Source organism: Lottia gigantea, assembly GCF_000327385.1.
Source record: "Lottia gigantea unplaced genomic scaffold LOTGIsca_1, whole genome shotgun sequence".
NCBI classification, from domain to species: Eukaryota; Metazoa; Mollusca; class Gastropoda; family Lottiidae; genus Lottia; species Lottia gigantea.
Window position 1 is genome coordinate 1,929,419 of NW_008706746.1, and position 63,514 is coordinate 1,992,932.

The 63,514-nt window shown below is 33.2% G+C and overlaps 5 protein-coding genes across 5 annotated transcripts in view; 2 read left to right on the forward strand and 3 right to left on the reverse strand.

The window, feature by feature from the left end:
• Positions 1–2,620, reverse strand: part of LOTGIDRAFT_151986 (hypothetical protein) — a gene marked incomplete at both ends in the record, with an annotated part of 3,217 nt that extends 597 nt beyond the window's left edge. The window contains 3 exons of the mRNA XM_009045477.1: positions 1–53; positions 985–1,060; positions 2,375–2,620. The exon at positions 1–53 is cut by the window's left edge and continues 597 nt beyond it. Coding sequence (XP_009043725.1) covers positions 1–53; positions 985–1,060; positions 2,375–2,620 — 375 coding nt within the window. The remainder of the gene's footprint in view (positions 54–984; positions 1,061–2,374) is intronic.
• A 14,717-nt stretch (positions 2,621–17,337) lies between these two features.
• Positions 17,338–19,539, reverse strand: LOTGIDRAFT_151987 (hypothetical protein; the record flags this gene model as incomplete). The annotated part of the gene is made up of 3 exons (XM_009045478.1): positions 17,338–17,981; positions 18,564–18,639; positions 19,138–19,539. The coding sequence occupies 3 exons, from the start codon at positions 19,537–19,539 to the stop codon at positions 17,338–17,340; spliced, it is 1,122 nt and encodes a 373-aa protein (XP_009043726.1).
• A 17,259-nt stretch (positions 19,540–36,798) lies between these two features.
• Positions 36,799–40,651, reverse strand: LOTGIDRAFT_227856 (hypothetical protein). Its single transcript, XM_009045479.1, has 2 exons — positions 40,239–40,651; positions 36,799–39,197 (listed from the first exon to the last, which is right to left on the reverse strand). The coding sequence occupies exon 2, from the start codon at positions 39,174–39,176 to the stop codon at positions 37,515–37,517; it is 1,662 nt and encodes a 553-aa protein (XP_009043727.1). The 5' UTR covers positions 39,177–39,197; positions 40,239–40,651; the 3' UTR covers positions 36,799–37,514.
• Positions 40,652–41,721: 1,070 nt separating this feature from the next.
• On the forward strand, positions 41,722–42,909 carry LOTGIDRAFT_151989 (hypothetical protein; the record flags this gene model as incomplete). The annotated part of the gene is made up of 1 exon (XM_009045480.1): positions 41,722–42,909. One exon carries the CDS (start codon positions 41,722–41,724, stop codon positions 42,907–42,909), a length of 1,188 nt encoding a protein of 395 aa, XP_009043728.1.
• Positions 42,910–44,560: 1,651 nt separating this feature from the next.
• Positions 44,561–57,099, forward strand: LOTGIDRAFT_227857 (hypothetical protein). Its single transcript, XM_009045481.1, has 17 exons — positions 44,561–44,643; positions 45,642–45,787; positions 46,030–46,062; positions 46,437–46,541; positions 48,196–48,299; positions 48,506–48,564; positions 48,743–48,873; positions 50,261–50,406; positions 52,608–52,690; positions 52,855–52,886; positions 53,223–53,288; positions 53,772–53,864; positions 54,119–54,244; positions 54,474–54,546; positions 54,890–54,997; positions 55,255–55,329; positions 56,592–57,099. The coding sequence occupies exons 1-17, from the start codon at positions 44,628–44,630 to the stop codon at positions 56,684–56,686; spliced, it is 1,491 nt and encodes a 496-aa protein (XP_009043729.1). The 5' UTR covers positions 44,561–44,627; the 3' UTR covers positions 56,687–57,099.
• Positions 57,100–63,514: the final 6,415 nt, after the last annotated feature.

The window sequence follows — 63,514 nt, forward strand, 5'->3', positions numbered from 1 at the left end:
TGTAAGAACAGTTTTCGATTCTCCAAATCCTCTTGCCACATAATCTTTACAGTCTGAAAAACAGTTTTTTACTGTCATTAAATGTTAACAAACAAAACTAACATTGAATAGTAACAACAAGTTCTTTTTTCAGTGAGGCGCTGAAATAGAAAAAGCGTCAGGTCGTTGGGTTTGAAAGGCTGTGCACGTTAAAGATCCACCGGCATTTTGGAAATAAAATGTAGACTACTACACTGCATGACATTGCACGTCTTCATTAGACCTACTAGTTGCAGAAAAGTAGAAAGTAAGACACTTTATTATTTCATATTCCCAATAATTAGGCAATAAATAATTATAATAATTTAACGACAATTTGAGTTTGGGCGTATACTAACAATACGAACGTTTTATACTGTAGGCTGGAAAAAAGTTACCAAGGTTTGAAAAATACCTAGATAAAAACACAATATAAATGATTGGATTGAAATATTCTAAACTGATTGATAAGTCAACAAAACCACCACAAGAAATGGTATAGATTGCGCCAGAGTCGCACAAAGTCATGAGGGATAGGTCGCCTTTCCTCCTGTAGGAATGGATGAGTTCTCGTGGGATTGACTGGAGGGTGTTGTCTCTGGTGAACACGGCGATCCGTAAAAGTTGTTCTATGGGGGACATGTCGCGGGAACATACATGCCACGGAAACACGTTGATTTTGTTGACTCTAAGGAAGTTATGATTTAGATTATGATTCTGTGTGTATGGGGTCTGGTGCTGCATGTGGCTGTTGGAGAAATGGCAAGACTATCGAACGAAGAATGTCTTAAAATGTATAATACATGTAAATTTTTGAGATATTTTGATAAACTAAAGACTATCAACTTGATAATGATAGAAGATGTTTATCCACATAAATGTATTTTGATTGTTTCTGATTGACTGGAGGCACGTTGGAAGCAATTGATTTTGATCACTTCATATTGTATATCCTGTTATCCTTACCTATAGCTATTTGTGTACATTTATCGCCATAGAAACCTCGAGGACAGGTACATGTATCAGCAACACATCCAAAATACTAAAACCAGAAGCAAAAATTGTTTTAAAACTAGACTAAATTTATTGAAAAGTTCTTTTCCATCCCAATGGGAATGTGGAATATTTAGAAAATGGTTATAGGTCTCATACTATTTTGGTAGTTGGAATAATGATAAGAAAATATGTAAAATTTCGAAAGTAGACGAAGTCGAACTTCGTAGGACTGTTTAAGCCTTCAAATGGTAATCAAAATAAAACGGCCCTTTGGAATTTGAGATGTTACTAATCCTTCGCTACACCACCAGTTCCAGCAATCTATACACAACAAACCAGCAGGATCTTTAAAATCAATTACAGTGACCATGTTTGTAATTTTTCATTTAAAAAAAAAACTACTTTCAAGAAAGCAGGCTATGGTGTAAGCAGATGGAGATAACACAAAATATTAAAAACTTAGAGAGAAACTAGTAAATATAATGAATCACTTTAGTTTATGTCAATATCTATTTATCTTTTCGCAGAGAATTACAACAGAATCCCTGTAAAATCTGGAAGATTGATAAATTCATAAAAATGAGTAATTATTGAAAAAACGCTTAATGTTGATATTAAGCGTTTTTCAGTAGTTAATTGCATATTTATGGATACTTACAAAGTTTTTTGGATTTATTGGATTATTTAAGGATCCTGCTATGTTATGTATGACACCAGGTATATCTACTAGCTCTTGTTGGCCAAGTTTAAAAATTCTTAAATTTTATGTTAATTCTAAGACGTAGTATCACCTTAAGGTTTCAACTAATAATATAGAGCCATTATAACACCAATACTAAGTCAAACCGCTTAATCAACAAACTAGTACTCTCCATTTATAACTAACCCTTTTAAAATAAATTCAGTTTGCTCAAACGATGTTTGTGATAATGAAAACTTTATATTTAAAAGCAGAATACCCATTTAAGATAAATATTCTAATGTAAGGTTGTGATTTTCTATCAGCTTCAATTATTTACCGAACATTAATCAAACCTTTTAATGACAACTAATGGTGGCTGTGTATTAGGGCACCATTGAATTGAAAGAATCTTAAGACTGAAAGGTTTTGACCAACTTGGTTTAATCATGTGTGTTATGATATCTCCTTTGTTTTGAAGACCTGATTAAGTTACTACATCTAGTTCAGGTATTATTGACAGGCATAGCCTTATTGCTGTTTGACAATGTTGTAAACTAAACTGATACGTTCAGATAGAAAAAATATATTTGTTTCCAGAAATAAAAGTCACCCTGGTATTTTCCGCTGCGTTATTCCACTGATAAGAAAAGAAATAAGAAAAATATCATAGGTTTTTACCTTAACAAAACAGCGATATCCAGAAGAATCACCATTTACAATACAATTGTTACCATCAGAATATAACGTACACATCAAATTATTTTTAGAGTGCAGAAATCTTCTACAGTCTTTTACTCTACCACACCACAAAGCACACTCCCAAAATTTAACAGATCGCGTCTCCAGTTTTAATGATTTGTCACATCTATCGTTGATAATCGTGGTAAATCTGAAGTTAGCAAACGTATCGTTGGTATCAGACATTACAAGTACAAATAAGGGTAGAAAATACAATCCTGTCGAAAAAAGGATCATCTTCGTTAAATGTGTAATGCTGTATTGCACAGCGCTTTTAGGTTTCTGATATATAAAATGTCTTCGAGGTATATTTAGTTCCGTATCGATTACCTGTTTTTCAACACGAGTGTTAAAGGGGCTGTCGGAAAACTATACATCAAAATCTAGAGAAATACTACGAAATAAGTTATTCGTTAAAACGAAATAAGTTATTCGATTACCCCTTGTGTTTGTTGTTATATCTACTCTCCACTTCTAAATGTCGTTCAAATCTTATAATATTTCGTTTAATCGAATAACTTATTTCGTTAAAACGAATGAATTACTTCGTTTAAACGAATGAATTACTTCGTTTAAACGAATGAATTATTTCGTTTCAACGAAATACAGTTTTTATTTCGTTTAATCGAAATAATTAATTCGGTTAAACGAAATAAGTTATTCGATTAAACGAAATAATCATTTCGTTGAAATAAAATAATTAATTCGTTTAAACGAATTCATTATTTCGTTAAAACGAAATATTTTATAAAAGTATAAAAAATTGCGCTTTAGGGGCTCCGTAATTAGGAGACATATATCTATACATTTTGACGTAAATTTTGCTTAAAGACTTATATTAGTTTTCCAACACCCACCAAAAAATCATAGCGACTGTAAAAGGGTAGACTTTTTCGATGATTTTGGCGTTCTAAAAACTAACAGCAGGATTGTTTTAGGTAAAACTTTTAGATTACTTTTTTCCAGATTTTGGTTTACAATTTTCATTAATTTGAGCAACTTCATTTGCCTAGCTACTAGAAAATCAGACTGTCACTTTAAACATTTTAAAAAATCCACGGTTACATTTCTGGAAGAATAATCTATATAATAACAACAAATCCCACACTTGTGTTAAAAAGTAACATAAAAGAACCATTAAAAGACATTTTTTTCCTTTGTCTAAGCATCTTACGAACTTGCTTCGCGTGGTCAAGTGTCCATTAAATACATATTGGTTCTGCTCTGAACAAATATACGACAGCTACACTAATTCCTAACAGCTTCAAGTCGTACTTCTCGTGTCCTGAAGATAATTAATGTCATGAAGTGTCACAAAAACTTTACGCCCCTCTAAAAACCCAATAATATTCCTTTGATGTCAACTTAAAAGGTATTATCAAGACGTTTTCTAATCTCCTGATAGCGCCAATTTTCATATTCAGTCAGTGGCGGAGCCAAAGGGGGGAGTGGTGAGATGTATGCAAAGGGGGCAGTTGCCCCCCCCCCCCTCCCCCCTCGCAGCCCCGAAAGTAAGTTTTTCGGGCAAAAATCTCATAACTAGGTTCGGGCAATCTCAGATATACCTCCCCCTCGGACGTAATCCTGGCTCCACCACTGTATTCAGTCAGATATATTCCGTGAGTCTAAACCTTGGCGTTTTATTACGGTGTCATGCTCTGGTACGTTGGAAATAGAGATAATGTGAGAGTCAGGCCCATATCAAGCCAAGTACTTCTCTCCCGGGAAACTTTGTTAATTGTTACGCATTACAGTGGTGCTCTCTATAGAGTTATTGCTATATTCTTTGCTGCAAAGGACGCCCATTGGAAGCCTGGAAACACGATTTTCTGAAGTCTGGGGACCTCTTCTAGAAAATGTTTGAAAATTTGACTCCCTGAAACGCGATTTCCTGACATTTGTTGTTGTGATCAGCGGCGGCGGCAGTTGGAGTACAGGCGGGTACTGGAGCTATTTGTGGTTCAGGCAGATATGCAGGATGTGTATCCTTGGATAAGGATTATCATCATTAAATTCCATATCATCTCCATCCTTCTTCAAAGAATTAGAGACAACCCTAGGAATGATTTTGAAAATGAACAATTTCATTAGCCGTGATAATAGTAGATTTCACTGTAATAACTGTATAAAGTTGTGGATTAAAGGCAGTGGAAAATATTATATGTTAATTTAGTATAAATTTGATTTTGGTAATGTGAATTATAGCTACTCTCCCCTACTCTTGTATGCGACCTTTACCTACGCGAGTTATCTCATCTTGTCTTCTCATCATGGCTGCTACATGCCTGCAATCTCTGCGAAAAAATGAATTAGATGAAGACGTTGATGAGATAACATTCCTAAATGGTTCTGAGGAAGTAATCCTTACTCCTATCGCCACAAGGGAACTCAGAAGTAATGATGAGCTCAATTCTCTTCGTGAACAGATACAAGAGTTGCGGTTTCAACGATCCAAAATGTCTCTTGAAAAGCAAATGAATAAAGAGAGGCAAGAGATTGTTATGTTGCAATCTGAATCAACCCACACCTCAACTCATCGGCATCTCAACTAAGCCAGCAATTATTGTCCAGATCAACAGACAGTGACAGGACAGAAGGTAGGAGAACAAAAGCCTATCAAATTTATGACTTTATTTGGGATGATCCCAGTTATAGAGATGATAGTGATGACTTTGTTTCCTTTCAAAAAGATGGTTCACTAACCGTGAATAAGAAGAATAGGCCTAGATATAATAAACTTTCAATAGAACAATGGGGATACGCTAATTCCAAAATTATGGAATGTTTGATTAATGATGGCTCTCTTTCTACCACTATTCAAATTATGGAGTACATGGAATATACAGAGTCGGTTTTTCGTTTGTTCAGTAGATATTTACAGTAGTGCCTTGATGTTTGATAAAGAGTATCGCGAATTGCAAAATAAACTGAAATTAAAATGGGGAACTGTGCAACAAGACTTACATAATTTCCAACTTATTCCCAAAACATCTCTTTCTGGTGAGGCATCACAGAGAAAGTATCGCGATTTCCAAAGTCGGCATCGGGGACCAACTACTCCAACTCCAATTTGCATAAAATTTAATTCAGAAACTTGTGACAGCATTGTTGTTGTTTATGCTACTTAGAACATCCAGCTATTAAACATGGTTCAAAAAACTAAATAAATTTACCGAGGGGGTTAATCAAGTGCATAATATGACTAATAGTGATTTGAATTTGGCAGCGTGGCAGGAGTTACTGCCCTTTAATGACTCATCACGCTTGTTTATTATGAAAGGCATTATGATGGTTTTACTTTGATTGATACTTCTGATAATATCGAATCGGTGGAATGCGAATTATAGATCAGCTAAACAATTTAATAATAAAGTTGAGCAGCAAATTTTAACCGAAATCCAGCATGGTAATTATATTGTAAGTCCTACAAAACCAAAAGTAGTTAGTGCATTAGGTGCCATTCCGAAATCAAACAATAAAGTGCGTTTAATTCATGATGCTAGTAGACCCCCCGGTAAATCTTTAAATGACTATGTAGATCCAAATGCAACGTCGTGCTCATATGTGGATCTCAATGTGACCCGAGAACTTATAACCCAAGACTGTTAATTGCCAAGGTTGATCTACAAAACGCATATAGGTCTGTCAGTATTCATAAATCAAATTATTCAGTTACTGGATTAAAGTGGACCTTTATTTTCACATAAACTGATCTAAAGTTTGTGGACCTAGCACATCTCTTGTCTTTCTAGGAGTGCTAATAAATACTGAGTCAATGACTTTTGTTTAAACAATATTTATTGATAATTTACAAAATCATACATATGCTATAGATTAATGTTGGTTTCAGAAACAAGCCGAAGCTTATATAAATCTGTTACCAATACGAATATTTACAGATGATAAAAGTATAATTTACATAATATAGGAGTTGACAGCAGCGAAATGTACATTGGAAACAAAACAGGAAGTGACAAACATATTTACAAAAGGAAAGGGAATAGGGCCGAACAAATTCATTGGTGAATAAAATGTTATTGATAATGACAAATGAAAATAGTCGAGAGGGGATGAGGGTGTTTATCGTTAATCAAAATAAAATAATCTTCGTTTTAAAACGGAGGCCATACTTCGACAGCGTTAGCTAGGTGTCAAAACGTTTTGTAGATGATATAAAGTTATAAACAGTTTGAAAGATATACAGATTTGTTTCTAAAGATAATTTTGGATTGCCGTTAAGAAGTGTTAATATGCAACGTAAATGAATAGGGAGAAGATTAATTGTATTGTTTCGTTGTTTTGAAAAGTTGCGACAGTAATGAAGAAAGTGTTCAGAATTTTCAAAGGTGTGGCCGCATGAACAGGATGGATTGTCGGATATGTGCATTAAAAATTTGTGAGCGTTTAGTTGACTTTCATAATGACGTAGTTTGGTATGTATTATTTGTGATGGACGGTCGCCAGAGTAGAAATATAATGGTACAGAGGATTTTGAGGTGAATTTTACAAGCAGGGATTTAAGCTGAGAGAGGGAAGAAGAATTACGTATTGAGTCGGGCAGATTGTTCCAGATTTGTACAGTAGATGGGAGAAAAGATGATTTGTAAGCTACTGTGTTCCATGGAATAGTGCAAAAATTGTGCTTGACCTTTTCATTGTCCCCTGAGAAGCTGTCAAATATCAGAAGTTCTTCTTTTGCCTTACGTAAACGTGCTAGCAGACACCAATTAGATGTTTTGTGTGGTACGCTTAGCTGGGCTGCGCAGATAATATGTGGAGGTAGAACTTTTCTCCGCAGGATTTTGGATATGAAAGATTCTCTGTGTCTTGGTTCCCATAAAGTAAAATTAAGTGCAGACTTTTATCAAGACATTAACTGGTGGTTACAATTTTTAGAACACTTCAATGGCAGTATGAAGATTTTAGACAACAGACCCGTGAATTCAATTCAGACTGATGCATCATTGCACGACACCGGTGGCTATTTTGAAGGAGGCTTTTATTATTCCAACTGGAATCTAGACCTACCTTTTATGTCCCATGAACATATTAATGTAAAGGAGGTTGCTGTCATTTTCTTGGCTTTGGTAAGGTGGTGTCATGTGTTACAAAATAAACAAGTTATTATTCATACAGATAATATTGTAGCCAAGTCGGTGATTAATAAAGGATCCTCTAGAAACAAGACTACCATGTGGCTTTTACGACATTTATTTTGGCTCTCTGCCATATATAAGATATCTGTTCATGCGGTTTACATTAACAATACCATTGCTGATGCGTGTTCCAGGCTGCATGAACCAGCTATATTTGATAAACTCTATACTCCTGTGCCTCCTCTTACCTTATCACAGTTTTCACTGAATGAACTATTGTATCACATGTCTTTACCATTTATATTTTGCAGATGGTTTGTCGACAAGGGAAGGTCTAGCTAGCACTGTTTTACACCTGAAGAGGAAAACTTGGGCTTTGTCCACAAAGAGCACATACCTAGCTCAACTGAAAGTTTATGAAGACTTATGTAGCATTTACTGTTTTAAACCCATACCTGCAAACATGTCTCCAAATGTATATTGCTTTCCTTTTTCGAGTTAAATTGTTTAAATTTGCTACTGTGAAGCAATATCTGAATATTGTATCTCTGTTGCATGAGGCTGAGGACGTACCAGACCCAGTTTGTAACGATTGGAATGTTGGTCAGATGCTCTTAGGTGTGAAACGAGAATTAGGTATGGCTCAGTCTCATGCATTTTCCACCTGAGCTTTTGGTAGTTTCGCTCTGTACTTAACTTATCTTGTGTTTTTTTGGTCTTCTGCGTGCCAACAATGTACTGGTTAAGAATACTTTTGACCCTGCACGGGGTTTAAGGGTTGACGCCTTGTGTCTTTCCTGGGGAATTTTGATCAATGTTCGGTGTACCAAAACTATTCAATTCAGCGAAAGAGAGGTACAAGTATTATTGTCATAAATAACTGGCCATCCACTATGCCCCGTGACTGCCTTACAGTCATATTTTGCATTAAGTCCTGCGAGTGACCGCCTTGGCCCTTTACTATGTGTTCAAGATGGCATTCCACTCAAATATTATTACTTTAAGGCCAGAATTAAAGAAATTTTTATCCCTCTTGGTAAATCAGAACTAAAGGTTAGTGGACACTCCTTTCGCAAAGGTGGTGCTAATTGGCTCAATAAACAAGTTTTTGCTGATAACGACAGATGTGAATATCTCAAAGCAGCTTTCTCTTGTGCAACGCTTCGCTAACACTTTATTTTAAGTTTAGTACTTTCTGGAAGGATGATGACTAACAACTTTCACTTTTTATTAATATTATTATTCTTATTATCATTTCCTTTTGACTTTCATTATTATTACAACAACTTCAGAGTTGGAGTTATTTTATCATTATTTATAATTAAGTTAATTTATATTTTATTTGTATGTGTAAATGTACGTAAATGTTTTGGCTTAATTAAAGTCATTTTCCCATTCAGTAATTGATATCTGCCTTGCATCCTTAATGTCACCAAGCATGGTTTACTAAAGCCTCGTCTGGTGAATCAAAACTGTATCACCTTTGAATAATTTATGATGTTTTACTGAACGTTTTCATTCGCTTAGATTTTCATCGTAAACTTTTTAAGGAGTATCACAATCTTTCACCGTTTTGTTTTATCATTAGATATCACTATTCTTAGTCAGTTTTACTTTAAAACGTCTATCAAACATTAATTCAGCAGGAGTATGATTAGTTGTGGAATAGCACGATAATTACGTAAAAATGTTTAGAGTTTCTGTTTCCAATTCTTATGCTCTATTAATGCAGAACGAATACATTTTTACAGAGAAAATTGAACAAAATATTGCAATGGGGAACAATTGACGACTTCTGTAATTCAAGTTAATTCTGACATGACTATGATAAGAGTTCATTTGTTTTTGTAAGCTGTGTTCTCCTGGCAGTCAAACGTTTTAACCATGCAACTGTTTTCTATCTGTCAACCCTTGGTGTCCTACATGAGCTAACGTCATAGCTGTTGATTACAAAGTTTTTTTTAATACAATTCTTTCAAAGAGCAACACAATATGTCGACTTGCTAAAGGTAGTTTTTTGATGCGTGCTTATCAATGCCATACCATTAACCATCACGAATAGTTTGAAATACTAAGCGTATAGTATAAAGTATTTTTCTCGAAGCTATTTATTGCAGCAGGAACAGCAGTTGAAATACCACAGTCGATATAATTTGTACATTTCACGGATTTTTTAGTAACTAAAGCCAATCGTTGTATCCAAGCAGGTGATTTACATAACGGAATATAAAAAAATACACTCAAGAGGTTTGTTTTCCGTAATTAAATTAAATGTTGATTCATTTAAAAAACAATTTTTAATTTTGGATACAACGATGGGCTTTGCGATTACAAGAACAGATAATCTTGCCGACCCATGGTCAAACAAGACTTATGGCTTCACGTTCTGGTTCACTTCTGTATCGACTTTACACGTTGTGTTGACAATCGCTCCTAAGCCAATAGGACTTGCATGGGCCATTGGCAATAGTTTGATTTACTATTCAGAAGATCTTCACTTTCAGACATTTCAGTTGCCATTTTTTCTAGTACGTGGGTGACGTTACAGGTACGTCGCAGAGGGATAGAACTGTTGCAAGTTATGACCAATGTTATTTATTGAACTTGTGTTGTTTTTATGGATTTTTGTATTTTGTTCCAGATTTTACCATAAAACTATAGTGTTGATTTCCCTAACAGGTCCAAATTATAAATAAAAAGAAAATCGATTCGGGACAACAGATCAAAGCATTTCATTTCATGTGAAATCTTTAGTTTCGTTTTACAAGTCGTTTTTGTGCAGTTGGCCAAAATTGCAATAGCAAACTTTTCAGCGAAACTTTTCAATTTCAGCTACTTTATTTGGATTTCTTTTTCAGATATTGTATAACCATAAAAGTCAAGAGATAGAAGAGGAATTATTTTATTGGCACGGACTTCTTTTCATTGAAAGTTAAATTCTTATTTCAATTGTTTAGTGCATTGCTTCATCATGCTCAGCTTGATTACTTGCAATTATAATATTAAAATTAAGGGCACCTTTGATATCATCTAATGTTTGACGAGAGGCATTTTGTAGCAGAAGACGTACCAAAATACAAATGTTTAAGACGAAACCAATTCCAGTTTAAAAGGTTGTAATATATTATCTGGAATTATTCAGTTTTAATTAGTGATTACCTTTATGGTGTTTTGAAAACATCTTATGAAGATCATTGATCAAATCATAAACTGCATGTGTGATATGCCTCTCACGTCCAATCGCAACATTCCGCTTATTGCCAGCTAATGGAGGATATAATTTGTCTCAATTGTTTCGATACGCTAGAGTATGTTCTTTCTACGTTGATTTTTTAGCTAGATCGAATCATTTGACATCTAAACTACAACTATCTACAATATACAGGTTCAATGATAGCTAAATCCAAAAGCTTCTTGAGATGAAATGGAATTCGCCTGATTGGTTATATGGCAGTTTTTATGGAATTATCAATGTGTATATGATGTGTGTAATCTTTAAGTTTTATTAGGCTATGAAAAATATCTTTATTATTCAAATAATTTCTGGCTGATAGGAATGTCCCGAGGTGTATAGTTGACTGAATGTATCTGTATCAAACAGATTTTTGAAACTGAAATGAAATGAAATGCATTAAGGTGCATCAGCACCAAAACGGGCTATGTAGCACCTGAAGGCGATGAAATTAGGATGAGTTTAAAAATGAAAACAATACATAAAACTATAACGATTCAAGAGACAGACAAAACTTATATCACAGAAAAACAAGCGGTGTTACCAAACAATGATAAAAACAATATTACAGGTCATTAGAATATAAAATTACTCAAATTGAACAATATCAAGAACTAAAACAAAACCGTGAAAAAATATATATTCAAACTTTAAAATAAAAATTGTTTTGTTTTAAAAACACGACAAATGCGTCAGGCGAACCCAGCAGTGCTCACAATCTGGTTGAGGCTTTCGGTTGATCTGATAATAGTTGGTGGGATGAGTATGTCCAAGAAGCGACACAGAACAACTTCATTCCTCCTGTTGGCACAACAGGTAAGTCAGCCTCCTAAAAGATGCTTGATGGAATGAAGTTTTTTTGGTTGATGCAATCGTTGCTGAATAAATGTTTTTGTAACAGATTTTAAATCGATTTAAGGCAAGGAAAATGGGGAGACAGACAGTGACAATGATTTCGGAGCCAGCAAAGGAAATTGTGATTTAACCAAAACCTCCAGATTACGTGCGAGACAGGGGGCCTTCAGACGACCCAGACTGTTATGGCGGGACAGTTTGAATCAGCTACTGATTTTTCATCGGGGACAATCTGACAATAAGCAATCATTTGCGTAATTGGGCTAAAAGCTAGATAGATAATTCGACAGTTCATCGGCTTAAAGAACTCAAAAAGCTTCAAACAAACTAAATGATTCTCAAATTGGTTAAATGTTTAAATTAGATTATCAATCCATTCCATGTGCATTATTGGAATGAATCAATTCAACGAAGTGGAATGGTTTATTTCATATATTTTTCTAATACGGAGTTTAACAAGTAGCTAATGAAATATTATATTTACGTCATTGATCGAGTCAATATGCTGCGAACACTTTGTCCCAAATCAAAATTAGGTTACAATTTTTTTCTTGATATCTTGAGCCATGACCAATTAATTACAAACACACAAACATTTTTTTCATTTATAGACTGAACACTAGATCAGACCATATACTTTCAAACAATGTCAACAAGTTCAACATTGTCAATATTAAAACAAATCATTCAACTATCATGAAAATCGATCAAGGAATCCATTTTCCTTAGTGTAGTCCGAGATATTCTAACCCTATCTACACACCCCGAAGATGATTATCACTGGTAGGCGCCTGTCGTACGCATTTATTTTCAATAATTAAGGTTTAATGTAGTATTTTCCTACGTTCATTAGTTGAAGAATGTAAAATTGTCACATGTGAATTAGAATAAATGCCGAAGTTCATGAAATAAAATTTTTCACAGTGGCAATAAAATGTATATATATCCATATATTCTAGATCTTGTGTAAAAACCCTATCAATTGTCACCTAATTGAAGCTATTGTGATTGGCCAGCGATCTCGTAATGACTATTTGATATTCAAAATAACCTGGTAATCCTATGCTTAAAATCATCGCGAAAATAGATTGACATCACCCTTTCTCAAAAATGAATTTACAAACCCAATTGATAACATTCCGTTAACAATTGTTGGTATATTTAGCACCAGGTACAATCAGACCAATTCGGCACTTTTATGTGAAGTCCCGAATTTGGTGAAAAATTGTTGAAAAGAATTCAGTGTGATGTTTGGACGTTTAAAAATCAGACAATAACGATGTCCACATATTTCAATAAAGTTTTAGGAGAAATCAATATAGTTATATATAATCAATATTGTGGAGAGATTATCCCTAGATTTTAAAATGAGTGGAAAGGACTTATATCGGATTGTATGCTGAAACCACAAAAGATAATAAATATCACAAATATCTTCCAGCAACTGGATTCGATGTTTACACATGATGATGGAAAGGTAGTACACAATGGCAGCAAGATTTATACTGTTTCTGTAGTTAGATGTTACAAACATTGTACAATATTAGTGTACAAGACATTGTATAATGTTACTGTAGATAGATGTTAGAAACATTGTATTATGTTACTGTAGATAGATGTTAGAAACATTGTATAATGTTACTGTAGATAGATGATAGAAATATTGTATAATGTTATTGTAGGTAGATGATAGAAACATTGTATAATGTTACTGTAGATAGATAATAGAAACATTGTATAATGTTACTGTAGTTAGATGATAGAAACATTGTATAATGTTACTGTAGATAGATAATAGAAACATTGTATAATGTTACTGTAGATAGATAATAGAAACATTGTATAATATTACTGTAAATAGATGTTAGAAACATTGTATAATGTTACTGTAGTTAGATTATAGAAACATTGTATAATGTTACTGTAGATAGAAAATAGAAACATTGTATAATGTTACCGTAGTTAGATGATAGAAACATTGTATAATGTTACTGTAGATAGATAATAGAAACATTGTATAATGTTACTGTAGATAGATAATAGAAACATTGTATAATATTACTGTAAATAGATGTTAGAAACATTGTATAATGTTACTGTAGGTAGATGTTAGAAACATTGTATAATGTTACTGTAGGTAGATGATAGAAACATTGTATAATGTTACTGTAGGTAGATGTTAGAAACATTGTATAATGTTACTGTAGTTAGATTATAGAAACATTGTATAATGTTACTGTAGATAGAAAATAGAAACATTGTATAATGTTACCGTAGTTAGATGGTAGAAACATTGTATAATATTACTGTAGGTAGATGATAGAAAAATTGTATAATGTTACTGTAGATAGATGATAGAAACATTGTATAATGTTACGGTAGGTAGATATTAGAAACATTGTATAATATTACTCTAGGTAGATGTTAGTGACACTGTATAATGTTACTGTAGTTAGATGATAGAAACATTGTATAATATTACTGTAGGTAGATGTTAGAAACATTGTATAATGTTACTGTAGGTAGATGATAGAAACACTGTATAATGTTACTGTAGGTAGATGATAGAAACATTGTATAATATTACTGTAGATAGATGTTAGAAACATTGTATAATGTTACTGTAGATAGATGTTAGAAACATTGTATAATATTACTGTAGGTAGATGTTAGAAACATTGTATAATGTTACTGTAGGTAGATGATAGAAACACTGTATAATGTTACTGTAGGTAGATGATAGAAACATTGTATAATATTACTGTAGGTAGATGTTAGAAACATTGTATAATGTTACTGTAGGTAGATGATAGAAACATTGTATAATGTTACTGTAGATAGATGATAGAAACATTGTATAATATTACTGTAAATAGATGTTAGAAACATTGTATAATATTGCTGTAGAGCAAACATTGTATAATATTACTGTACATAGATGATAGAAACATTGTATAATATTACTGTAGGTAGATGTAAGAAACATTGTATAATGTTACTGTAGGTAGATGATAGAAACATTGTATAATGTTACTGTAGGTAGATGTTAGAAGCATTGTATCATGTTACTGTAGATAGATGATAGAAACATTGTATTATGTTACTGTAGGTAGATGATAGAAAGACTGTATAATGTTACTGTAGGTAGATGTTAGAAGCATTGTATCATGTTACTGTAGATAGATGATAGAAACATTGTATTATGTTACTGTAGATAGATGTTAGAAACATTGTATTATATTACTGTAGTTAGATGATAGAAACATTATATAATGTTACTGTAGATAGATGATAGAAACATTGTATTATGTTACTGTAGACAGATGATAGAAACATTGTATAATGTTACTGTAGGTAGATGTTAGAAACATTGTATAATATTACTGTAGATAGATGATAGAAACATTGTATAATGTTACTGTAGATAGATGATAGAAACATTGTATTATGTTACTGTAGGTAGATGATAGAAACATTGTATAATGTTACTGTAGGTAGATGTTAGAAACATTGTATAATATTACTGTAGGTAGATGATAGAAACATTGTATAATATTACTGTAGGTAGATGATAGAAACATTGTATAATATTACTGTAGGTAGATGATAGAAACATTGTATAATATTACTGTAGGTATATGTTAGAGACATTGTATTATGTTACTGTAGATAGATGTTAGAAACATTGTATAATGTTACTGTAGGTACATGTTAGAAACATTGTATAATATTACTGTAGGTAGATGATAGAAACATTGTATAATATTACTGTAGATAGATGATAGAAACATTGTATAATATTACTGTAGGTATAAGTTAGGGACATTGTATCATGTTACTGTTGATAGATGATAGAAACACTGTATAATGTTACTGTAGGTAGATGATAGAAACATTGTATAATGTTACTGCAGATAGATGTTAGAAACATTGTATAATGTTACTGTAGATAGATGTTAGAAACATTGTATAATGTTACTGTAGGTAGATGTTAGAAACATTGTATAATGTTATTGTAGGTAGATGATAGAAACATTGTATAATATTACTGTAGGTAGATGATAGAAACATTGTATAATATTACTGTAGGTAGATGATAGAAACATTGTATAATATTACTGTAGGTAGATGATAGAAACATTGTATAATATTACTGTAGGTAGATGATAGAAACATAGTATAATATTACTGTAGGTAGATGATAGAACATTGTATAATATTACTGTAGGTAGATGATAGAAACATTGTATAATGTTACTGTTGATAGATGATAGAAACATTTTATAATATTACTGTAGGTAGATGATAGAAACATTGTATAATGTTACTGTAGATAGATGATAGAAACATTGTATAATATTACTGTAGGTAGATGATGGAAACATTGTATAATGTTACTGTTGATAGATGATAGAAACAGTGTATAATGTTACTGTAGGTAGATGTTAGAAACATTGTATAATGTTACTGTAGATAGATGATAGAAACATTGTATAATGTTATCGTAGATAGATGATAGAAACATTGTATAATGTTACAGTAAGTAGATGATAGAAACATTGTATAATGTTACTGTAGGTAGATGATAGAAACATTGTATAATGTTATTGTAGGTAGATGATAGAAACATTGTATAATGTTACTGTAGGTAGATGGTAGAAACATTGTATAATGTTATTGTAGGTAGATCTTAGAAACATTGTATAATATTACTGTAGGTAGATGTTAGAAACATTGTATTATGTTACTGTAGATAGATGATAGAAACATTGTATAATGTTACTGTAGGTAGATGTTAGAAACATTGTATAATGTTACTGTAGGTAGATGATAGAAACATTGTATAATGTTACTGTAGATAGATGTTAGAAACATTGTATAATATTACTGTAGATAGATGTTAGAAACATTGTATAATATTACTCTAGGTAGATGTTATAAACATTGTATAATGTTACTGTAGGTAGATGATAGAAACATTGTATAATATTACTGTAGATAGATGTTAGAAACATTGTAAAATATTACTCTAGGTAGATGTTAGAAACATTGTATAATATTACTCTAGGTAGATGTTAAAAACATTGTATAATGTTACTGTAGGTAGATGATAGAAACATTGTATAATCTTACATAGAAATATGTTGAAGCTTCAATTATTCCATTCTTGTATAGCTGCTCCCCTTTTAAGCTCTTCAAAGCAGCAATCAAGGAATAATAGTCAGACAAAATGCGACCACGCAAGTGGATTTTAGATTAGGAAATATGTGTGTCCATGGTACCAAATCTGGAAAGTAGGGAGGATAGGTTAATTTTTAAAATTCACATTAAGCTGCTGCAGGGACTGCGATATCTCAAAAATTTCTGATCAGATTAGTGTTTAATTTGGGCCCTTGGTTTAGAAAAGACAATTTTAGAGTGCATGGTCAATTCAGAAATATTGGATAACTAAATCATTCTTCGACTTCGGACTTTTTGATTTACTCTCGTAATGAATTTATATAAATGCTTTCCAGATTGACTGGAAAAAAAATTGTCATAATAAATTGTCTGCAAATTGATTCTTTAACTCTAAACATCATAAATCAATATGACAATACTCGGAAAAAAATATTAATAACAAGTAATTCAGAATGAAATAAATGTTAATAAATACCTAACTTTCATGGGTTTTATCTCTTATGTCGGCGGCAAAAGAATTTAGCTGAAGTAATTTGTCTTTAATAATAAGAAATTTTAAAGGTCAGTGAGTTAATTTTTTGGTTTTGTAACGTATTTCGCCAATAGATATGTGACATGGCACCTCCAGTACCAAAACTGTCAGAACATCGGCTATCATCAGCAAACCACCATCCTCCTCCTAAGGTCTTTGGACAATCGAATCCCGTCAAATCGCTGTCGAACGTTGAAAAAGGCCTACCTGTTACATTAAGCGTACTATTGCTCCCCATAATCGAATCGCCACAAAAACGATTCGTTATTCCAAATGCGTCAGCGTAGAATGTATACTGACTTGAATAATTTCCAATCGAAAATAGCGTGTATGACATTTGGCATTTTTCACTAGTGGTAGTAATATATACATCTAATTTCGTTCGTGTATTTGGTTTGTTCACCAATGGAAGTATCTTATCAAATCCTAACCATCCATTCCATGGTACATTTCCAAATCCCACCTCATACTCATGCAAACTGCGGTTAAAGTTTCCCTTATTACAGGAACCTGCACGTGTAAGTATACTAAGAGATGCTGATGATGAAAGGTAACAAAGTGCTTCAAAAGGTTCGGGGGATGTTTCTGGTTGAATATTTGTAAGAACAGTTTTCGATTCTCCAAATCCTCTTGCCACATAATCTTTACAGTCTGAAAAACAATTTTAAACTGTTTTAAAAGAAGATGCAGTGACAATCAAACTTTAATGACAAATATAAGGGGCTGGGGGCGGGTAAAAAGTAATGGCGTAATTTGATGCTACCAGTGTCTCCGATACACTTAAATGTTTTAGAAAACCCCTTTACAATCCTTTTAGATAGGTATAGGCATGGTTCAGAACTGAGAGATACAAATGTTCTGGGGTATTTAACCCTTAGCATAATCTATGCCATATCGAATTTACTGATAAGGATTGACTCCGATTTAGGTGAGTGATGACTTGACATGATTTGATTGGTTAAAATGACAATAGAAGGAGAGACCACGGTAGAAATGTTAATAAATTACAATGGAAATGAAGAATAAAATGTTGTAATCTAATTTTAATTAGATTCTGTAGGATTCTAGTCACAAGAATGATTGTTCTCCCAGTAAACCATATCGAATGTAAATCCATGGTAATTCGACACTTTGCCAGTCATTTCCACTAGGTGGTACATGGTCAATCATCATTACTATTCTAAATTAAACATAACCATTTACAGCAGGGTCGACTGAGAAATGCATCCTTACCTGTAGCTATTTGTGTACATTTATCACCATAGTAACCTCGAGGACAGGTACATTTATCAGCAAAACATCCAAAATACTGAAACGGGATGCAAATATGTAGGCTAATAAAACTGAAAAGAAACTTTTCACCAATATCAACAATGTGTGTATGGCAACTGAAAGTAGATCCTTCTTTTTTGGTTTCACTATTACATAAGTAACGTTTGAAGAATAGGTCAAATATTAAAGATTTGTCAAAACCTCTGACCTATACAATCGTTTTAACAATAAAGGTATTAAGACCTCGGTTAAGGTACAAACCGATAGGTTCAGCGAACGTCTTGTTTCTTGACTCGCGTGGTTGGTCAGATTCGACAATAGATAAAAGGCCCATGTACTATGCTACGTTTCAAGTTCCTCAGTAGTTATGGATAGTAAAAGAGAAGAATGTTCTGGACATATTTCATCATTGCATAGCCAAAGACATAACCTGTTTTCATTGTTTCATCAAAGTGTTAATAAATATCATTTCAGTTTTCTTTCAGATTGAAATTGGGAAAGAAAAATGAAATATATGATATATAATATTTGTTACCTTCACCATACACCGATATCCAGAAGAATCACCATTTACAATACAATTGTTACCATCAGAATATAACGTACACATCAAATTATTTTTAGAGTGCAGAAATCTTCTACAGTCTTTTACTCTACCACACCACAAAGCACACTCCCAAAATTTAACAGATCGCGTCTCCAGTTTTAATGATTTGTCACATCTATCGTTGATAATCGTGGTAAGTCTGAAGTTAGCAAACGCATCATTGGTACCAGACATTACAAAAGCAAAATATGACAGAAGATACACCAGTACACCTCTCGAAAGATGAGACATCCTGGCTTCATTTCCAATGTATCTCACAGCGCTTGTAGCCATTAGACTAGTACGATTGTTCTGTTGATATTCGCAGGAAATTAAGCTGATTATTGACATATTGATTGTGTTTTTAAAAAAACTTGTTAAAGGAATTAAAACAATAATTTCTCGATATTTTAATAAAGAAAACTAGCCTATATTTTACAAGGATAACAACTTACGTTCACAAAGGATCCGTATTTAGAACCCACGATCACAATTTATTTGCAGCCAAGCAATTGACGCCATGTAAAGAACCAACGATTTAATCTGCATTGCATTAAAGTACGCTCAAAGTTGTTTAACCTATCTGTATTTGCAATGGAAAATTTTATGTTTTTGCTTAACTCAAAACATGGGTCCTCAAGAATTACATAAAAAAAAATCAGTTTCATTCGTAGCCTACCAGTCATTTATCTCTACGAAATTGCCAAAAGCATAGAGTATTCCAAACATCTAAAACTAAATAAAAGAACTGAGGAAAACATTACAACTGGTATCATGTGTAAATACAGGCCAAACATGAGTCTATCCGAAAATGAACTCTCGCACTTACATATTCTGTGACTCCTGTGATGTCACACATAGAAAATGCTATAGAATCTTTAGTTTCGACCGAATTTGACCAGATTTGTTATGTATGCTGATCTACAAGATTTAAAATTGCGACAATTGCGAATATTGACACTCGTATCATTAACCACGGCGATCCTTTACTTACCACTCCATTTCAGTAAAACGTTTTATGAAGACCAAGGGTTGTGACAATTCCTAATTTAACCAACCATCACCACCACAATCTAGTCGAAACTGGAGGAGCTCTAGCATTTTCTGACACTGACACTGAATGCACCTTTTGTTCGCGTCACAAAATATCAGAGTTCCAGAGGCCAGAAACTTAATTTGCTGTTCAATAACGTTCAATAGGCCCGTTTTAAGACCCTTAACTTTTAAATTAAAAAATAAAAGTTAATAATGCAACGAAAGTTTGGTCTAATTTTATTAAACTAGTTGATGTTTAAGAAATGAGGTTCCCGCATAGGAATGGCTTCATTTTATACCATTTTAAGCAATTATAACCACATGAATCTATTTAATTTGAGACTTCTAGGACAGTAGGACTGGGATAGTTCAGTCGGTAGTGAGTTGGATTGTCATATGCTAGGACGATAAGACTGGGATAGTTCAGTCGGTAGTGAATTGGATTGTCATCTGCTAGGACAATAGCAGTAGGATAGTTCAGTCAGCAGTGAGTTGGATTGTCATCTACTAGGACAGTTGCACTGGGACAGTTGAGTCGGTAGTGAATTCAATGATATATACATTTACTGCCAGTTATTTATGCTGAGAAATTCTACCAAATTTTTTGAAATCAATATAAATAACCAAAATACAACAAATATCTCATGAATATACATGATCACATCATGTTTCATTAAAATCAATTGAAAACTGTAGTCTCTATTGTGTTCACAAACAAATTTTGATGCGTTTTTCCTAATTGAAGGCAATAACTCGAAGACCGTTCATCGAAATATCATCAAATTCGAACTTGTCCAAGATCTCATCAATATAAATGATCACACCAAATTTCATCTGAAAACTGTAGTCTCTATTGTGTTCACAAACAATTTTGACACGTTTTTCTTAAGTCAAGGTCAATAACTCAAATAATCTTGAAAGATAGCTTGCCAGGCATACGCCCACTGGCAGCTGTCAGAAATAATAAAACAGTCTTTAGTGACTAAAGTATTAATTTTCTCAAATAAATTTTATTAGTTTGAATTCAATGATATATATATTTACTGCCAGTTATCTATGCTGAGAAATTTCACAAAATTCCATAAACAAATTTTGATGCGTTTTTCCTAAGTCAAGGGCAATAACACAAAAACCATTCATCAAACGATCATCAAATTCAAACTTGACCAAGATCTCATCAATATAAATGATCACACCAAATTTCATTAGAATCATCTGAAAACTGTAGTCTCTATTGTGTTCACAAAAACTGTTGACACGTTTTCCTAAGTCATGGGCAATAACTCAAAAACCATTCATCAGACGATCATCAAATTCAAACTTGACCAAGATCTCATCAATATAAAATGATCACTCAGTTGAAAAATGTAGTCTCTATTGTGTTCACAAACAAATTTTGACGCGTTTTCTAAAGTCAAGGGCAAAAACCCACAAAACGTTCATCGAAAGATCCTCAAATTCGAACTTGACCAAGATCTCGTCAATATAAATGTTCACTCTAAATTTCATTAAAATCAGTTGAAAACTGTAGTCTCTGATGTGTTCACAAACAAATTTTGACGCGTTTTTCTTATGTCAAGGGCAATAATTCAAAAACCATTAATCCAAAGATCGTCAAATTCAAACTTGACCAAGATCTTATCAATACAAATGATCACACCAAATTTCAATAAATTAATTGAAAACTGTAGTCTCTATTATGTTCACAAGAAATGTTGACGGACCGACGGACATGGCCGGCGGCAATATACGTCCACATTTCCATGTGGGCATATGATAAAAATCCTATGAAGTATTCACGAGCCCTGTAGGTTGGCATATTTCCAAGGGAACGTGACTGTTTGGTCCGGCAAATACAACATGAAGTGAGTGAAATATACTGAATTAATGGTATGTGGTATGATCATTCATTTTGATCTCTCCATAATATCATTTTTCATTTATTTTATCATTCTTCCATTCATCCATTTATTCACGCGCTCATTTAATTTACTACATTTAAAAAATCTGAATTATTTCACAATATTATAATGGTTGTGAACAAATTAGCCCCACATATCAATACAATGGGGACTGTGACAACGGCTGAATTTTCATTTAAACAGTGGCACAACGACTGGGACATCATAACCATGACGTAAAGACACTAGAACAGCTTCGAGTAAAGGTATCCAGTGGCTTTTGGACCTTTGGAACTTCTAGCCCTTGAAGCTTTCAACCCTGGGCTTTAAAGCTCTTGCATATCTGGTACATACATCAAGTATATAATAACACTCCAGAGATGTCACCTCAAGGGGGTTATGAGTATATCACTGTGTATTTGACTTGTCTTATAGTTATACGATATCTATTGTCTTTTCAGGTGGCCGTTGTCATTGTTTGTAATAGTGGGCAAATAGACATCGTTCTTATTGAGTGTTGAATTATGCATGGAAAACACATTTCTTCTGAGAATACTATATAGTATAAATTGAGCTTGAAGTTAATCTTATTTGGCTGCAATCTTACTTTCAAATGAGTTCAGCCGCTTAAAATCTCACATTCAGTTCTCAATCAACTTCCGGTCGCGAATTATACAATTTCCACCATGTTGTGTGCACATCACTGAAGTACTTCCTGTGTTGTTTTAATGGAAAGGATGTCTATTGGTACACATTTACAAAGATAACATTTTCAGAGACAGACAGCAACGTTGTATTTCCATGTAAGAGTAGTCTTGAAAGGTTATCTCAGTGAAATCCACTTCAATCCAGACTATTCCTGTTAATCCTCCATGACGCTCAAATAGGACTACTCGCAAGCCAGTCAGGCATTTAGATTATTATATGAACCGTTTCATATTAAATATGGACATTTCACGTTTGAGGATTTTAATAGATACCGAAAATCATACAAATCGAATAATAAATGGCGTCACTCTAAGGTTTCGGTGCATCTGTCACTTCCTGGTTTGAATTTTTTATTCTTAGTGCAGATGATTCAAATTATATATTTTTTCACATTTGTGAAATCGATTTATTGATTTGGGAAACTTTCAAGAATAAACTGGAAATGATACAGTATTTCTGTTTTAACCAAAGATTTTTAAATGGGTTGTAATCAAAAAGGAATATTCTAATTGAAAATTTTGCCGAAACGGAAGTGACATAGTGACACAAATTTGGTTTGGAGACTCTAGAGATTATTTGTGGCCCGATTTACCTCGAGTTTTCTTTTCTATGCTCTTTGTAACAGAATGCAATCGAAAAATTCTAAAATGTTTTGGAAAACTTTTACCGGTAAAAAATTGCGTGAAATTGAGCGAAAGAATTTCCGGTTTCTCAAAAACACATTGAGCGACCTTTCTTCCGGTGTAATTCACGGATGTAGGCAAAACCGTACATATTATCTATAATAATTAATTTGATTCACCTAAGAAGTTAAAATTCAAACCGGAAGTGTCTCATGCGCCGTTACCTGAGAGTGGTGCATTTTTGTTAAAATTTTAATAAGTTTGTCATTTACTATCCGATTTGTATGATTATGGGGTATGTCAAAACCTTGTTACTTTATCTAAAATCTGCTGGAAACAGAGTTATAAATTTAAAAATTTTGTTTATGCCAATTTGAATTTTTTGAAAATTTAAAAGTCTGAATCTTGTGACCTTGACCTTCAATAACCTTAATTTTTTTAGTGTAGATTGTTATTGACCTCGGCTATCTATAAATATCCTGATATTGGATGAAAAACATCAATCTCCGGTTTTAAAACCCATCTAAAAGTGACATATTTGGCACTGTGGACGGCTGTATCACATTCCTTAATAAATATAGGGGCTTGATTTTTGTCAGATTCTTAATGTAGGATTGGTTATCGTTCCAACAATATACAACATTAGTGCATAAATATATGCTTCTGGATTTATCCCACATCAGTGCGGCTTTCTTAATCAGAATGTACATCTTTTTCTCTTTTAAATGATATGTGACATGAATGGCATTTAAAACAATATCTAAAATCATTAAATTTGGTAATTTAACAAAAAAATCCAATATTTTGTCGATTGAGAGGATTAATTTGATTGACAGGTGTAAAAGATAGGGATTATAAGAAAACAGTTGATTTAACGGTGTCTTCCCACGAAGTCACTGCTAGAAAATTACAAATTCCCACGAAGTCACCGTTTTATTTTCTTTGATGATTTACAGTTATGCCGCTACGGGATTAAAGGTGTTAAGAGCTCATTAACGGTGACATAAATTTATGACAATCGTTCACTACTTAATATTAAAATGACTAATTATCAGTGTCACTCATTGTTTGGCATCTTTGGTATTACCAATGGTGCCATACGATATTGTGGGGGATGTTTTTATCAATGCTATGGGTGATATGTCAGACGACCCCAGATTAGTAGAACTTACAGACTACGTTACAAGTCAATGGTTGGAGGGTGTTTATGGATTACATGAATGGAACCATTATGGTTCGGGCACCCCAAGAAGTAACAACAACTTAGAAGGCTGGCATAGCCGTGTAAAGACACTTGTAGGAAAAGTCCACGCCAACATATTCGAAATCATTAATTTCTTGAAAGAAGAGCAAGATGCCATAAGGATGGTGCAGTATGCGGCCGGTCAGCAGCAACCTCCCAAAATAACGCAAATACAAGACACTTTAATCAAGACTTAGCAATAATATAGAACAGTATAGAAATAACGTACTGAATGTATACGAGTTTGCAGATTCTGTACCATATTTGTTACAACTGAAATAGTAAATGTTGTAAATAAATGAATGAGTTGAAGAATATTGTTAATTGGCTATAACCTGATTACATCGGCTTAAGTGTACTGTGATAACACCCAGTAATCCTATTGTTCCCAAAATCCATTTTTTTGACAAAATTCCCAGGAAGTCACCGTTTTTGGTTTCTACATGGTTAGTTAAGACCCAAGCGGTGACTTTGTGGGCATGAACCGATTTGACCCTTTCACCTCTCACACTAGTCATGGTCGAACGCACAGAGGATGTTATTAGCATGGCCAGAGATTATGACATATGATTATTTAATCTCTTAACCCANATAAAATTTATCTTATTTTTTTTTTTAAAAAAACCTCTTTTCAAAGGTATTTTTTTTGTATTAATAGAACTTAAAGTGATACTACGTCTAAGAATGAACATAAAATTTAAGTTCTCGAAATGGTCAAAATGAGTATATTCATCAGTTAGCTTACCTGGTGTCATAAAGTTACAATAGAATCCCTGCAAAATCTAGAAAATTGGAAAATCCATAAAACTAAGTAATTATTAATCTTGATATTAAGCGTTTTTAAATAGTTAATTGCATATTTATGGATAATTACAAAGTTTTTTGGATTTATCGGATTATATTAGAATACTGTTATGTTATTTATGATACGAGGTATCTTATTCGCCAAGTTTAGAATTACAAAATGATGTCTACTACTTTTTAAATATATAAATTGTATCGTACACTTTCTTTCACCAACATTTGGACACCCTTCCTTATAGGGCGACTGTCAGTGGCTCATCTAGGTTAGTGGGGACCCCTTCCCGGAAATTTAACATAATATACTCTCTTACATTCTGCAGTCAATATAATGAATGTTAATGGAATGGTTAAAGATTTTCAGTCTAGTAAAAATACAAGTCAGCATGTGAACTCGTGGACAAAATTTTATTTAGTTCGTCATGATCACTTGGTGACTAGGTCTGATTATCTACGTGTGTTGGTTTTGTTAATTGAATAATTGAGAGGTTTATCGTGATGTGGTGTAAATTACTTCTATCATTTTTTGCAAATTGAGAATATTGAGGTGACATTTCTGAAGTAATATATACTTGATTAATTCATCATATATCCATAAATTTCCTGTTAAAAGCACCGAAATTGAAAGCTAACAGGTTAAAAGTTTCAAAAGGTTGAAATTCATTGGGTAGTGTCTCGTAGCCACGCTCGGAGCTATTCACAGTTCTAGTTTATATTGGTATTCTGTATTCAATATATTTCAGATCTATGCGATGATCAGCGCCTGAGTCGAAAATATATGGGCGACCAAGAATAATTGAAATGTCATATTGAACCCTGTTTGGTTTCAGACGTTCAGTAAATTAATGTTTCTATAGAATATTTGATGCTCAAAAACGATCACAAGTGTGACAAGTAAGCGTAATCGCCTTTCATAAATTATACAAACAATATAGAACAATATATTTAGCTGCAACAGGTTGAAAGTAGAATTACCTTTTCAGGATTCGGCTTGATGCACATTTTGCATCGTTAGTTTGTCGGTTCTCCTCGCTCAAATTTTCAATATTACCCACAATCCTTTGCGAGAGACTTATTAGTGCTTATTTTATTGAACGAAACAATTCTTATGGATTACAATTACTAACTTTATTTGAGCGACTTTTCGACCAGTGTTCTCTGGTCTTTATCAAGCAATGAATAATATTACAAAGATTAACAGGCATATATATATGTTTAGGTAAAGAGAAAACAACATAACAAAACAAAGGATTAAGAACCCATTTAAAGTATCTAACTTCTAATGTTTGATAAGGTGATCATAGGCTCTGGGAATGAAAACTCCAGGATCTCTATTGATTGACGGATTATGTCTTCTTATTTGGATGGCTTCAATAATTTTCCTTTCTTTCTTGGTAGTCGTTGGTTTGGTTTTGTTAGATTATCTGTTATCTTATTACAAAGGAATAAAAAGAAAACCCAAGGTAAACAAATAAGCTCTACACTGTAGATAACCTACAGCCTGCAAAAAAATCATTTTTCATATTCATTTTGATTCCAGCAAATTTTAAGATTTTCTTCAGTTTGTGCTAGAGACGTACCAAAATTAATCGATTGCATTACAAACCGTGATAAATCGATAAATCGATAAAGTTTCTATCTGCAATTTGATCGCCTCTTACAAATCAAGAAAATTAAAAATATAAACTTGTTTACTTGGAGATAAGACATTCCCGATTGATTTAATTGAGTTTTTCTTTTGTTAGTTGAAATAGAATTTTAATAAAGTTTGATATTTGTATCGACGAAAAATCCTTTGGATGCCTTTTTCGATCGTTCACATTTGATCGCATACCAAACAATCGATCAGACATAGATGGCAATGTGTCACAATTATTCCAGAAATAAAATACAGTATCATTTTATAATCATGATCATATATTAATGTAAATCGAACAATAAAAATTTGCGCGTTTCAAATCTGCTAAAAGTACTGTACACACTGACAACATTTTTGGCAACATGTTGAGCAGATGTCATGTTTTTTTTATTTATTTATTTTTTTATGTTGGCGAAAATGTTGTTAGTGTGTAAAGTTTGGAAACAACAAGATTGTTTTTGTAGCCAAGATATAAATGATGTTGCCGAGTTTTATCCAATCAGAAATGGTCTATAAATCTAAAATATATCGCGATCTGCGAATCAAATAAAATTCGATATTTGCTCCATCGAACAACGAACTGTTGTGTGTATACAGGACCAAATGTATGTTGAACAGTTGTGTATCCGAAAAGTTGAGCAACACGTTGCCGAAAATGTTTTTAGTGTGTACAGTATTTAAGGTTTGTTGTTCTGCCAAGATTAAAAAAAAACAAGTATCACTCAAACGGAAATGGAATGATCTTTCGGTTGCTCGAGGAAATTCATATCTTGATCCAGCTTGCATAGTTACCAATTGATTTTGATAAAAGTTGAGATCGATATGATCATAATTGAGTTTGAAGTTAATTTTCTCCCAAAAACAATGTTAGAAAGCAAATCTAGCAGACCGTATCTCCAGTTTTACTGATTTCATTGATAGTTTTATCATACATAATCGTTGTAAGTCGGAAGTTTGCAAACGCATCGTTGGTACAAGATCAGAATAGAATAGAAACTACAACCAAACTACAAACGAACAAGTTAATTTGATTACAAAACAATCATCGTTGTCTTAAGACTTTTATGCTAATGAATTAAAAAATATGATTCAGGAACATCAAAGAGAGTCAATGTTTTTTTGAGTTGACAAATACATCTTGCGCAAGTTCAGAGGTTTATTTGAGACTTGAATATATGTAAATAAGTGATAGGAAATCGCTTGAAAATCCATTATCGCTTCACATCGGTTTGACCTTTCCGATCGACTAACCGATTAATAATCACAGTATTTAAACAGTGTTTAGGTCTGGGAATGCTCAAAATATGTAGTTTCCTGGAGGGAAGTGCTTAAGAGAGGTATGATTCACCCACTTGACCCAGTGAGAATGACACTTTGAACATACAATGGAGTACATCTATTTTTACTGTGATCACAACAATAATATAATTGCTGTAATCCATCACATAACTTATAACGGGGTGTTCCCACTTTCCCGGCAGATTACCCGTATCAAATTTTTCTAATCCGGATTAGTTGGGTTATACGGATTAGTCGGATTAGGGCAGATAAAATTCTACTAATGAGCTGATATTTTCATTTTATTAATTTCACAAGCCAACAAGATGGGAGACAGCATCTCCATATTCCATTATTGCTGTTATTCTGAAGACAGACTTTCAGGCGGTCCAGTTCACGCTTCAATTGGCGATACCGTCTATTCTTAGGGCGTTTCTTACCACCAGACTGGAGCTGACTGACAACCCTGGTAACCTTGTGCTTTGTAAGAGTAATTAAAAATAAAGGCATGTATAATTTTGATCATTCTATGACAAACTGCATAATTTGAGAAATTTTACTCATGATATGTGATGTTCAGACAATTTTAAAAGGGATAATATTTTCAACAACGGTACTCTACTACTGTACTGAAAAGTATTTGTCATTCGACAACAGGTCTTTTTATATGTGAATTTGCTGGTCAACACTCATGGAATCTAAAAATAGCATCCTGTGGTCTATTTACGCAATTTCTAAATAATTAAAGATACAATAGAAAACGAAAAAATCATGCAGCATTGATTTAGGTGATATACTTAAGCTATTTCGCCAAACGAAATAAATGCACCAGATATCCGTCAGTAAGTGGATGGTTTCCTCAAGCCCGTTACTAGCTCTGAAACGTAATCCTGTTTTCTTTCGCTTTGTTATTTACTTAAAGCTCTGTAATTTTGTAAGGTAGCTTCACGAGTGACGTATGAAATGTCTTCTCCTTTTGAGGGCTTTCTCATTCGTCAGTACGTCAGTGAGTTCGCCACTACGTCAATGAGTTCGCCTCTCCGCCAATGAGTTCGCCAAGACTACGTCAGTGAGTTCGCCACTCCATCAGTGAGATCGTCACTACGCCAATGAGTTGGCCAAGAAGGGCGGCTCAAATGTCTTCTCCTTTCCAGGCCTTCGTCATACGTCAGTACGTTAGTGAGTTCGCCACTCCGTCAATGAGTTCGCAACTACGTCAGTGAGTTCGCCACTACGTCAGTGAGTTCGCCACTACGTCAGTGAGTTCGCCATTCTGTCACTGTGATGATTGACGGAGTGACGCCAATGACGGATTGACGGGATGATGGGTCCATTCACACCAATGACGGAGCGAGCGACGCATGAAGTAGCACTGTATTCACGGACTTACTCCGCATAGAAGGGTTGAGCCAATACAGACTGACGCAAATGATGGACTGATGTTAATGAATCATAGTCCATCATACATCGCTAAGGCTAAAAACTAAAATAATCAAAGAATGAATCAAAAACAAATTTTAGTAATATTGTCAGGTTAAGCTAAACAAATGACGTACTGACGGTCGACGGATTTATTGACAAACGGGTGAACTCATTGACGTTGTCCGCCATTTTCGTCATTGATACCTTACAAAATACAAAGCACCAATTTTTACAAAAGAAAATAAAAAATAATGCAGCATTGAATTGGTCAGCATATTTCAGCCAGATCTGAAAATTAGAATGGTGCAAATCAGTGTCTCCGATAATCGTAAAAAGTTTACAAAACCTTTAACAATAACGTATGTAAATAATTACATTAGCTAAATTATAACCTTTCTAATTGCAAGGGTGAACTCACCAAAAATCTGAACATTTGTCACACTTCCTCAATCCCATTCCACTATTACCTTGGTGTCCGCAAAAATCAAATAACGCACTGCAAACTTCATAATTCGAAAAGTCCCTTAAACGCACATAGATTCTTGATGCACATCTCCGATAACCCATCCTGTTCGTGTGGTCACCACTATGAAGATTCAGAACATTTCCTCCTATATTGCCCGAATTTCATAGACCCTAGACAAATTACTATCAGACTTCTCCCTCCCTGTTTTCAGGACATTAGAACTCTTCTTTATGGAAATACACATGTTAGTAAAGATGAAAACGAATTTATAGTTAATACAGTCCACAAATTCTTTAATCTTACTAAACGCTTTGACTAATCAAAGTTATTTTACCTTATAAAACATGATATGCACCCCAAACTCCAAACCTTAAACGCTTCATACTGATGTTTCACATTTAACCAACGAACCTGTTCAACGCACTTCAGCTTCTATTCGATAACTGAACTTCTCTCTTTTTTTTTCTTTTTTTTTTAAATATATCTTTGTATATTTATTTATCTTGCCTCGTTACCGTTATACTTTTTATATATTATATTTGTAACTGTGAATACAGAAGAAGCAGATTAACATAAGCTACCAGCTTGTTTCTGTATCGTCATTTCATACCGTTCTATAATTTGTATTGCACTGCTAAATGAAATAAATATTGTTTAAATCAAATTATAACCAAATTAATGTCAAAACAATCAACGATAGAAGATATAACTGTGTTCACAAGAAATTTTGACGCTGTTTTTGCCAAACAAAGATCAATAACTCAAAACCGTTAATTGAACTTAAATCTAAGATCGAAGACAACACCAATATAGCATTCCAAATTTCGACAAAAGCAGAAGAAATTTTTTTCTGTAGTGATCACCAATCCATTTCGAAGAAAAATCGCGAAAATCAACTCCAATTTCTCAACAGTATTCATAACATGCCAAATTCCATCAACACCAGGTTACAACTGCAGTCTCGTTCGTATATTCACATGCCAAATTGGTTTATTTTAGATAGATCAAAATCAATTAATTAAAAAATCGTTCATCAAATAATCATGTTTAACGATATACTCAAAATTATATGTTAACATACCAAGAATTGTTAAAATTCGGGCCTACATACAAGATATTTCACTTTCACGACCTATGAACAAATAGAGATCGATATTCTGCAAGAATGTTGATATACGTTCATACAATAGTAGATTCGAATTGCGATGCCTTAAAAACACGAAATTCGAAGTCATTAGCTAGTATCTTATCTTCATTTACTGATGTAAATTATATAATTCCTAATTTGTACGAAAAAAAAAAAGAACTTGCTTATAACATGTTCTATTGACGATTTGATTCAAATACTCCGTCAAATGTTGGCTTTGATTTTTTAATAAAAAAGTATTCGGCAGTACAGTATATTCAACCTTCAAGCATACACTTCTTTTGAACTTTTTTCTGGCGATAGTGAATAATAAAACTAATTGTAAAATTTCGGCAAGAATCGTGTCTTTTAGCGTTTAAGAGCTAAAAATTTTTCAAGCCCGAGGTCAATAACTCCTAAAACACATTTTTTATTTTTGTGATGTTTCGATAGGATTCATCTATGGGTAATAATAAACAATTATCACGTCAAGATTTGTTGCTTCTAAAGTGTTTACAAGATAAACATTAAAAAAGTTTCCAAGAACAAGGGCAATAACTCGTACTAAATATTTTTCGATTCTTCTGATTTTCAATGGGGTTCATCATTGTGTGATTACAAACACTCACACCAAGTTTCGTCAAAATCCACCAAGAATTGTGCCTTCTAGAGTGTTTACGAGCTAAAAATTGAACACGTTCTCAAGAAAAAGGGCAATAACTCATACTAAATGATTTAAATATTCTTCTGATTTTCAATAGGGTTCATCCTTGTGTGGGTGATTACAAACACTCACACCAAGTTTCGTAAAAAAATGCGTCAAGAATTGTGCCTTCTAGAGTGTTAATGAGCTAAAATTGAACGCGTTTTCAAGAACAATGGCAATAACTTATACTGAATAATTTAAATATTCTTCTGATTTTCAATAGGGTTCATCCTTCAGTGATTACGAACACTCACACCATCACATCTAGTTTCGTCAAAATCCGTCAAACATTTTGTCCAGTGTAGTGTTTACGAGCAATAATTGTGGACGGACCAACGGAAGGTGACGGCAATAGACGCTTCACATTTCATGTGGGCGTATAACACAACAAACATCTATTGGTGAATCGACGTATCGCGAAACGATATGATATGTGTGTGCGTATCCCATTTGATAAAAAATTGGGGATTTTTATAAGTTGGTGAATGGGGACTGATAACTGAAATTGTTGGAGATGAGTATTGTATCATATGATAGCCTTTGAGCCTAAATTTGAGTAACCTGTCAAGTCTAAAGCCTGTGTTGAACTGTTGCATTATTTTTTGTCATACTTGTTACTGTCACAAGCTACGAACACATATCGCATAAGCCAACGTAATTTTGTGCCATCTGGAAGATCACCGACTACACAGCAAAACTAGTACGTCTTTATTTATTGACGTCATTGATTGTATCAGAACAGTCTACTTAACTACCTATCATGGACTGCGGATCGAAATTTAACTGAAGAAAACGTTTTTGAGACTGTGGCTAATAACAATTCGGTATAAAACTGTTAATTTATTTGAGACGAATGTATTTCCTTTAAAGTAGCGCATTCCCGCTATCTGTCCTCAACTATTTTCCCTGTTATCGTTGGACATTGATGTACAAAAAACACACTATTGAATTCTGGGTAATCTTTTATTAAGGTTGGTGTTGTAGGACGCAGCAATAGAAATTCCGTTACAAAGTGAGTTGTCGCCGACCTTAACGGTATATGGGCGACCAAGAATAATTGAAATGTCATATTGAACTCTGTTCGGTTTCAGACGTTCAGTCAATTAATGTTTCTATAGAATATTTGATGCTCAAAAACGATCACAAGTGTGACAAGTACACGTAATCGCCTTTCATAAATTATACAAACAATATAGAACAATATATTTAGCTGCGACAGGTTGAAAGTAGAATTACCTTTTCAGGATTCGGCTTGATGCACATTTTGCATCGTTAGTTTGTCGGTTTCCCTCGCTCAAATTTTCAATATTACCCACAATCCTTTGCGAGAGACTTATTAGTGCTTATTTTATTGAACGAAAAAATTCTTATGGATTACAATTACTAACTTTATTTGAGCGACTTTTCGACCAGTGTTCTCTGGTCTTTATCAAGCAATGAATAATATTACAAAGATTAACAGGCATATATATATGTTTAGGTAAAGAGAAAACAACATAACAAAACAAAGGATTAAGAACCCATTTAAAGTATCTAACTTCTAATGTTTAATAAGGTGATCATAGGCTCTGGGAATGAAAACTCCAGGATCTCTATTGATTGACGGATTATGTCTTCTTATTTGGATGGCTTCAATAATTTTCCTTTCTTTCTTATTGCTTTTGTTGATGGCTAATGTAATGGTTTCATTCCAATTGACTTTGTGGCCTGTAACTTTTATATGGTCTTGGATTGCTGATTGGTTGTTGGCTGCATTTGATTGATGTTCTTTGATCCTTTCTATGAAGTGGTCTCTTCGTTTCCCCTTTGTTCGATTCCCCACAAGAGCAAAAAACTTGGTAAACACAGCCTTTGGGGTCAGCTTGATTTGTTGGTTGTAATTTACCGTTTGCATGAATGATATCTTTTAGTGTATTTTGGCCAGTAAAAACAGTTTCAATCCCATTTTGTTTTAATAATCTTTTGATCTTGTATGATGAGTTCCCATTGAATGGTATGCTCACTCTGATAGGTAGAGCTTCTGGTTTAGCTGTTGGTTTTGCTGTTGGGGGTTTCATGGCTATAGCTATTGTTTAGTCGACTAGGTGTTCAGGGCATTGGTTCAGGTTTATAAATACATGTTTAAGGTGGTTGATTTCTTCTTGAAGATTTTCTTTTCTGCAAATATTTACAGCACGTTTGGTAAGAGTAGGTAGGTAGGTAGATGGCAAGTTAACGTTCGCTTCCAGCGGATGCTGATACATCGCAAACTAGGTAGTTGTTGGTAGTCGTAGTAGTTGGTAGTTAGATTGGATCAAATTGGATGATTTTGTGTTGTTGGTTTGGTTGTTGATTTTTCGTTAGATGTGGTCGGGTCGAATGACACGGCGGTGAAACTCGGCCCTGGATGGTGTGGCGTGAGTTACTCGAACTCCCTCATTCTTCCAAACTCGTTCTGATCATGATATTTCTTGTTGATTGGTAGTCGATTGGTAGTCATTGGTTTGGTTTGGTTAGATTATCTGTTATCTGTTGGAAAACTAGATGACCTAAAAACAAAAGAAAAAAAAATAAAGTGAGAAAAGAGGGAGGAAAAAGATAAAAGGAGGGGGGGGGGGAAGCTTTCAACAAAAGGGGGAAGGATGTTCTCTGATGTTTCTGCAATGAAAATTGTTAAATTGATTGGATATAATTTTGAGAAACTTTGAGTATAAAAATGACGCCTATCTGTTCAAGACAGATTTGGTTATAAAATGGAAGACTAGTTCCATTATCGTATACCAGTGGTCCGTGGGTGGAGCCAAAACATTCTGTATGGTGAGTGGTATGCCGTTGGTTTCCAGGTACTCTGTCAGTGGCTTACGAGCAAGTTCCAGTTCAGTGCATTGAATGAGGACATGCGACCTTGTGGCAACGTGGCCGCAGCGACATTTAATGGCGTTGAACTGATGGTCCCGTAGTACGTTGTTGGTCCGGAGTCTGGTTGCCACTTTGCAAATGGCTACAGATGGATGGTTTGGTTTGGTTTGGTTTGGTATCTTCGGATCAACCTGATATCTTGCCGTGTCGAGGTTCCGTAACATGTCGGCCCATTTCTGGTTGATCCTAGAAGATACGATACTGTAGAATTCCGAATAGGAGTGTTCTACAGGCTAGATATCCTCCAGACTCAGACTTTCCTTGGCACAACGGTCTGCCTGATCATTGCCAGGAATGGAGACGTGCGATGGAACCCATACTAGTTCAATCTTCTGGTCGTTGTTGGTTTGGTAGTTGTGGATCATTCTTCTTATTTCGGAAATAACTGCAATTAGAAGAGGTGAGAAAAATAGATTGAGAGCTGATGCTCTCTCAATAGATCAGTGACCGTAAGAAATACTCCGATTCTTCTGGTTATGTCCGACACGAGTAAATCATCTGATGCTGGAATACGTTGAACAGCTTTTGGACAAATACTGAAGTTTCCCCCTGAATTTGAGAGATAGTTCCTCCCTCCGAAGAGAGATGGGTTTCTCTCCCACCTCCTGAAGTAGCGCCTCATTCTTCGTACCTACGGCTGCCCTAGTGGCAATACATTTAGCTTCCATGTGTAGAACGTCGAGTTTCTTCAGTTGAGTATCACTTGCTTTACCATAGGCAATACAACCATAATCAATAACTGAACGAACCAGTGACCTGTACATCATCATTAGAGTTTGTCTGTTTGCTCCCCATGTGGTAATTCTCATGCTTAATCTTCACACCATTCAGTCTAAGGTCAATACTGTCGTGATCTTTCTTTCTGCTACAGAACAAACCGACGGTTTTAGCTTCCGAAATAATGAAGCCCCAGTCGTTTGCCCATATAGCTACTTTAGAGCAGTTTTTGGTAAGAGTGGAAATGATGCCTTTTTATACGTCCACATGAAATGAGTGGGGGGAGGGGGGGGGGGGGATGGATGAACCCTATTGAAAATCAGAATAATCGAAAACTATTTAGTATGAGTTATTGCCCTTGCTATTGAAAATGCGTTAAATTTTTAGCTTGTAAACACTTTAGAAGGGACAATTCTTGACAGAGTTTGACGAAACTTGACATGAGTGTTTGTTATCACCCAAGGATGAACCCTATTGAAAATCAGAAGAATTGAAAAATATTAAGTGTGAGTTATTGCCCTTGTTCTTGAAAACGCTTTCAAATTTAGCTCTTAAACACTAAATGGCGTGATTCTTGCTGGATTTTGACAAAACTTGGCTGAAGATTGAATATTTGCCTTCTAGAGTTTTCACGAGCTAAAAATTGAACACGTTTTCAAGAACAAGGGCAATAACTTATATTCCGTATTATTCAGTATCGCCCTAAAGAGTTCAAAAGAAGTGTACGACTGAAGGTTGAACATTTCATACTGGTGATTGTTACTGTACTGCTAAGTATTTTTATTCAAAATCAAAGCTGCCAGAGGGCGTATATTACCTTGCCTGGCAAGCTATCTTTTCGTTTGTAGGGAGTGGTTGGATTTATAATTATTTTATTTTATTATCTCAGTACATCGTCTACGTCTCGCGTTTATAACTTGAAATTATTCTTAACCAGGTGAATCTGGGTATTAAAGATTGAATTTAGAGGACTGGTGTTTTCATTTGAAAGAGTAATTTGGGCTGAATAGACAGGATAGACGCATAAGGATAAATTAGAACCCACAATACTATTATACTACTACCATTATATTAAAAGCTACATTTAAAGATATTTTTCATGTTATTATATGCATTAGGGGTTATAAGAGATACTCTCCTATAGAAGCACTGGCCCAGGTCTTTGGAAAAAAGTCATCCCTGGTATATCTGATTAGCTTAGCTAAAGAATCTTCGTAGGTACGATTGGTCGAACGTTGAAACTTTCCTTTTAAATATAAAATGTAAAAAAATGTCTTAATAACATATATACATATTAAATTTGATTTAAGAAATTGTAGGAGATTTTCCTTTATGTGTATTATGGCCATTATGGTTTCTGTTGAATCTGTCCATTTTTTTCCGTCTGATGCGGGTGATTCCGGTTACTATAGATATGCCTAACCTTACATGATGTCAAGAAGAGAAATCGAAATGGTGCAAGTCGATGCTATCAATTTCCCCTTTTTATCAAGGACCTTCGGCTATCTTTAGAAATCAGTATGTTGGGAATATTTATTAGAAAACTGTAATTGAAATACAATAATCCTAACCCATAATTAATTTTTGCCTTACGGATTATAAGTTTGAGTCAAGCTTTTGCTTAAAAACGACAGACGTGATAAACATAGAGTAATAAATCCGGTCCTAAATAACATTTCTACTTATATTCGAACAACATAACAGTTTCAAGAAAAAAACATCATTCATTATGAATTTGTATTTTGAAATATAAGTTTATTCTATCAATGGAGACCGGCTCTCTTCATAACAAATTTACCGATGTCTCCAAACATTGAATCGGAAGAATGGAGTGCTTCTGGACTCTCGTATTCACTAGGATCCGGATAGGTTATATGGATACACATAGTTTCGTTTCTCCAATCAAATTTTAGCTTATTCAGATGGCTGTACTTGTTATAACCTGGTAGCCATGTTGGATGGCATGCTTGATTTGCGCATATCACCTGTAAATGGGGTTCTTCGAGAACTAAATCTGAGTGTTGCTCGTAGATTTTGTAAGGCATGTAAACAGCGTTATAGGTCCAATCATTGTCTAAATAATAACGATAACTTTCTAGAAAGTATTGCATATATTTTGATCCTTTTTGAGCGATTAGGACACCCGGATTAAAAATATCTGGAAATTTTCCAGCACCTGGCCAATCAATGCTAACTATTGCATCGTATTTACGCAGTCTTTCAGGTATTGGATTTACCCACAAAACATCCCAATCACAATAAATGCCACCATAACGTATTAGAATATCGGCTCGAAGAACGTCACTTGCATGAGATGCCCACTTTATAATCTCATTTCCAAAAACAGATGTAGGGAATTCCCGAAATATAAATTTCACATTTGGGATCCTTTTAGCTTCATCCCAGTAAGGACCTATTGGTTTAACATCTCCATGAATGTAAACAAATTCAGCTTTAAGAACATAAACTGAGCTAAGCAAACCTAGATATTTATCAAATGTAAATGGTCTTTTACCGAGCCATACATAGTGCACAATGAGTGGTGCCATTTTACCCTCCTGAATCTGCGGGGTTCTTAGCTTTTTACTTCCATAATAAATCCAACGTGTTAGACGCCCGAATTCAGAGTCCAGTGTCATTATATCTTTTGGGAATATTTCAGAGTTAATAATAACACAATCACTAATTTTTGTGGAATGTTTAAAATTATTTTGATGAACACATATAAGATTAGAAGGCGTTGATTTAAGAAATGATGTTACTGAAGAGGGTCCTATTGCTCCACGTTTCATTAGAATTAGCTCAAACCCGGGAGAATATGAAAACTGTAAGTTTCTAAACCAAGAGAGCGAATTTGTTAATATTGTTGTTTCTCCGATGTATATCCCACCACGTTCGTTCAACGTCTTTAGGATAAGGTTTTTCCTAACACTTGCATCTGAACACATCTCTGATAGTTTCTCCTCCACAATAACTGGAATGTATCGAAACAGATCACCAAAGTATTGATAATAACCATATGTATCGAGCTTCGGTCTTACATAATAATGGAATATGATTCGGGTTGGCTTAAGGAACCGGAAAGCGCCGAAAATACTGAGATAATGTTGGAATTCAAATTGTTTATCGTGGCACCAAAAATAATGGACGGTTAAAGGTATTTGTAAAGTTACTAAATTTAATTCTAGATTGTTGCTCATTAAGTTGTATGTTTCGTTCGACATCATGAAATCACCAGGTATGAGACCATGTGAAAATGTTTTTACTGAGTATGGACTCTGATCTGAATCCTTGCGAATCATATTTAGAAAGTTTATAAAGGGTTGATTCTGTATTATATAATATATCAATACCAATGCTATTGAAGCTAGTATCAACCTTTTCATTGTCCTTTTGGACCAATTAAACCTGACAAATCTTGACATGGTGGAACAAATAGTTCTGATCTGAAATGAAAAGATGGAATATTGTTTAAAAGAGAATATGGTTTATAAATGACAATTTTATATGAACGGGTGGATATTCGTGTCTTCACAACCTAGGCCTATTCCTTGAACCAGCCAACTGATATTTAAGTCACTAATGGCTATCAGAGTGTTACAAAATGTTCGTAGATCACAAGAAATTATAAACTCTTGTTACGATCTCTTTGAAAATCCTCGAAAGACTTTCTGAGACAAGTCACACAATTCCTAGTTCAAGCCATCGCGTTCTCAAACAAATGTTCACAATGGATCCTAGGATCTCTCTACCAACCTCAGTGGAAAATACAATACAGTACTATCGACACAGTGTTCACTTCACCTCAGTTCACTCGTTGACTCAAATTTTGTGTTCTGGTCTTCTAACAATTGTCATTTAGAACTTAGCATTTTGTCCACTTTTACGTAAATCGGTAGGATTGACAGATCACATAAATTGTGGTGGAATATCTTTTAAAATTAAAACTGTCATCGTGAACATAAATTCTTTAACCAGAATTGTCCTACACGACACGCCTTGATTAGTTTATAATGACATAATTAAAACGGGACATGAGATCCTTTTTTTTTTGGCGACAAGCCCGGGAAGGGCATGCCATTAGACATACAGTTCAAAAGTTTTCTAACGAGTTCTTTGCTTAAAATAGAGCATTTTGGCATTTGCTCCTAGAAATGGCTATAAGTATCATGTATGTGTAAGACATTACGTTGGAGCATTAAAAACCATGAACTTTCAATTCAATCCAAATCTTGAAAAATTTACTCTGTAGGCCTAGGTCCATTCATAATAGGCCTATGGTCGGTCAGGATAATGTTTTGGTCAGAAAATGCCCTCTATATCAAAAGTACAAACGCCAAATCTATAGCATATTCGTGATATTTCGTGTATATAGGCAATAGTCACTGAAAGTACTATCTGGACCTACACTCAAAAATATTGACCTTCTAGTTCCAGGGTCAAGGTCAAAACAGATAACATATGAATATAAGTATGGAAATACTTACATAAAACACACCACACACAATATCAACAGCCTAGACGAAACCGACTGTCTTAACTTCTTAAAGTTATAACTGTAATTTGTTCATTAACCAGGAATTAAGATATGAATATATTAGTGTTCAGCATAATGAAGACACTAACAATAGCCTAGTTCCTACAGACGTTTGAATCAAACAGTATAGTAATAGACGTTGTACACGAATCAAGACCACGGCCACAGACTAGAACTAGAAGCATTCAAAACAGTCACATGACTCATTAACTACATGCATGCGTTCACTTGAGTTGAACACAACATAGTATATGTGATGGCTCAAGAATAATCGTAACATTTGTGAAAGATAACATGTTATCAAGTAGTAATTGTCCTGTATAGATAGTTTGATAGTAACAGAACATACGGCATGTACCAAATGGTGGCGAATAGTATGAAATGGTAGGTGACTTCAATCAATACCAAAATAACTGCGATCGAGATTTTACTTGGTTCAAAGGACAGAGTTCAAATGTTTTATTTTCACTCTATCAATTGGTGATAGAAGCAGAGTTCGTTGTCTTGATCGTGTTGATTTTAATCCTTCTCCTCAGAGTGTATTTTCATTGTTTCAAGTCGATCATTGTTTGACCCACTTTTGTCTCATTTATTTTATATTCATAGGAAGACGAGTTCATTGATATCATAGGGATTCAGACATAATTTGTTAAAATGGGATATACCATAATAGGAGGAACCGGTTATTCTCACCCTTTCTAACTCAGTTTTCGGCTCAACTGGTTATAATCAACACCCCAGTTTTATTGTGTAATATTTATATAAAACACACACAAAAATATCGTTCAGTATCCACTTTCTTGAAAGACAAACTTATACTCCATCATAATATGTAAGATCAGATCGCAATCTCAATTGCAATTTTTGGGGTTTTAGGGCGAATAAATTACTGTTTTTGAATCCCTTTATTGAAGAAAATTACATTGTTTAACATCATTGTTTAACTATTTATGTACTGCAGTTGAAATATTTCTATCTAAAATAATATATATCATACTTGTTATACATATTGATAATTTCAGGTTGAATATTATGTTATATTATGTTTATTATAATATAAATACGTCAAATATTTCTTTCTTCAGTGAAACCAAATCGAGTAAATGAAACGCGAAATGGTAGATGCATTTAATGAAAATATAATGGTTTACCGAATGTCTAAAGTTATCCGATGTGTACCGAAGCAAGTCGTGCTTTTGATATTGCTGTTGACCAGTGTTGTGTTTTGCTATTTTTATTCTCTGGATAGTTACAAACGATATAATCCATACATCTTAAGACATTTGCCAGAAAATTCTGAGCACATATACAATTCATTTTCTAATAGTTATCTTGTCGACCTGCAATCGAACACACCTTTTTTGACTGTACATTACTTGTGGTGCAAATCCAATACAAGAAATGTTTTCGAACATAGACATTATTTGGGAATTATGAGTATATTGAAACAGCTTCACCCAGATCAAATATTTGTCCACTATGAGGATTTCCCTTTGAGTGAAAATCCAGCCGTTGATTGGATCGAAGATTTAAAAAGAGATGTTGCCATTTTGAATTTCAGACCCATGACATCTGCAGCCAGTTTATGCAGTGCTCAAATTATGGATCTAAAGATGAATGGCATATTTGTCGAGAGTGATGTTATTGTCGCCAATTTAAGTCGTGCATATGTTATTTCTCTTCTGGGATTTTGCCAAAAATCCAAAAATAGCTGTATCAAAAACAGTCTCTTCCCACCGTCAGGGAAACTTCTCCTAAAATCACCCACATCTATAGAACTCAGGGAAAATGTGGAGGTTCTGAATTGCCAGCCGTTCAAACAAATAGATTCCCAAATATTTCTTCCAAGATGTGTTTTAAGTGATAATCAGTTCAGAGTCGGTGACATCCAACAAGGTGACAATGTCTTTCATAAATCAATGCGAACAATTTTATACGGAAATTCTGAGAGTGTGAAACCGCTTTTGAGTTCATCTACCATTCCACTTTATGGTCACATCGTCTCAGAAACGTTCACCTCAAAGGTCTACATCAGTATTCTTAGTGCCGTCAATTCCGGTAAAATAAAAACTATATTCTACCACGGTACAGAGTTACCGTATGGAACCTACTGGAATAAATTGAAAGAAACTGGTGCTAAAATTCATTTCGTTGAAGTGGATTCAAAAACATTCCCAAATACCAAAGCTTCTTTACACCAATATAACTTTTACATTCTTTTGCAATATGGTGGAATAATTTTTACAGAACTTGTCATATGGCAAAAGGAAATCCCTCCCGATATCCTTAAGTTTGACACAGTTGGAACTGTACTTCCGTTTGAAGGAGACACAAAACTCTTTGACCTCAATGTTTTGATGGCGAAACCAGGGGCGTTATTTTTACGAAGTATTTTAGCAATAAGTCAACAGCTGGGCTCTAAATCAAATGAGTTGATAGTTAATTATGCATCGTATCATATATATGAACTATATCCCAAATATGTGTATATGCATACCAATTTAATTCGGTATGTTAATTGTAATATTGCGTGTACTGTGGACCACAAAACATTAACAATTGTTGATAATAACTCCATTATAAACGATGAGGAGTCGTATCATAAAATACTCAAACACTGAAGTGCTTTCAAAGAGATATGATTGTATTGACGTAAGCTGGCGATTGGTTTTCCGTCGGCTCCATTTTTTGACTATATATTCCTTATTATATTCCAAAATTTGTTGCGTTTTTGTTGTGCGAATTTGGTAAAAAATTTGAAGGAAACCACCTCCCACTGTTCTCACCAATCTAAATGATAATAAAAGATATGAACTATCTTGGTCAATATATTCAAATGCCCTTTCCTTATGCAAACACAAACAACATGTACATGTATATACTTTGCGTTTGTATATGTGAAGAGCCGTACATCGTTTATTCGCACCTTAACTGGTACACTTCTAGCCATTATTTGCACTTAAAAACGAATTAAACATGAATAAATATCGTGAATGTATGATTCAGTTTTGAATAATAACCCTTGATTTTTTAGGATATCAAGTCTATAATAACCTATCTCCCTGCTACTTAGATCGCTGTTATTAATAAAGTGAGTACGGAAAACTCCCAGCTCTCTTATGTAAAAATAAACCGTGGTCAGCTTCTACTGATCTTGTTATCTACTACAGCCACTTTCATGGAAGTGAACCACGGTCAAATCTATTTATTGATGGCCAGCAAAAAGTAAAATTTGAGCGGATTTAGGTAATCCTCTAAATTTAATAATTTCGGTCCAAAGAAAATCTATTATCAATAGCTATAATATTAATACCTGTTTTTATGCCATTGTTCATTTTCCGGGTGCGATTTTAAGCAAACCCTAAGGTAAAAGGAAAACATGTCTAAAAGGAAAATAAAATGCATGAAGATGCGCCAGCACCAAAAAGGCTATAGGTCTATAGCACCTGAACGCGAAAAAAATAAGATTACTTTTATTTCATTTCTTTTTGCATGCACTTCAAGCACCTTACATTATTGTGACCTTTAATTTTCATACATCCATCTTCAATATAATTATAGAGTGGTGTAACCTATTTTCGTGGATATAAGGATTCAACACCGAATTTCGTCAAAGTTAAAAAAAATTTATGCCTTAGAGGTTTCCTCAGATATTCTACCAAATAATTAAAATTGGTTTATTTCGACATTCTTTATGAATCCTTCACTTTGACCCATATTTCATGAGCAACCAACTCGGCAACGGCGGCAGAATGCCTCACTTATTTTCGTGTACAATGTTTGATCTATAAATAAGTCTAGAAAAACACGTTGTATGGATACCGGGTGGTATAATTAACTTCTCTTAGTATTTATCTTTAATATCAATTCATTATAACTAGTGACAATTCCTTCAAAGAACCACGATTTTAAAAAAATAGTGACTGACAAAATAAGATACGTAGCGTGGTTTATTGCTAAAAGTCACTGAAACAACATAAGAATATGGTCCACTTTGTGTTCCATAGAAATTTTCTGCTGACATGGAATCCACCTATTTCATTTCGCTTTTGGCAAAGTAACCCTTCCATAGTAAATTGTTAGGACATCGTGCGTCTTGTAATAAATTATATTATGACTGTTGAAATTAATAATATCCCTGACAGATGTGCTGACATTGTTTCATATGATTTCAATTAACAAATCGATTTTACATGAAGACATATCGATGGAAACACCACTGATCAGTTATTTGCGCACGTTGTCCAACTGGCACATGCGCATCTGTAGTAAATAGAAATCAACTTCCGGTGACTGTGCATTTACAAAATTCAGATTTTGGCGTTAAAAAGAAAGAAAAATGCCGACATACAAAGGTAACACATGTTTAAATATATATTCAGTCTCCAGGAAAAGTTATCTGTTTTTGAGAAAATTACGGATAAGATATTCATCTTATGATTTTAAAGTTTGTTTTGCAAAAAAGGCCGGCGGTATGTTTGCACTTCCAGTTCCACATTGTATTTGTAATCATCCATGCTTACATGTAGTTTAGACTTCTCCTTCTCGCGTATAGTCCGAAACATCACTCCTCAGATCTATTCTTACCTGCAACAGATAAATAAATCTTAGGTCTGTATATTTAGGATTAAAATACCCTCTGACCTTTGGACACTCCTATTTGATTCTAAATGTATTAAAGAAACAACACAGTGGTGTAACCTATATGCGTGCATTTAGGGATTCAACATCGAATTTCGTCACAATTAATTCTAACGTAAATTTTTTTTATGTCTTATAAGTTACTTCAGATATTCTACAAAATAATTGAAATTGGTTTGTTTCGATTTTTTTTTTATGAATCCCTTACCTTGACCCATCTTTCATGAGTAACCAACTCGACAATGGATGCCTAATGCATCACATATTTTTGTGTACAGTGTTTGATCTGTTTGACACCTGGAATTCCAATTACAGCTTGGGATTATAAGGAAATTCGGCTGATAAAAAAATTGTGATATTCGGTAATAATTTAAATCCGCCATATCGTATTTGTCAAACTATACATTAATACATTTTAGTTTGCTTGAAACTACTAGATTCATTCTACTAGCTGACATTGTAGAGATAACCAATGTTTATCAAAACAAGCAAATGCGGAGGTCACACGAGATCACACATGTAAATTATTAATCATTTCTAGAGATGCTTGATAAATAGGTTAGCATTAGGTTACTTGACGTTCATTTTAACACTTGACAGAAATGGTCAAAAAAGTTTAATTATTTTATATAAGCTTATTTATGGCCTTAAAAATTGTTAATTGAGTGATTTTTAAAAGCCTTTTAAACTGATTCTTATGATTTGATTCCAGTGTCAGTGAAATGGGGTAAAGAAAAGTTTAATGATGTAGAGTGTAATACAGATGAACTCCCAGAAGTATTTAAGGCTCAGTTGTTTGCTCTATCTGGGGTACAACCTGACAGACAAAAAGTTATGATGAAAGGGGCTGTCTTGAAGGTTTGTAGAAATTCAAGCATAAATTATTGGGAGAGTAAGGTGAAATTATTAAGTTTACTGACAAGTTACAGTGTGTTAAATGAATATGGTAACTTGTATTGTAAGTACCGGTAATGATTTTTTAAAGCAACTCCCGTGACTTTAAAAAAATTTTGTTCATTAGACTACTGCATGATTATCTCCCCCATGGTCCTGTGAACAGACAGTCAATCTTTTTCATCACTTTATCTTGATTCTTTCAGGATGATAGCTGGGGAAATCTCAAATTAAAAGATGTAAGTATCAATATTTTTTTACTTCACAGTGGTAGCTTGATACCATTGTGCATTTATAACAATTTTTTTAAGTTGATAATTCTTCTGTATATTGAGTTTTAAGCAGAAATAACACAAAACAGATTAGTTTTCAAGATATTAGTGCTCTAAAGAACAAAAACATATCTACTTATGAAGTAGTGTGTCGTAAAGAAATAAACATTTAATTTGACAGTATGTAAATGAATACACAGAATATATGGTAACTTGAAATTATAATATGATTATAAGGTTATAATCAACAATTTGCAACAGTATTTAAGAAAACTAAAATAACATTTAATATTATGAATGATAATTTGTTCTAATAATGGTCTGATGCTTTGTTTTTTCAGGGTGCAACGTTGTTAATGATGGGAACAGCTGATGCACTTCCAGAGGCACCAAAAGAAAAAACAGTTTTTATGGAGGATATGTCTGAAGCACAACTAGCAAATGCTGTAAGTTGATTGTCTAATATCTGTCTAAGAACATGTATGGGGATTGCTTTTGACATCATTCATGAATATCATACATGTAAAAATGCGTCAAAATTGCCTTGTAGGCAAGATAGAGACTACAGCTTTTTATACGCCCACACGTAAGATGGGCGTATATTGTAATCACCCCGTCGGTCCGTCCGTTCACATTTGGCTCGTGCTCACTCTACAGACTACAGTTCTTTATGGATTCTTTTGATTTTTATTTTGTGTGTCAATGTCATTATGAAGATGATCCCTATTGATTTTCGTGATGATCGGATAATTTTTCACCGAAATATTGTGTCTGACTTGACGTTTTTCTCTATTAGCTATATTGTGCAACTTGTGCTCACTCTACAGGCTACAATTTTTTACAGATTCTTTTGATTTTTATTTTGTGTGTCAATGTCATTATGAAGATGATCCTTATTGATTTTCGTGATGATCGGATAATTTTTCACCGAAATATCGTGTCTGACTTGACGTTTTTCTCTATTAGCTATATTGTGCAACTCGTGCTCACTCTACAGGCTACAATTTTTTACAGATTCTTTTGATTTTTATTTTGTGTGTCAATGTCATTATGAAGATGATCCCTACTGATTTTCGTGATGATCAGATAATTTTTCACCGATAAATATGGTGTCTGACTTGATGTTTTACTCTATTAGCAACTCGTGCTCACTCTACAGGCTACAATTCTTTACAGATTCTTTTGATTTTTATTTTGTATAGTCTATGACGTTATGAAGATGATCCCTATTGATTTTCAAGATGATCTATCGATTTTCATGATGATCGGATAATTTTTCACCGAAATATCGTGTCTGACTTGACGTTTTACTCTATTAGCTATATTGTGCAACTCGTGCTCACTCTACAGGCTACAACTCTTTACAGATTCTTTTGATTTTTATTTTGTATGTCACGGAAATATCGTGTCTGACCTGACGTTTTTCTCTATTAGCTATATTGTGCAACTCGTGCTCATTCTACAGGCTACAATTCTTTACAGATTCTTTTGATTTTTATTTTGTATATCAATGTCATTATGAAGATGATCCCTATCGATTTTTGCGATGATCGGATAATATTTCACCGAAATATGGTGTCTGACTTGACGTTTCACTCTATTAGCTATATTGTGCAACCCTGTAGTCACTAAAGACTGTTTAATCATTTCTGACAGCTGCCAGTGGGCATATGTTACCTTGCCTGGCAAGCTATCTTTGTATGTATTGATGAGATCTCAGTCAAGTTTGTAATTGGTAATAATCTGATGAACTGTTTAAGAGTTATTGCCCTTGACTTATTAAAAAAACGTCAAATTTGCCTTGTCAGCATGATAGAGAATACAGTTTGAATACATCTGATCTTGATGAAACTAGATATGCATGATGAGATCTTGATCAAATTAGAAATTGTTAATATTCAGATGATGAACAGTTTCAGAGTTAATGCCCTTGAGTGTATAGCAATGAGACATGGTTCATGTTTGAATTTGATGATAACTTCATAAACTGGAAAAATGTTACAGTATTTGAGAATTCGTTTTTTTTTCGGTGAAAATTTTATTACAATTATTAATTAAGCTTATGCCATCTTTGTTGATTTGACAAATTATGAATTTCAGTTAGAGATGCCTAGTGGGTTAACTAATCTTGGTAATACTTGTTATATGAATGCTACTGTACAGTGTTTAAAATCTATACCTGAATTGAATGATGCCTTAAAAAGGTAAGATAATTAGACAGAATATACATCTATAGAATAATAATGATGAGAAAGTTATGATATTGTTATATTACAATCTTAAGAAAAAACCAAAATGGAGTTACCAGTACATGTTACAAGATACACTATATAATAAAAAATATGTATGTGAGTTTTTGTTAGTACATGTATTTTGTATTGAGATTTCGGGAGATTATTTTTTGTTGTAGATATTCTGGAGGATTAACAGTAGGAGGAGCTATAGCACCAGCTGATTCTATTACAGCAGGTAATCAATCTAGTTTATTTTCTTTATTTTCAATATCACCTGATACAATTACTAGGTATTTTTAGTTACAGAATGCAACAACTGGTCTTTGCTGAAGTTTCACTATCATAAATAACATTTCATCCAAATGCTAATTTCAGCTATTATCCTTATTTTTATAATTTTTACAAAATTCCAGCTCTGAGAGATTTATATCAGTCACTAGATAGATCTGGCACTGCCATACCACCTATTATATTCTTACAAATATTACATATGGCCTTCCCCCGTTTTGCTGAGAAAGGAGAAGAGGGAGGCTACCAACAACAGGTAGGAGAATCTGGACATTTTTATACACTTTTGATTAAATTTCTGAAATGATTTCTTCAGCATTTTGTAAACATTTTGAATTTGAACTGAATATGTTCTAAAACTTCAGTCTAGAAAATTTAATATAATAAATGTCTGCCATATAATGGTATGTCAATTTTTTTTATACACACTACTTCAAAATTTAGTGCGTCATTTTTTTTATTCAAAATGATGATAATATCATAAATTTGGTCTATAACATACTGGTAATTAAATTGAGCCCATGTCTTATACAATATAGTGTTAAAATTCTGTCAGAGGTAACAACATTTAATCTTGCTGATATGTATATTGTTTGAATTCAATTAATTATAACAGCTGTATGATGGCCCATGAGCGCCATAGCTGTTTTATTATTTTATTAATGAAAAAAATATTCTTTTTAATTTGAATTCATTTTACTTTCACTTTCATTTTAAATTCATTTTACTTTCATTTCGTTTTTTATTTTACTTTTATTTTTATTTCACTTTCATTTCGTTTTTTATTTTACTTTCATTTTGTTTTTAAATTCGTTTTACTTTCATTTCGTTTTTTATTTTACTTTCATTTCGTTTTTTATTTTACTTTCATTTTGTTTTTATATTCATTTTACTTTCATTTCATTTTTACTTTTTATTTCACTTTCGTTTTGTTTTTAAAATCATTTTACTTTTTATTTCACTTTCACTTTCGTTTTGTTTTTAAAATAATTTTAATTTTACTTTCATTTCACTTTTTATTTTACTTTCACTTTCGTTTTGTTTTTAAAATCATTTTACTTTTACTTTCATTTTCATTTTAAAAAAAAGTAAAATNGATTTTAAAAACAAAACGAAACTAAAAGTAAAATAAAAAGTGAAATGAAAGTAAAAGTAAAATTATTTTAAAAACAAAACGAAAGTGAAATAAAAAGTAAAATGATTTTAAAAACAAAACGAAACTAAAAGTAAAATAAAAAGTGAAATGAAAGTAAAAGTAAAATTATTTTAAAAACAAAACGAAAGTGAAATAAAAAGTAAAATGAATTTAAAAACAAAACGAAAGTGAGATAAAAAGTAAAAACGAAATGAAAGTAAAATGAATTTAAAAACAAAATGAAAGTAAAATAAAAAACGAAATGAAAATAAAACAAATTAAAAACAAAATGAAAGTAAAATGAATTTAAAAACAAAATGAAAGTAAAATAAAAAACGAAATGAATTTCAAAATAAAATGAAAGTGAAATAAAAATGAATTCAAATTCAAAAGAAAGTATTTTCATAAATAAAATGATAAAACAGCTATGGCGCTCATGGGCCACCATACAGCTGTCACTATATATTTAATATAATAATATTATATTATTATCTGGTATAATTTCTAGGATGCTAATGAATGTTGGACAGAAATAGTACGAAGTTTACAACAGAAATTACCAGCAATAGGACCATCAAACTCTAATACAGTTAATACTGCTAGTAGTTCACAAGGTTTTATAGATCAATTTATGGGTGGAGAGTTTGAAACAGTGTATCCTTTTTGAGCACATAATCAAATTACCTTTAATAAATCATTTCAAACATGTTGTCTAGCAGGCCTATACTATAAAATATTTTTGAATTTTTGCTGATTTTTATATACCCACACATTGTTTAGGTGTATACTGTAATCAACCTGTTTTTCCATCAGTCCGTCTGTTCACTTTTGGCTTTTTCACGGAAATATTATGTCTGACTTAGCGTTTTTACACTATTAGCTGTATTGCGCAACTTGTGCTCACTTTACAGGCTACAATTCTTTTGATTTTTATATGCCCACATCAAGGCTTTAAATAAGCTTCCGGACATGGCCATTGTCCGGTACAATTTCGCCAAATGTCCGGTGTAATCTAGTTTTAGTCGAACATTTTTGTCCGGTATCACATATATGAAAAAAATCGTTAAGGAGGTCCGACCTCGTGTGAGATAGTGATTTTACATCAAATATGTCTGTTATTTGCAATGCACATTGAAATACGTTAATGAATAAATGACTTGAACAAATTGCATGTTTCTCATTGTTAATTCCATGATTCATTGATGGTTGGTTACATGGCCTATGGCCTACTTGCATCTCCCAAAGGTTGCACAGGCCTGGTCTAGATCATCCAGATAAACTAGCACCTAGAGAGGACATGCAAGGTCTGGATGATAAAGTCAAAACAAGAATGAACGGTATACAATTAGTTCAAGTCGTTTATCCGAATCTTTTAGTAATGTTAATTCTATGATTACTTTATAAAAACATGAGATGATCTTTCATATGATACTATATATTATAATCATGATTCGTTGATACTTTTATTTCAAATATTACATAAGAATTTGATACAAAGATGATACACTGACCTGTAGGAAATTTTCAGACACCATGTTAAATAATCACCTTATTTCTTATAGACGAAAGTAGAAAAATAATGAAAGTAGGAAATTCATTGCCTGATATAAATAGATATCCTTCAATCAGATAAGTTATTACTTCCGACGGCTCTTTTTTTTATAATCTTCGAACATTATGCCCAGTCCAATTTCTGGAGTTATTTCAAGCCTTCGCCCACATGAATATGTTTCTTGTGGGCACAATAGAATTTTCAATGGATTTTGATGAAACTTGGTGTGAGCTACGATAAGATGGCAGTCAAGTTCGAATTTAACGATTTTTCTGTATTTGAGCTATTGCCTTTGACCTAGTAAAAGCACATCAAATTTGCTTGTAAATATGATAGAGGCTACAGTTTATATCAGGTCTTGATGAAGCTTTGTATTCATGTATATTATTGATAAGATATTGATCATGTATATTATTATGTTGATAAGATCACGGTCAAGTATGAATTTGGCTCATTTTGAAAGAAAGGTTTTTGAGTTATTGCCCTTGTAAACACGATGGGGGCTACAGTTTTTATCAGATCTTGATGAAACTTGGTATGCAGGTTTATATTAATTAGATCTCAGTAAATTTCAAATTTGTGTATGTAGATGAGACCTTGTTAGTGTGAATTTGATGATACGTTATTATATATCTTTGAAAATTTCAGACACGAGAGGAGTGTGATAATTCAATGCTTCTGGGTTATATTGCTATTGATTTAAAAAGATTTGTGGAAAAACTCTACATAACTGACCCTAAATTGATGAAATATTCAGGGTTTTTGAACTATAAATGCATAATGAAGATCTTGAATAGGAGAAATTTCGTATAATTATAATGATCTTTAATATATTTTTGGTCAATAAAGACTTAGTTATCATCTCTGACAGCTGCCAGTGGGCGTAAGTTACCTTGCCTGGCAAGTCATGTTTATTTCAATGGGTCAATGTCATTATGAAGATGATCCCTATTGATTCTCGTGATGATCTTATAATTTTTCACCAAAATGTTGTTTCCAACTTGGCGTTATCACTCTAAAGATGTGATACAATAAATTTGCCTCTAAATTCTCTATAGACCAAACCAAATGGTCACCAAAACATGAACCAAATGTGAATGGACAACAAACAATGATTTGTACTTGCAATTAAAGCTGCTAGTGGGTGTATGTCACATTTTGCAAGGCTATCTTTAAATGTTTTCTAAGGATGAAATATAATGGCATCATGGCAAAATTTTAAATATATAGAACAGTGTAAACAGGCAACACTATGTATCTTGTGTTCGCCCATTTCTAGAATAATCCTTAACACACTAAATAGAATGAAATGTAATGAAGCTGATGATGAAATAGAGACAAAGGGGTCAGAAAAGTTTTATCAACTTTCTTGTTTTATAGAAAAAGGTATGTCCATCTTTAGTCTATGTACTTATATATAATCTGTTCTGTTTTGAATTAATACTCTTCCATAATATATAAATGAAACTTTGAACATAATGTGATATCTTTAAAAGTGTGTGTAATATATATATATTATTTAATAAAGTTTATATATTTGTATGTTGTAGAAGTGAAATATATGCATACAGGTTTACGGTCGGTAAGTATCTTATTACTGGCTAAAATATCCTCTGTAAAATGGGGACTTTCATATCTCTGCAGGTTCAGGTTTTTTAAACCTATTTAGATACGTTGGTTCTGCAAAACCCAGATATTGGAAAGATGAATATTTTTGTAGTCTCATGATACTAATAAATTAAAAGATACTGTTAACAGGTTTCTGACTCTACTCCAGCTGACAACTGTCAAAATATCAGAGACTGCAATAGGACTGTAATATGAAAGCAATGTATGCTTTTATATTGCTTCTGTATCTGTTAACTGAAAATTTCTGACTGTGTTTTAATAAATTTTATGGTTTATGTTTTTTTTTCAGAGATTACAAGAAACAATAACAAAACTGTCCCCAACTTTAGGTCGTGATGCATTATATACTAAATCTGTAAGTGCCACATAAATGCACATGTCTAAACATTTCATTTCACTTTTTCATACAAACTGAACTAACTAATTGCCTAATGTTCACCTTAATCTGTCAATATGATTGTTTCCAATATGAATCCAAACTAGATACCTTGTTTAGAAATAAAATTGATATTCTTGTAACTTTGATCTAGAAGAACTCCCTGCAATGTAGATAGTAAAGAGTATGCCCATAACATCAAATGAAAATGGTTTATATCAATGTATAAACAATATTAAATGAACCAGAAAGATAGACCTCAATTTCAGGAATTTCTAATCGTGTCCTGATATTATCTGCATGCCCGTTTTTGGAATTTGCAAAAATTTTACATGAAATGTTGGAATTTTATTCTTAAATGCTTATAGCGACAGTTTGCTCTAATAGCTGACAAAGCAATTGTTTACTTCGGTAGATCCCAAGGGTAGATATAAATTTGTAATGCAACAATTTACATTTCAGAGTAAAATTAATAGATTACCAGCTTATTTAGCCATACAGTTTGTTAGATTTTATTATAAAGAAAAAGAATCAATTAATGCTAAAATATTAAAGGTGAGTTGTAGCATGTTTGGAAAAAAAAATTGATAAAATTGAAATCAGATAAAATTAAACTTTTGGTACAAGGCAGGGTTAACTATCTAGTTGAATGAATTTGCTGGGTTTCTAGCTTTTGTTTATTTGTCAAGTTGTTTGTCCATCTAAAATCTGTGGTGTGGTGCGCTGCAATTTCAAAGACCAGATAAAGATTTCACTAAAGCAGGTACCTTTTACCAAAATACCTGAAATGTCATGATGATTATTTTTAGGATGTGAAATTTACTATGAGTTTAGATGTATATGATTTATGTACACCAGAATTACAGGCTAAATTAGTACCAATGAGAAATAGATTTAAAGAGCAAGAAGATAAATATTTAGAACAGGCCCAACAGGTTGGTGTAATTTTAGATGTAAACTTACCTTGTGTGTATGTGGATAGCTACTTTTTCAATTAGGAAATAGTATTATGGTAAAAATACTTCAGAGTACACATTTCCCATTGGTCAGGAGCATACAAAGTTTCATATTGACAATACTTTTCACATTTTATCTGTCTTATTTTCCAAATATTTTTCTGTATACTATGAATAGTCGAACACCATATTGCCTCCATTCTTTCAGCTCAAACAAAAAGGGTCAGGAGAAAAACCAGTAGAAAAGAAGAAAAAAGCCGAACCTTATTCTTTCCCTGATGGTAAGTACACAATCTGATAGATATGTAGATTCAAGTTTTTCCTCGCATATTCTGTGGGTGTTAAACAATCTATCAACTGTTAAAACTCGTTTCAAATTCTATCCAGTTGAGTTTTGAAGAAACAGATAACATCACAATATAATACGTTGAATAAAAAGCACAGTTAAAATGGACATTCAAACGCATTTTTTAAACAATAAATACCCCATCATTACTTACAATTGGTAGACATAGCTTTTTCATAACAATTTCCATAGATCATAGAAAGCTAACACCTGGTCTCATGTCTCATTACACCTATAAGCTTGTGTATTTATTTGGGATATGATTGTATTGTTTGTAGATATTGGTTCTAATAACAGTGGTTACTATGAATTAAGTGCTGTGTTGACACATAAAGGAAGGTCCAGTTCTAGTGGTCATTATGTAGGCTGGGTGAGGAAGAAGGGAGGTAAGAATTTCATTAAATACTACAATAAATGTCTTGAGAAATAGTTTAACATGTGAAATAAGTCAGTTGCAAGGAATATAAACATACTTTCTGGCACAGTTGTTAAATTAAACCAATTGACATGATTCTATCCTTTTTAAGACTAAGGTTCCATCATTGCACACTGTATGGAAAACATTCATTAGCCCTATCAGTCACAGAAACTTAATGTTAAACAAAATTTCAAGTATATTTAAGAAATTCTACATGATTTATAGATGAGTGGTTGATGTTTGATGATGATAGAGTATCACCTGTCATGTCTGATGATATTCTCAAGTTATCAGGGGGAGGTAAGTTACCTTTATATAAACCTCTACTCTAGTCTCAGATTGACATCAGGTGTTCTTGTAGGGGAATATGCCTTATATAATACTGTGAAAATAATTTTTCACAACTAAGGTTGTTGGAACATCTTTAAACATCGTCAACAAAGTAGAACCACATTTGCTATTTTGCATGGGGTCAAGATGAAGGTTATAGAAATTGTGAAAATCAATGTTTACAATTCGATAATCATCAAATTTCGAACATGGTTTTAAGGACTGAGACACAAGATAATGTCACATGATTTTCAAACTGGCAAATACTTACGTTTTGAAGATCATAATACACCATGCACCAAACTTATGAGTATGGGCAACCCCTCTTCTATGATAAAGGCTTCTGAAATAGAACTGTATGGATAGTTTACCTGTGTCCTATCTCTTTATTGAAAAGAGAGCATGGTTCAACAACAATCAAAATGTAAATTTCTTTCAACAACATCTGGCTTGGTTGAAAGAAATGGCAGCAGAAGATACAAGTTCAGCTTATACTGTGTCTTCTAATGGACTGCAAAGCTGATAAATGTCCATATTAAATTCTAAAAAAACATATACAGAACAGGATAAAAGAGTAAAACGTGAAATGGCCTTGAACGCTGACAGAATGTGACAGGACTGGCGGGAACATGCTCACATTCATTGTAGAGTGTTACAAAACAGTTAGTTGCCTAGTCGCCCCTGCGAGACATCCTTACTCCCTCCTCTTAGGGCCAATCAGAAATATTGCAATATACTGTGGGAGATCAAAGAAAGTCCAAACTCAACTTGTTTACAAATAAGAAAAATAATTCAAAATCCCACAGCATTCCACAATTCAGACAAACAGGGCTGCTGTGGCTGACTGGTAAACAGTGTAAACTTGTAAATCCAGTCTATCACTGTTTCCTTCAGGCCTATTGTCTAATAATATCTATGTATAGAATTATACCCCACAGTGAAGATTAGACAGTCTGTGTAATATAATATATTGATCTCAGTATTGACAAACACAACTAGAAGTTCATAATTAGAACCAATGATCAGACAAAATATTAATTACATTTTTTTAGAACTCTAATTATTAATCTGTTTTCTTACTAATGAGTTTATCATGATAATGTTTCAGTAGTCTAGATTATTAAGGATTATTATTTTTTGGAGTAATCAGGATATCAATTTGACATTTCAATTGCTTAGCAATGGATCAGTCTCTGAGAATTAAAAATGTGTGTTTTTTTTCTGTATTTAAGGTGATTGGCATTGTGCCTATGTTTTATTATATGGCCCTAGAATACTAGAAGTAGACGAGGGATCTGAAGCCACCCCAGAACCAATGACAAGCTGAATATCTTCAAATTGGAATAGTGAGAGTGACCATTATTTAAAGGGAGGATTGGGAGCAAGAGCCAATTACTTGGTAATATATGGATACCTCAAAATATTGACTGTCAACCTTCAATTCATTACACTTTATGACATATTCATTGTTTGTATGTGATATTAAACAATAAAACATTTACACTATAGAAAATATTGAAATTTCAAATAGCTTTGTAATACCATTTTGTTAAATGACAGTCATCTACTGATCTATTGTCATAGCTTTAATAATTCTGAAAGTGCTATTTTTTTGTTTGAGATTTGTTCACAGTAAATATGTGAAGATTGAGTTTTGTTGAGCCATTTGATTCAAATAATTGTTATATAATTTCTCATTTCATAATAATTTCTTGATTAAATTTCAACATTTCTAAATGTACAATGGATTGTGTTTATATTTTTTCTGTACTAAATTCACAGAGCCGAAAGACTGGATCCCACTAGACTCTGTAGAAATCTTACATGTATCCATTGACTTTATACAATACATTAAGCTACATCAGGCTATGGTTTTATTCATTCTTCCGAACACCATTAGATAATATATAACAAACTATCACATGGTACAGAGGGTCTGTTTCATACTGTTCTTTTCTCCAGTTGTATTATGTCAAATTTAATATTTCACATAAGTAGTAGAAAGCGACAAGGTAGATTTAATCCATATGTACAACGCCTTGTTCTATTTTTACTTGAGAGCTGGTATGTCAGAATAAACAAGTAGATATTATATAATGACAAAAGCACACATCAACAATTATCAGATGATTCAAATTAAGGCACATGTCAAATATGATATCTGGAGCTATTCGTCCATTCATTAAAAACAATACATAAATTTTGCCCCACCCTTCTTATTATCTTTTAATAATGGAATAAGGCGAAATTAGTCGTCTTCGGGGCAAGTCTAACAGCCTATTGCATTGTCCAATGATTAGTATCAGGCTGTATTGCACACTACCTCATTCTGGCCACACAAAAAAATGTTTACGTGTCAAGCACCACTCTCTGCAGGTAAACGTTTGGAGGGGGGTGGTATTTTGTCTGTTGTGACTCATTTTGGCGAAAATTAATCAAAGATTTGACATCAGTCGTTCCATGTCACAAAGTTTATGTTTTAACTTCGTTGGATAATATCACGACTTGTCCCGTGTTCTACTCCTTATTCGGCTCCTCGACCGGTTGAACATCAGACATTTCATGGCGAACACTCGCTGAGGATGTACATGTTCGTTCTATGTAGGTTGTAGTTGTGTTGATTGCTGAATCTGTAACCGAATCCAGATCTCTTAGATAATGTTTCACCTTTTCCTGACCCCGGTTTATATTGTTGTAGCTAGAATTTGTAGATGCAGATTTACTCGCGTGACAACCCATCTAGGCTAAATAGTTTCACCAAATTCTCACTTTTTTTTGTCGAAGTAGACTTATTCAGAGTCCTTATTTTATTTTGAAAACTTGAACGGTAAATGTTAACGGGTGTTTAAATTTCCATAACAAGACCAGGACAGAAAATGAAATGAATGGAGTTTTACGTCCTACTTTTCTGCACCATGTGGGCTAATGAAGACGAAGACCAGGACGGAGGGAAATCCAATAGTTGCAGTGCAACAACAGAACTATGATATTCCGAACACATAAACTGTTGATTTGTGAGTTCCGCACGATTCCGGTCAAGATGTTATCTAAATAATCAAAACCTAGACTATTCTCCAGAAAGAACTTCAGAAAAAAATCATGCCTTATGAATAGCAAACAACATTAATTAATTAAGTTATGATTAGATCAGGGTTTCTCGGATATACAGCTCCTATTTCACTTTTGATATCACAACCCTCACTATTATATCACAGCAGTCACTAATCCTATCAAAGCATTCACTGTTTATATCAAAACAGTCACGAACAGTAACTGTTTGATTATACCAGAATAGTCATAGTTTATGTTAATGTATATCAGAACAGAGACTTTATACCAAAACGGTCACTATTTATGCAAGAACAGTTCTTGTGTATACCACATCAATCGCTGTTAATACCAAAACAGTCATTGTCTATATAAGAGCGGTCACTATTTATTCTAGAGCAGTCACTATTTATACTAGAACAGCCACTATTAATGATAAGAATGGTAACTGTTTGTATAAGAACTCGGAACAGTCACTATTTTTATCAGAATTGTCACTATTTAAATGAGGACGGGCACTATTCACTATTTATATCAGAATGGTCACTATTTATACTAGAACAGCCTTTGGTTACATGAGAACAGCCACTACTTTCTATTAAAACAGTCACCACTTTTTAGTAGAACAGTCACTACATTATATTAGAACAGTCATTACTTTTTACTAGAACAGTCACTACTTTTTACTAGAACACTCACTACTTTTTACTAGAACACTCACTAGTTTTTACTAGAACACTCACTGAATAATACCAGATTATTAATTAATTTTTCGAAATAGTCACAATTTTTCAGAATAATTTAAAATAGTCACTTCCATTTCAGAACAGTACATTAAAAAATTTAGAATAGTCACTATTTTTCAGAATAGTAACTCTTTGTATCAGAACTCAAATTTCAACAGTTACGTCTAAGATCCAAACAATCACCATTGTCACCATTCTAACAGTTGAATCCCAAAAGAATAGTTTCCAAAAGTCACTATTTCACATCAGAACAGTTGTCATAGGCATAATTCAGTTTTCAGTGGCGCACTGAGAAACATTTTATTAATTAAAGTCAACCTGACTTTGTTTATAACTGACGTGCGTGTTTTTTACACTTGTGTACTTCGATCGATTTTTCAATTAACAGTCGGTGTTCTGTTTGGACACAAAATTAGCAAACTGTGGTGGCAGTAGTCGGTTTCTGGTTAAATCTGGCATATATATCCAATAATACAGTGTTTCATATTTTTCTTTTGACTGCAGTGACTTATATTATATAAGTAACATTTGAATACAAAATATATTGTAATCTTCACCCAATTCATTAAAATTGTAATCCGACCCATTCATAAATCAATGATGAGAACATGGTAAGACCAAAGTCGTTTAATGAGGCACTCTAATCAAATAAATACGTACTGCTTTCAGCTTAATATAAAAAGTTCATATATCATTCTATAGATATCAGTAAGTGACTTCATCAATGATGGATGAAACTCGTCGCTCTTAATTGTAAACAAACAGGAAGCAAGAATTTTATTCTGAAAAATGTTCAAGAGTGATTAACTATAACATGATGAATTATTCGACGGTTATATATCTGTACTGATGCACGTGGAAAACTCAATCCTGATATTAATCCTACAATCACAACAATATTCTGCATGATCAACTAATCTGTAATCCCCATATAAAACTGTACATAACAGAGATACAACAATTCGTCGACTTATCGGCGATAAAAGTCAGCTTGAAGCGGACTTGTCACGTTCCATCTAATACTTCAAATGAACATTATCGACTGTGTTTAACAGTGTCGTTAAGCATCCAAAAAGATAATTCAAATAATGCGTATACTAATGAGTCTGCACACTATGGTTCCATTTAAGTTTCATTCAGTAATCCTAAGCATATCAACAAACGACTGAGAATGTTATAAAGCATCCATATCCTAGACGAGTAATCCAATCATATTTACTACATTAATCTGGGAAATAATGATTCTAATCAGTTTGTGATGGATATTTAATGTCCAAGTCGTATGATAAATCTATTTATTAAAGGGTTTCCTAAAAGTATATATATTATACTTCCACATTCTGTTTAGTTAGCTTGAGGATTGTGTGGGTGTTCTCTTTCACCATATAGCTAGTTTAAGGCGGAAGTGAATTAAAGGACTATAATTATAAAATATGGAAAGTAATCGAAGGGGTATAGTCGTCGAATTAATTGTTATTAATTAGCTGAGGGGGCTAAACTCGGCTACCCAAAGCATGATTAAAGTAAATATTATATATAGATTAAATATAAATGCGATATTATGTTCTACTACTAGTAAATTTGAAATGATCGGTAGTGTTAACAGAGACAGTGGTGATCGAACGGAGCCTTAAAATAACATACATTGTAATTAGAAGGAAAAGAACACTCACATGTTGAGGCTAGCGAAAATTCTTTTTTCCTTCAGGAAATGGCTCTGTTGGCTTAATGATACACATACGATATTGAACCTTTTGTTATGTAGCAGAATAATCATTCCGTTAGGCTATTCACACATAGGTCAACTGTAGGGCACATGTCATTCTGGTTTTGAAAATATTGCGTCATAGCCAATTACCAGAACCAAAAGTCATCAACATCGTTATGTAAAGTAAAGGGCACTGGTCATCAATATAAAATGTAAAGTAAAGGACCAGTCATCAATATCATAATGTAAAGTTAGGGACACCAGTCATCAATATCATAATGTAAAGTAAGGGACGCTAATCATCAATATCATAATGTAAAGTTAGGGACACCAGTTATCAATATCATAATGTAAAGTAAGGGACGCTAGTCATCAATATCATAATGTAAAGTTAGGGACGCTAGTCATCAATATCATAATGTAAAGTAAGGGACGCTAATCATCAATATAAAATGTAAAATAAAGGACCAGTCATCAATATCATAATGTAAAGTTAGGGACGCTAGTCATCAATATAAAATGTAAAGTAAGGGACGCTAGTCATCAATATAAAATGTAAAATAAAGGACCAGTCATCAATATCATAATGTAAAGTTAGGGACGCTAATCATCAATATAAAATGTAAAATAAAGGACCAGTCATCAATATCATAATGTAAAGTTAGGGACGCTAATCATCAATATAAAATGTAAAATAAAGGACCAGTCATCAATATCATTATGTAAAGTTAGGGACGCTAATCATCAATATAAAATGTAAAATAAAGGACCAGTCATCAATATCATAATGTAAAGTAAGGGACGCTAATCATCAATATAAAATGTAAAATAAAGGACCAGTCATCAATATCATAATGTAAAGTTAGGGACGCTAGTCATCAATATAAAATGTAAAGTTAGGGACGCTAGTCATCAATATAAAATGTAAAGTTAGGGACGCTAGTCATCAATATAAAATGTAAAATAAAGGACCAGTCATCAATATCATAATGTAAAGTTAGGGACGCTAGTCATCAATATAAAATGTAAAGTTAGGGACGCTAATCATCAATATAAAATGTAAAATAAAGGACCAGTCATCAATATCATAATGTAAAGTTAGGGACGGTAATCATCAATATAAAATGTAAAATAAAGGACCAGTCATCAATATCATAATGTAAAGTAAGGGACGCTAATCATCAATATAAAATGTAAAATAAAGGACCAGTCATCAATATCATAATGTAAAGTTAGGGACGCTAGTCATCAATATAAAATGTAAAGTAAGGGACGCTAGTCATCAATATAAAATGTAAAATAAAGGACCAGTCATCAATATCATAATGTAAAGTTAGGGACGCTAGTCATCAATATCATAATGTAAAGTAAGGGACGCTAATCATCAATATCATAATGTAAAGTTAGGGACGCTAGTCATCAATATCATAATGTAAAATTAGGGACGCTAATCATCAATGTCATATTAATTTAAAGTTAGGGACGCTAGTCATCAATATCATAATGTAAAGTAAGGGACGCTAGTCATCAATATAAAATGTAAAGTAAAGGACCAGTCATCAATATCATAATGTAAAGTTAGGGACACCAGTCATCAATATCATAATGTAAAGTTAGGGACACCAGTCATCAATATCATAATGTAAAGTTAGGGACACAAGTCATCAATATCATAATGTAAAGTTAGGTACATAAGTCACCAATATCATAATGTAAAGTTAGGTACATAAGTCACCAATATCATAATGTAAAGTTAGGTACACCAGTCATCAATATCATAATGTGAAGTTAGGGACACCAGTCATCAATATCATAATGTAAAGTTAGGGACACCAGTCATCAATATCATAATGTAAAGTTAGGGACACCAGTCATCAATATCATAATGTAAAGTAAGGGACGCTAGTCATCAATATAAAATGTAAAGTAAAGGACCAGTCATCAATATCATAATGTAAAGTTAGGGACACCAGTTATCAATATCATAATGTAAAGTAAGGGACGCTAGTCATCAATATCATAATGTAAAGTTAGGGACGCTAGTCATCAATATAAAATGTAAAGTTAGGGACACCAGTCATCAATATCATAATGTAAAGTTAGGGACACAAGTCATCAATATCATAATGTAAAGTTAGGTACACCAGTCATCAATATAAAATGTAAAGTTAGGGACACCAGTCATCAATATCATAATGTAAAGTTAGGGACACCAGTCATCAATATCATAATGTAAAGTTAGGGACACCAGTCATCAATATCATAATGTAAAGTTAGGGACACCAGTCATCAATATCATAATGTAAAGTTAGGGACGCTAGTCATCAATATCATAATGTAAAGTTAGGGACACCAGTCATCAATATCATAATGTAAAGTTAGGGACGCTAGTCATCAATATAAAATGTAAAGTAAGGGACGCTAGTCATCAATATAAAATGTAAAGTAAAGGACCAGTCATCAATATCATAATGTAAAGTTAGGGACACCAGTTATCAATATCATAATGTAAAGTAAGGGACGCTAGTCATCAATATCATAATGTAAAGTTAGGGACGCTAGTCATCAATATCATAATGTAAAGTAAGGGACGACTAATCATCAATATCATAATGTAAAGTTAGGGACGCTAGTATCAATAGCATAATGTAAA

What these genes read in the sequence shown, in the direction of transcription:
- LOTGIDRAFT_227856 (XM_009045479.1), bottom strand. Translation starts at nt 39,176, where the DNA reads ATGTCAAGATTTGTCAGGTTTAATTGGTCCAAAAGGACAATGAAAAGG.
- LOTGIDRAFT_227857 (XM_009045481.1), top strand. An exon ending in GGTGGAGAGTTTGAAACAGT is followed by an intron (nt 50,407 to 52,607) that starts GTATCCTTTTTG and finishes CACACTAAATAG; the next exon opens with AATGAAATGTAATGAAGCTG. An exon ending in CTGGGTGAGGAAGAAGGGAG is followed by an intron (nt 54,998 to 55,254) that starts GTAAGAATTTCA and finishes CATGATTTATAG; the next exon opens with ATGAGTGGTTGATGTTTGAT.